Source organism: Hylobates moloch, unplaced genomic scaffold (assembly GCF_009828535.3).
Source record: "Hylobates moloch isolate HMO894 unplaced genomic scaffold, HMol_V3 SCAFFOLD_10, whole genome shotgun sequence".
NCBI lineage: Eukaryota > Metazoa > Chordata > Mammalia > Primates > Hylobatidae > Hylobates > Hylobates moloch.
This window is the reverse complement of record NW_026652285.1, coordinates 3,385,106-3,456,243: the sequence shown is the minus strand read 5'-3', so window position 1 is coordinate 3,456,243 and position 71,138 is coordinate 3,385,106. Positions and strand designations below refer to the sequence as shown.

Sequence of the window (71,138 nt, the reverse complement as noted above, 5' to 3'; positions counted from 1 at the left end):
ACCCCTAATTTGTTCTATATGTCTGCTAAGAATAAGAGCGTTTTTTTATTTTTTTTGAGAATGAGTCTCACTCTGTCGCCCAGGCTGGAATGCAGTGGTGCAATCTTGGCTGACTGCAACCTCCACCTCCTGGGTTCAAGCGATTCTCCTGCCTCAGCCCCCCAAGTAGCTGGGATTACAGGTGACTGCTACCACACCTGCCTAATTTTTGTAATTGTAATAGAGATGGGGTTTTGCCATGTCGGCCAGGCTGGTCTCAAACTCCTGACCTAAGGTGATCCGCCCTCCTCGGCCTCCCAAAGTGTTGGGATTACAGACGTGAGCCTCCGTTCCTGGCCTCTTTTTCCTTTTGTAATTAACAAGTGATCTATGGAATGATAGAAACAGTGTGAATATTCTGTCCCATAATAATCTTTACTTGATGCTTTCATCTGGATTGCTTCTTGCCCAAATCAAATATTACTATAGTGATTAGAAAATGGAGACTTTTCTATTTTTTCTGTATTTTTTTTTTTTTTTTTTTTTGAGACTGAGTCTCGCTCTGTCGCCCAGGCTGGAGTGCAGTGGCGCAATCTCGACTCACTGCAAGCTCCGCCTCCCGGGTTCACGCCATTCTCCTACCTCAGCCTCTCCGAGTAGCTGGGACTACAGGCGCCCGCCACCACGCCCGGCTAATTTTTTTTGTATTTTTAGTAGAGACGGGGTTTCACTGTGGTCTCGATCTCCTTACCTCGTGATTCTCCCGCCTCAGCCTCCCAAAGTGCTGGGATTACAAGCGTGAGCCACCACGCCCTGCCTTTTCTGTATTTTTTCTATATTGTCATTCTTCTGTAAAGATTTTTTTATACTCCTATTTTTTTTTTTTTTTTGAGACAAAGTCTCACTTTGTCACTAGGCTGGAGTGCAGTGGTATGATCTCAGCTCACTGCAACTCCCGCCTCCCAGGTTCAGGTGATCCTCCTGTCTCAGCCTCCAGAGTAGCTGGGACTACAGGCATTCGCCACTGTGTCCAGCTAATTTTTTGTATTTTTAGTGGAGATGGGGTCTCACCATGTTGGCCAGGATGGTCTCGATCTCTTGACCCCGTGATCCAGCCACCTCGGCCTCCCAAAGTGCTGGGATTACAGGCATGAGCCACCGTGCCTGGCCCTATACTCCCTTTTTAAATTTTTTTTTTTTTTTTGAGATGGAGATTCATTCTGTTGCCCAGGCTGGAGTGCAATGATGCGATCTTGGCTCACTGCAACCTCCGCCTCCCAGGTTCAAGCAATTCTCCGGCCTCAACCTCCTGAGTAGCTGGGATTACAGGTATGTGCCACCACACTCGGCTGATTTTTGTATTTTTAGTAGAGATGGGATTTCCCTATGTTGGCCAGGCTGGTCTTGAAATCCTGACCTCATGATCTGCCCGCCTCAGCCTCCTAAAATGCTGGGATTACAGGTGTGAGCCACTGCACCTGGCCCTTTTTTTTTTTTTCTTTTTTGAGACAGGGTCTTCCTCTGTTGCCCAGGCTTGAGTGCAGTAGCATGATCATGGCTCACCACAGCCTTGGACACCAGGCTGCCACAGCTCACTGCAACCTCTGCTTACCGGGTTCCAGTGATTCTCGTGCCTCAGCCTCTGGAGTAACTGGGAGTACAGGTGCTCACCACCATACCTGGCTAATTCTTGTATTTTTAGTAAAGATGAGGTTTCACCATGTTGGGCAGGCTTGTCTCAAACCCCTGGCCAACATGGTGATCCACCTGCCTTGGCTTCCCAAAGTGCTTCATATTATTAGCCCTAATTCTAGTCGAATTCCATAGCGTTCTTCTCCTTTATTTTTATTTTTTTATTTTTGAGACGGAGTCTCGATCTGTCCCCCAGGCTGGAGTGCAGTGGTGCAATCTCGGATCACTGCAGACTCCACCTCCTGGGTTCAAGCAAGTCTCTGCCTCCGCCTCCTGAGTAGCTGGGATTACAGATGCCTGCCACCATGCCCAGCAAATTTTTGTATTTTTAGTAGACACGGGATTTCATAATCTTGGCCAGGCTGGTCTTGAACTCCTGACCTTGTGATCCACCCGCCTCGGCCTCCCAAAGTGCTGGGATTACAAGCGTGAGCCACTGCGCCTGACCACATTCTTCTTTCAGTTCCTATTTGGATATCCTTTTTTTCTACAGTGAGAACTCTGGTAACAACATAAATAAATGCAGTCATTTGTTCAGTTGTACAATATATGCATAATGAAAATTATAATACCAATAGTATTTCCAGCTACAAACCTACTGTTTGATTTAATATTTCTTTGCAATTTTTTGTGTGCTTACATATAGGCCACTAAAGGTGTGCAGTCTAAAATTACTTAAGTATCTTTTTCTCACTGGGCGCAGTGGCTCACGCCTGTAATCCCAGCACTTTGGGAGGCCAAGGTGGGCAGATCATGAGGTCAGGAGTTCGAAACCAGCCTGGCCAACATGGTGAAACCCCGTCTGTACTAAAAATACAAAAATTAGCCAGGCGTGGTGGCGGGCACCTGTAGTCCCAGCTACTTTGGAGGCTGAGGCAGGAGAATCACTTTAACCTGGGAGGCGGAGGTTGCAGTGAGCCGAGACCACGCCACTGTACTGCAGCCTGGGTGACAGAGTGACACTCCGTCTAAAAAAAAAAAATCTTTTTCTCTTGTATCTTTTTTCTCTTTCTCTTTCTGTGGTAAAGTTATTGGTGTAATAGTCAATTAAATTTATGTATTCCTATTGTATTCCATTGTACTTCCCACCACTCATCCTTGTTGATTTTATTTTTGGAATATATTAAACATTAATATGGTTCAAAAGGAAAAATCTACATTTTATAATTGCAGTAATATCTGATTTAGGAAAGAAAAAAATGGATGATAAAACCATTGAGGTTTTACTCAGAAGGTATACTGAAAAGTCTTATTTCTTATCCTTCCCTTCCACTACAGCCTGGGTGACAAGAGCAAAACTCCGTCTTTAAAAAAAAAAAAAAAAAAAAAAAAAAAAAAAAAAATAAAAATCAGGATATTACTATTGACTTTACAGAAAGAAAAAAATATTATAAAGGAATACTGTGAATAATTGCATACCAACAAATTAGATAACCTAGATTAAATGGGCACATTCCTGGAAACTCAAATTACCAAAACCAACTTAAGAAGAAAAGAAAACTCGAATAGGCCTACAACAGGTAAAGAGATTGAATTAGTAATCAAAACTCTTCCCTGAAAGAAAAGCCCAGGACCAGACAGCTTTATTGGTGAATTATGGAGACATTTAAAGAGAATTAACATCAATCCATCACAAACTCTCCCAAGAAATAAAAGGAGAGAGAACATTTCCCACTTCATTCCTTGAGGCCAGTATTAGCCAAAGACATCACAAGAAAAAATCACAGAATCATATCCCTTATGAATATAGACACAAAAATTCTCTACAAAATACTAGCAAACCAAATTCAGCAATATATAAAAAGCATTTTTTTCCATAATACACACCATTATACACTATGACCAAGTGGGATTTACCTCAGGAGTGCGAAGTTTTTTCAACATATGAAAATCAGTACAATTACACCATATTAATAAAAGAGTAAAAACTCATAATTATCTAAATAGATTCAGAAGAAGCATTTGACAAAATCCAACACACTTTAATGATAAATATACTCTGCAATTTAGGAGCAGAAAATTTCTTCAACCTAATAAAGGGCATCTATAAAAAACCCATAGCTAACATCATACTCAGTGGTGAAAGACTAAAAAATTTTTTTCTAAGGTGAAGAATAAGACAAGGATGTTTCCTATTGCCATTTATGTTCAGCATTGTACTGGAGATTCTAGCCAGAACAACTGACCAAAAAGGAAATAAAAATAAAAATTACAAGTTGCAAATAAATTAAAAAGTAAAATATTGGAAAGGAAGAAGTAAAACTACTTCTGCTTACAGATGACATAATCTTGTAGATAGAAAATCCTAACGAATTAACACATAAAAACTATTATAGGTAATAAACTAGTCCAGCAAAGTTGCAGGATACAAGCTCAATATACAAAACTCAATTATATTTCTATGCAATAGCAGTGAACACTCTGAAAATGAATTAAGAAAACAATTCCGACCAGGGGTGGTGGCCCACGCCTGTAATCCCAGCACTTTGGGAGGCTGAGGCAGGTGTATCATCTGAGGTCAGGAGTTCGAGACCAACCTGACCAACGTGGAGAAACCCCATCTCTACTAAAAAAATAAAATAAAATAAAAAAATACAAAATTAGCTGCACGTGGTGGCGTGTGCCTGTAATCCCAGCTACTCGGGAAGGTTAAGGCAGGAGAATCACTTGAACCCGGGAGGCGGAGGTTGTGGTGAGCCAAGATTGCGCCATTGCACTCCAGCCTGGGCGACAAGAGTGAAACTCCATCTCAAACAAATAAACAAAAAAGAAAACAATTCTATTTACAATAGAATCAAAAAATTATAATACTTAGGAACAAATTTAACAAACTAAGTGCAAGAATTGTACACTGCAAATTAAAAAAACTTGTTGAAAGAAATGAGAGAACTAAATAAATGGGAAGACATCGCATGTACATAACTCTGAAGACTTAATATTGTTAAGATGGCAATACTCCAAATGACTCCTCAAATTGATCTGCATATTCAACACAATCCCCATTAAAATCTGAGCTGGAATTTTAGCAGATATTGAAGAGCTGATGTTTAAATTCAAGAGACCCAGAATAGCTAAAACAATCTTGAGAGAGAAGAGCAAAATTGAAAGACTCACATTTCCTGATTTCAAAATTTATCACAAAGATACAGTAATCAAGCCTGTGGTGCTGGCATAAGAAGAGACAGACTGAATAGAATTGAGAGTCCAGAAATAAGCCCATGCATTTAGGGAGAATTCGTTTCAGCCAGGTTGCCAAGATATTTCGACTGGGGAGAGTATAGCCTTTTCAACAAATGGTGTTTGTATAACTAGATGTAAAGGAATGAAATTGGACCCCTACCCCACACCATATATAAAAATTAATTCCAAATGGATCAAAGACCTAAATGGAAGAGCTAAACTATAAATCTCATAGAAGAGGCCAGGTGTGGTGGCTCATGCCTGTAATCCCAACACTTTGGGGGGCTGACGCAGGAGGATTGCTTGAGGCAGGAGTTTGAGACCACCCTGGGCAACATAGTGAGACCCTGTCTCTATAAAAAACTAAAACATTAGATGGATGTGTTGGCAAGTACTTGTGGTCCCAGCTACTTGGGAGGTTGAGCCCAGGAAGTTGAGGCTGTAGTGAGCTGTGATCACACCACTGCACTCCAGCCCGGGCAACAGAGCAAGACCTTGTCTCAAAAAAAGAAAAGGCACAGGATTCCAGTAGACGTTTTTTCCAAAGAAGATATACAAATGCCCAACATACACATGAAAGGTTGCTCAACATCATTAGTCATTGTCATTGGAAAATGCTAATCATAACTACAATGATGTAACACTTCACATCCACTAGGAGAACTATACTAAAAAAGATGGACAATAACAAATGTTGCAAAACTGGAACCCTCATATACTGCTAGTGAGATTATAAAATAGTACACTGGCTTTGGAAAACAGTTGGCAGTTCCTGGAAATGTAACACACACAATTACCACATGACATAGCATTTCCACGTAGGTATATATCCCCATGAGAACGGAGAACACATGTTCATACAAAACCAGAAATGTTCATAGCAGTTATTATTTATAATAGTCAAAAAGTGCAAACAACCCAAATGTCCATTGTGATGAGCAGATAAACAAAATGTTCTAGAATTAGATAGTAGTGATGGTTGTACAACCTTTTGAACATACTAAAACACATTAAATTGTACACTTAAAAATATGAATTTTATCATATATGAATAATATCTCAATACAAAATATAATGTAAAATATAAAATAATGGAAAAGGTCTGTCAGTAATGAGCCAGATTTAAAAAAAATAAAGGAATAATAATATGGCAATATTACAATCTTTTGGCCATAAATTCATTAAAGAAAATGAACAAATTCCTTGAAAAATACAACTTACCAAAAACTGACACAAGAAGAAATAAAAGTCACTCAGACAGGAAGGTAAACAATAAATAAAAATAAACAAAAGAAGAAACAAAAATTCTGAATATTCCTATAACAGTTAAAAAAAACTGAATTAGTAATTTAAAACCTTCTTGTGAAGAAAATTCCAGGCCAAGATAGTTTTTATTTTTTTATTTTTTTATTTTTTTAAAGGACACATGACTGTGACTCAGCCTCAGGAGGTCCTGACGTCATGTGCCCCGGGATAGCTTTAATAGAAGAGAAAGTTAAGGAAATTTCCTAGAAGGCAGAGTAAAAAGACAAAGAAGACCAGTTCAAGCCCAAGAGGTTCAGAATCCATGAATTCTATCAAACATTTAAGAAATAATGCCAATTTTACACAAGCTCAGAAAATAAAGGAAAGAACAGTTCTCAATTCATTTTGATGAAGACAGCATGACCTTGAGAGCAAATCCTGACAAAGATATTACAAGAAAATTTTAGACTACCATCCCTCATGCACACAGATGTAAACACCCTTAACAAAATACCAACAAATCAAATCCAGCAATTTATAAAACAATAATGCATCATGACCAAGGGGTTTATTTCAGGAATACATGGTTGGTTTGATGTTTCATTTGTATAATTCACCATATTGGCCAAATCAAGAAAGAAAAAAACTATGATCATTGTTGTTTAGAAAAGTATTGATAAAATAAAGGAGAGTACCTCAACAACAAAATGATCATAGCTATTATGGAAAAGACAGAAACTTTGTTAGAACTCTTTACACTTATTTTATGGTGAAGAATAGATTTTTGTTTGTGTGCTAGTTTTAAAATTTCATCATGTGGGGACATAGGCACCATAGTCTTTTCCATATCTCAGGAATGATGATCCTAGGACTTTGTCTCTGGCCGTTTGTGTGATCGTAGGTCATTTAGACTTCTCTGATCATCTTTCAAATGAGAAAAAGAACAGATGTCCTTCATAAAGCATTGAGGATTGGAGCACCGGGTGTTAGAACCACAGCCACAATCTGACCTTAAATTCTATGAATTGTCATTGGTAGAAATAATTGGCAGATTATATTTGCAGACAAATAAAGTTTATTACTCCACCTCATTTTCCCAGCCTACAGATGCAGAGTGAGAATCTGATTAAGATAGCCAGCCATCTGCTGGATTAGGCCATATAGCTCCCTTTTGACTAGCTGGGTCATATTTGACTCGACAACATTGTTCTACTGTGGTTACTGATGATAAACGCACCCTCCAGCCCTGGGGACAGTCCCTGGACCTCCAAAGCCCATTTAAGGATTAACATTCATGATGCCCCAGTCCTGCCTGTATTACTGTAATTTATGTGTGTTTAAACAAAACAAAACAAAAAACACAAAAGAAACAAGGCCGGGCACAGCTGGGCACGGTGGCTCATGCCTGTAATCCCAGCACTTTGGGAGGCCAAGGTGGGCAGGTCCTGAGGTCAGGAGTTCGAGATCAGCCTGGCTAACATGATGAAATCCCATCTCTATTAAAAATATAAAAATTAGCCGGGCATGGTGGTGTGTGCCTATAATCCCAGCTACTCTGGATGCTGAGGCAGGAGAATCACTTGGACCCAGGAGGCGGAGGTTGCAGTGAGCCGAGACGGCGCCACCGCACTCCAGCCTGGGCAAGACGGAGCGAGACTCCGTCTCAAAATTAAATAAAATTGCTTTGATTTACGTGTGTCTGTCCTTCCTTCCTTCCTACCTTCCTTCCTTCCTTCTTCCTTCCTTCCTCTCTCTCTTTTTTTTTGGTGGAGTCTCACTCTGTTGCTCAGGCTGGAGTGCAGTGCCACGATCTCCGCTCACTAGAACCTCCGCCTCCCAGGTTCAAGTGATTCTCCTGCTTTCCTGCCTCAGCCTCTCAAGTAGCTGGGATTACAGGCACCCGCCGCCATGCCTAGCTAATTTTTGTATTTTTAGTAGAGACGGAGTTTTCACCATGTTGACCAGGCTGGTCTCAAATTCCTGACCTCAAGTGATGCACCTGCCTCATCCTCCCAAAGTGCTGGGATTACAGATGTAAGCCACCGTGACCGGCTCATGTGTTTCATTTTTATTCTACAACATCCCATGAAGAAGGTATTATTGGGATTCTTACTGTCCAGATGAGGAATCCATACCCCTAGCAGGACCTGACTTCTCCCCATATTCCTCTTTACTGCTTTATGCTGTCGTCTTCTTCCTGTTTTAGAAGGCAGGCCCATGTTTGACTCACATCTTGCTCACTTAGCACTCAGTCTGTTGCATGCCTATTGCACAGCAGGTCTTAGTAAATATCTACTGCATGGAATTTGATAAAGTATGGCCCTCCTATTCATCCTCATTGGTCTAACAAGCCCTTCTAAACCAATCAGCCTGGAAAGTGAATTCCACATTCTGGCGTGAATCACCAGGCCACCTCACCCATGATAAATAGGTCAGAGGGGATTTCACAGTGTTTCCTGGAACTGCTCCACTCCTCCCTTTGGAGGCAGTATTTTATGGTAGGAAACTCTTGGCTTCGGAAAGCAGATGGGCCGTGTGCCAATGTCCATTCTTAGACAAGTTATTTAGTTTCTCTAAGCCTCAGTTTTCTCATCTGTAACTTTTTTTTTTTTTTTTTTTGGTGAAATGACATTCTATGCATAGCTTTCATTTCCTATCCCCTCATCTTTCTGTCTTCCTCCTCTCCGTGCAAACAAGATGTGGGACAGGCCCATGGTGGCTCACGCCTGTAATTTTGGCACTTTGGGAGGCTGAGGTGGGAAGGTTGCTTGAGGTCAGAAGTTCAAAATGAGCCCAGGCAACGTAGAGAGACCTTGTCTCTACAAAACAATGTTTTTAAAAATTAGCTGGGTGTGGTGGCACGTGGCTGTATTCCCAGCTACTTGGGAGGAGTGCCACACCCTAGGCAACAGAGCAAAACCTTGTCAAGAAAAGAAAGAAAGAAAAGAAAGGAAAGAAAGAAAGAAACAGAAAAGAGGAGAAGAGAAGAAAAAAGAAAAGAAAAGAAAGGAAAAGAAAGAAAGGGAATCCATAAAAGGTAAATGGTAAAAGGTTTTAGGGGAAAAGGAGTCTGCAGAACAAGAATTAGGGGAACCAGGAGTGAGTGACAATGGGGAGGTCAGGGATCCTGAGCTACAATCCCAGTCCTGCTTTGCATAAATTGAGACTCTCATTCCTAAAATGGACTGGCATTCTTGCAGGGTTTATAAGGATTATAAGAGATAACCATGTGACTTACCTAGCACACAGAAGGTACGCCATAAACAGTAGCTATTACAAGGTAATCTAAGACATTTGCCTTTTCCTCATTTTGCTACTCACTCTGTCCCCAAAGCAAACTCCAACTAACTCCTTCCGAAACACCATCTTTCTCTTTGCCACCATCCCCCCTCTTTTGAACACGTCTACTCTCCTGTCCACCCATATGTCCTGCAGTCAAGCCAGAGGAGGGAAAACAGAGCAAAAGAAAATATTAAAGGAAATAAGTTTAAATCAATAACTTTGAGAAAAATATTTAAGTTCCAATATTTTGTGTGTGTGTGTGTGTGTGTGTGTGTGTGTGTGTGTGTGTCCGTGTCCGACAGAGAGAGCGAGCGAACGAGAGAGACAGAGAGAGGAGAGAGAAAGCCTTTGTTAAACTGGGTAACTCCAAATCCCAGGAAAGTAGAGATGGGAATTGTTATAAAAGCATGATACATCAGTAGAATGGAAAGAAATCACCAGGTTTAAATCTGAGTGTGTGACTACGGCCTCCAGGCTTCCGGGATTGTACGTCCGCATGTCTGAATCCCGGACGAGGAAAGAGGAAGGATTAATAAAAGAAAAACGAAGAAGAAAAAAAGCACTGTGGTTTAACAGTTCCTTTTTTCTGTTTTTTTTAAGGGTGGCCCATAATATGACCAGCGCTGCTCGCGGGGACGGTGGGGACACCTCCGGTCTCAGATGAGCGCTGGGAAGGAGGGGACTTGCCCCGGGCGCAGGTTTGTGCGGAAGCGCGGCTGGACCTGGGCTCTGAATCCGGGGGTCCCGGGTTCTGCACTCAGGCGTCAGCTTCCTCATCCGCAGAGCGGCCCCCAGAAGCCTCTAAATCCCGGGGGCTAAGGCCGAGCCCGGCGTCCCGCGCCCAGCCCGCGGGAGCTCTCGGGGATCGAAGCGCGGCCGACCTTCGCCAGCTCGTGGGCGACTGGGACTGCGGTGCCCGCAGGACTTCCCGGGAGGATCTCGCGAGACCCGCCCAGTCCTCGCCGCCCGCCCCCCGCCGCGCCCCACGTGACTTCCTGACGGCTTCAGGGACTGCCCCTCTCGGGCTAGGTTCCGTTTCCTCCGCCGCCTCGGAGTGCGGGTGCAGCAGTCGCGTCCCGACCCCTGGGAGCGCCATGGCGGAGCTGTGCCCCCTGGCCGAGGAGCTGTCGTGCTCCATCTGCCTGGAGCCCTTCAAGGAGCCGGTCACCACTCCGTGCGGCCACAACTTCTGCGGGTCCTGCCTGAACGAGACGTGGGCAGTCCAGGGCGCGCCATACCTGTGCCCGCAGTGCCGCGCCGTCTACCAGGCGCGACCGCAGCTGCACAAGAACACGGTGCTGTGCAACGTGGTGGAGCAGTTCCTCCAGGCCGACCTGGCCCGGGAGACACCCGCCGACGGCTGGACGCCGCCCGCCCGCGCCTCTGCACCCAGCCCAGGTGCCCCGGTGGCCTGCGACCACTGCCTGAAGGAGGCCGCCGTGAAGACGTGCTTGGTGTGCATGGCCTCCTTCTGTCAGGAGCACCTGCAGCCGCACTTCGACAGCCCCGCCTTCCAGGACCACCCGCTGCAGTCGCCCGTTCGCGACCTGTTGCGCCGCAAATGTTCCCAGCACAACCGGCTGCGGGAATTTTTCTGCCCCGAGCACAGCGAGTGCATCTGCCACATCTGCCTGGTGGAGCATAAGGCCTGCTCTCCCGCGTCCCTGAGCCAGGCCAGCGCCGACCTGGAGGTAGGGAATGGCCCGGGAGGGTACAGAGGGCAGCCTGGCCTGCTGGGCGGTGCAGAGGGGCCACCGGGGGCCTCTCTGCCACACTCTGGACGCCCTGGGGAGATGGCCCTGAATTCGAGGCCGGGGCATCTCCAATGTCAGAGTAGGAAGGGGCTGGGAGATTATATAGTCCCTTCCCATCATCCATGAAGACAGGTTAGGTTGCTTGCCATAAGCCTGTCATTGTCTGATGGTGTTTATTTTTATTTTTTTGAGACAGGGTCTCGTCCCTCTCACCCAAGCTGGAGGGCAGTGGCAGAATCACAGCTTACTGTAGCCTCGACTTCCCGGGCTTAAGGGATCCTCCTACCACAGCCTCCCAAGTAGCTGGGACCACAGGCTCGGTAATTTTTTGTAGAGATGAGGTTTCTCCATGTTGCCCAGGCTGGTCTCGAATTCCGGAGCTCAAGCGATCTGCCCACCTCGACCTCCTAAAGTGCTAGGCTTAAAGGCGTGCGCCACTGCGCCCCACCATCTGGTGGTGTTTAGTAGAGGGTTTTGAATGTCAACTATGAACGTTGGAGGTTACCTCTGTTGCCTCACGAAGTCCTGGTGGCACCCAGGCGGTGGATAGGATTTAGTTTCATTTTACTGTTGAGGATACTGAGGTCCAGAGAAATGAACTTAGCCTGACCTAATGCAGTAAATGGCCACGCAGGCACTGCGACCCGGGTTGGTTCGATTTCATAGTTTGCATTTCTCCCCGTGGACCAGCCTCGTATCCAGGTCCCTAGAGTCGGGAGAACCAAACAGTCCGGGAAGCTTGAGGTCATGTAAGCAAAAGCCTTTGGTGGGCCGGAGAGTTCCTGTGATCAGGAAGGGTTGTTATTAGAGGCCTAAGAGGGAGGGTGGGCAGCGTCCCAGTAATCACTGGATCAGAGCCACAGGGAGAGCCAACACTCTTGCACCATAATGTCCTCCGTCCTGGCCGTGTGACTTTGAGCATGGGGTTTGGCCCCTGGACCTGGGTCCTCACCAGTATAGTGAGGCTGTGGAACTAGGTGGATTCCTAAGGGCCTTTCAGGTCTGCAATGTTTTTAGGTGGTTTGGGTATCATACCTTCCCCTTGTGGACTCAAAGCAGAGGCTGAAATCAAACCACCTTTTGTTATATCAGCCTAAGATCCAAAGCATGGCCTGATTTCATTTCATTCTCACAGCACCTTCAGGGAGAACAAGACCCATCTTCGTGTTGTCAAAGGAGACAGTAGCCTGGGCAAGGTCAGAGTTGGGGGTCTGCATCCAGCTTTGTGTAGCACATGAGCTTGGCTTTTTTTTTCTTTTCTTTTAGAGACAGGGTCTTGCTATGTTGCCTAGGCTGTTCTTGAACTTCCAGCCTCAAGGGATCCTCCCATCTCAGCCTCCTGAGTAGCTGGGACTACAGGTGTGCCACCATGCCTGGCTATAAACTTGGCTTTTTTTTTTCTTCTTTTAGAGACAGGATCTTACTCTGTCACCCAGGCTGGAGTACAGTGGGGTGATCATAGCTCACTGTAATCTCAAACTCCTGGGCTCAGGTGATCCTGTTGCCTCAGCCTCCTGCGTAGGTAGGTAGTACTACAAATGTGAGCCACCACACCTGGCTAAGTTTTAAAAAATTCTTTTGTAAAGACAGGATCTCACTATGTTGCTCACGCTGGTCTTGAACTCCTGCCTCAATGCTTCTCCCATCTTAGCCTCCCGAGTATCTGGAACTACAGGTGTGCTACCATGGGGCCTGGGTATAAAATCAGATTTTTTTTTTTTTTTTTGAGATGGAGTCTTACTCTGTCACCAGGCTGGAGTGCAGTGGTGCGGTCTCGGCTCACTGCAACCTCTGCCTCCCGAGTTCAAGCGATTCTCCTGCCTCAACCTCCCGAGCAGCTGGGACTACAGGCGTGCGCCACCATGCCCAGCTAATTTTTGTATTTTTAGTAGAGACTGGGTTTCGCCATATTGGCCAGGCTGGTCTTGAACTCCTGACCTTGTGATCCACCCGCCTCGGCCTCCCAAAGTGCTGGGATTACAAGCGTGAGCCACCATGCCCGGCCCATTTATATATTTTTTTAATCTTTTCTTTTAGAGACAGGTTTTCACTCTGTCACCCGGGCTGGAGTACAGTGGCATGATCATAGCTCACTATAACCTTAAACCCTGGACTCAGGTGATCCTCCTGCCTCAGCCTCCTCAGTAGCTAGGATTACAAGCACGCGCCACCACACCCAGCTAATATTTTAAAACATTTTTTGTAGAGATGGGATCTCCCATGTTGTCCAGGCTGGTCTTGAACTCCCAACCTCAAGGGATCCTCCCACCTCAGCCTCCCAAAGTGTTGGGATCACAGGCGTGAGCCAAGAGCCTGGCCTAAACTCTGCTGTTTAATCCTAACAACAGGCCTTCCTCTGCCAACGCCTGCCCCCGCTGTCCTGATTTGCTGAGTCCTATAACAGGTCTGCTTTTTGAGCCCTGCTACTGCTGCTCATCACTGTTGGCAGAGCCAGTCTCAGCTGGGCAATGCCCTTAGCCTCAGGGGCTGGGTTATCTTGGCCACTGGTGTGGATGGACTTGAGACTCTGGTGCCTCCCATGTGGAAGACCCAAGTCTCCAGTCTGTGAAGGGATCCTCAGAATTTCAAAAAGTCCTTTACCTTTGATTAGGGGATTATTGCTGCTACCAAAGTTTTTGGGTCACTTTCCTTTGGTCTGGAGTCATCTGGGCACCATTCATGATGAGGGTAGTGCCGCATGTGTTTGATTAATGGTGTATCAAATCTTTCAAAATATAGGGCTCAGGGTGTAGTGCTATGCGCAGCTCTTGAAAGTGAAGTAGTTGGCAGCCTTGGGGTGTTCTGAGGTCTCTTCCTGCTCTGAGGCCAGCAAGGCTGGATGTATGTAGGCCTGGTCTTTGGCCCACACCTTATCTTGGCCACTGTTAGAGGCCAGGTCGAAGGGCAGTGTCACAGAGGTCAAGTTTGAAACATCATGAGCAGCTTGGGCTTTTCAGATTGAGTTAGTGTGGCCTTGGTCCCTGCCTCCAACCCCTACGTGTGACTGTCACTGGGTTGTTCAACTCCAGATTCAAGATCAGGTTCCGCCCAGAATATCTTGGGTGGAGTTGAAGAGTCTGGGAAGTGGAAGAGAGGGCCAGGGTGTGTTGAGCCTGCTAGTTACGGGAAGGAAATGGTTTTCTTCTAGAAATCTCCAGCATGCTCAGTTTGGGCATGTGTCTATGATTTTAATGTCAGGATCTTAGCTGTGCCAGTTACTAGTAGTGTAGCTGGGGCAAGTCACTTAATTGTTCTGTGCCTCAGTGTCCTTGTCTGTAAAGGCTGGGTAATTCCCACCTCACAGTGTTGTTCTTAGCTCTAAGTAAGTTAATACAGGTAAAGCACTAGAACAGTGCCTGGCATACAGTAGGTGCATAATAAATACTAGCTGCTGCTGTTACGGTGGTGGTGATTTTCCTTCCCATTTCTGTGCCCCAGTATTTCATCTGAGCAGGGAGGTAGGAGACTCAGATATTGATTATGAAAACTAATGGAAATCAGATGAGAATATTAGCTTCCTTCATATACAGTTTGCCTTTGTTTCTGGAGGTGGCTAGGACTGAGCAGATTTGCAGCTGGGCTTCAGCCCCTGTGAGCTGCTTCATCTTTTTTTTTTTGTTTTTTTTTTGAGACACGGTCTCACTTTGTCACCCAGGCTGGAGTGCAGTGATGCCATCCTGGCTCACTGCAGGCTCAACCTCCCGGATTCAAGCGATCCTCCTGCCTCAGCCCCCTAAGTAGCTGCGACTACAGGTGTGCACCACCACGCCTGGCTAATTTTTGTATTTTTAGTAGAGACAGGGTTTTGCCACGTTGCCCAAGCTGGTCTCGAACTCCTGAGCACGAATGATCCACCTGCCTGGGCCTCCTAAAGTGCTAGGATTACAGGCATGAGCCACTGCGCCTGGCTGGCTGATTGATCTTATTCCCAGCCCTTGGTGGTCCCAGTCTGCAGTGAGCCTTGGACTCTGATTTCTGTCTCCCTGCCCTGTGAGGCTGACAAAGGCTCGCAGCCTTGTTCTGGGATTGGCAGATGCCTGTGGAGAGAACATCCTAGATATCAGGCTTATCTCTGGGCCCCTTTCTCCCTTCTCCTGGACCTTAACTTCTTAATCCTCTGCTTGATTGGTTCTCCAGCATCTTTTAGCAGATCTCCCCGCTGGGATCTCCCCGTTATTTGAACTGCTTTCCTGGCTGTTTGCAGTGGGAGGATTGGTCTGAGTGGCCCCACCTGCGATTACCGAAGCAGCTGTCCCAGCTCGTTCTGTTCCTGTGTGAGCTTGGCCACCTTTCTGTCCTCGTTGCTTGAGTTTCATTGGCTGCAAAATGGGTAATTAGAGAAAAACTCATAATAATATAAGCTGACATTCAGTATGTTTTCCCTAAGATCCAGGCATTGGGCTGAGTACTTACATTGTTTTAATTAATCCTCCCAATAGCCCTGTGAACTGGGGACAGTTGTATCTATTTTGTGTCCAAGAAAACTGAGGTGAAGGACACAGTTGCACAGCTGGGAGTTGGGACTGGAACCTTGGTCTGTACTGTCCCCTGAAAAGGATGAAGGGAGGTAGTAAGGATTAGAATGCTTCAAAAAGTTCCAAGCAGGCAAGACTCGGATGACAGAACTTGGGGTGGCAAGACTTGGGTGGAGTGGGAGAGGAAGGAATCTATCCTGTGGGGTAGATCCAGGGATGGCTTCTGGTGGGGCTGGGCTGAAGAGGTGCATTCTCAACCTCATTTGTTTTCCCTGCAGGCCACCCTGAGGCACAAACTAACTGTCATGTACGGTCAGATCAACGGGGCGTCGAGAGCGCTGGATGATGTGAGAAACAGGCAGCAGGATGTGCGGGTGAGTGGCAGGGCTCTCCAAGGCCAGCCCTGCCCTGTGGCTTCCCTCGGCCTCCAGGCGGGACAGGCGTGGCTCTGACCATGACAAGGCTGGTGTTGGGTGCACTCACAGTGTCAGGATGAAACATCAGCCCTGCAAAGCGTGCAGACAGCTGTGTGTCTGAGAGAGATCCTTTGCAAACCCAAACCAAAAATTACCTATAAGCCCAACTGTGGGGGAAATCATTATAAATTAGGGTTAAAAAGTAGTAATTCAGAAAAATCGTTATGATATAAAGTGGGAGAAAAAGAGGAAGCAAAAGTATATACCTCCTAGGGTTGCATCTATTTACAAAAAGGAAGTATATTAGTTTCATAGGGCCACTGTAACAAATTGCCACAAACTTGGTGGCTTACAGCAGAAATGTATTCTGGCAGAGTTCTGGAGGCCTGAAGTCCAAAATCTAGATGTGGGCTTGGCCACACTCCCGAAGTCTCTAGGGGAGAACCCTTCCTTGCTTCTTACAGTTTCTGGTGGCTCAGGCGTTCCTTGGCTTTTGACTGTATCACTCTGATCTCTGCCTCTGTCTTCACACACCGGTCTCTTTATCCCTTAGTGTCTTCCATCTCCAATAAGAACTCTTGTCATTGGATTTAAGGAGCACCTAGGTAATCTAGGATGATCGAATCTCAAGATCTTTAATTGCATCTGCAAAGACTTCTTTCCTAAGTAAGATTACAGTCACAGGTTCTGGTATATGGACATGTCTTTTGGGGGCCCAGCATTCAACCCATTACAGAGAGCATGGAAAGAAACTGAAAGGGAATATTATAGAAGGATCATATTGTAAGTGTTGGAGTGGTGAATTAGGAATGGTTTTGTTCCCCCGGTTTTTCAGATTTTCAGTACGTTTAAATTGCTTTTAAATGGAACGATCAGATTTTTACCCTTTTTCAGAGCTGCAGCACCCAGTTTTATTGCAGCAGTTATGGTTTAATTAGATGAGATCTAGGTTAGAATACCAGCTCTGTCACATACTAGTTTATGTCACTTTGGTCATGTTGACAGATCTTTGAACCTTCGTTTCCCAATTTGCACAATGGAATCACAAGTTCTTTGTGAAGATGATTGTGAGACAAACGAAAGAATGCACGTGAAAGTACCCGTATTTGTTAGACAGCAGGCTATACTGCTGTAACAAAGATACACCAAAATTCAGAGGCTTAAACATGATGGAAGTTTATTTTGCCAACTGACAGTCCAAACCCACCCACGAGTAACCCAGACTAAGGGTTCATGTGATCATTCAGGGATTAAGGGTTCTCCCTTCTTATTACCCTACTATTCCACAAGGTATTGTCCCAACCTCTTTGGTTGAAGCTGGGTTACCATTACATCTTTGTTCTAGCCTGTGAGAAAAGGGACAAAGAGGAAGTGGAGGACAAAAAGCAATTTTCCTTTACACCAGTGACACAGTGTTGCACGTATTACTCCTGGGCATGGGTCACTGGAAGGAGTTTTGTCACATCGCCTAGTCTAGCTGCAGGGGAGGCTGGGAAATGTAGTATGAGTAGCCACACACCCAGATGAAACTCCAGGGATGTTCTCTTACCAAAAGGAAAAAAGGGAAAATGAACACTGGGGGACACTTGTAGTCACATTAGAAGTTGCACAGTAAAAGATTGGCAAAGAAGGCTGGGCCCAATGGCTTACGCCTGTAATCCCAGCACTTTGGGAGGCTGAGGCCGGTGGATCACCTGAGGTCAGGAGTTCAAGACCAGCCTGGCCAACATGGTGAAACCCCATCTCTACTAAAAATACAAAAAATTAGCCGGGCGTGGTGATGCATGCCTATAGTTCCAGCTACTTGGGAGGCTGAGGCAGGAGAATTACTTGAACCCGGGAGGCAGAGGTTGCAGTGAGCTGAGGTCATGTCATTGCACTCCAACCTGGGTGAAAAGAGCAAAACTTCGTCTCAAAAAAAAAAAAAAAAAAAAAAAGATTGGCGAAGAAATACTTGAATTCCTCTCTTCCAGTCTACTGTCCTTCTTGTGTGTTTTTCTCTTTATTATGTTTGATTCCGAGCTATTGTCTTAGTCCATTTTGTGCTGCTATAATGGAATACCACAGACTGTGTATTTGCAAAGAAGAGAAGTTTATTTGGCTCAAAGTTCTAGAGGCTGAGAGGTCCAAGAGCGTGCTTCCGGCATCTGGTGAGGCTCATCCATGGCGGAAGGATGGAAGGCAGGAGAGCGGGACAGGAAAAAGGAGGTCAAACCCCTGTGATAAGAACATGAATCCATTCATGAGGGCAGAGCCCTTGTGATCTAATCACCTCAGTGGCAATTAAATCTCAGCATGAGCTTTGGAGGAGACATTCAAACCATAGCAGCTATTGAGGCTACCCAAGATGTGAAACAAAATTGCAGCTACTAAAGCAGTGCTGTCCAGCAGAAATACAGTAGGAGTGCAGATGTCATTTTCAGTTAATTTGAATAGTACATGAGATTTGTTGTATTTTATTTATCTATCTTTTTTAGAGACAGGTCTCACTCTGTCACCCAGGCTGGAGTGCAGTGGAACAATCATAGCTCACTGCAGCTTTGAACTGGGCTCAAGTAATCATCCTGACTCAGCCTACCCCCCTTCACCGCCCCCCCCCACTATCCAGGAATACAGTCCATCTAATTTTTTTTTTATTTTTGTAGAGAAACAGTCTCTCTGTGTTGCCCAGGCTGGTCTTGAACTCCTGGCCTCAAGTGATCCTCCTGCCTCAGTCTCCCAAGGTGCTGGGATTATGAGCATGAATCACTGCACCTGACTGAGATTAATTTTAATATTACAGTTTATTTAATTTGGTATATCTTAAATATCATTCTTTCAACATATCAATTTAAAAGTTTTAAGATATTTTACTCTTCCTTTTTTTTTGGTGTGAAACCCTTGAAAGCCAGTATGTATTTTATACTCATGGCAAGTCTCAGTTGGGACTAGCCACATTTCAAGTGCTCAATAGCCACATGTAGCAAGTGGCTATGTTATTGGAAAGTACATTTCTAGAGCATGATATTCTCTAGACATTTTCCACAGCTGCATCCTGACTTTTTGTTTTGTTTTGTTTTGTTTTATTTTATTTTATTTTACTTTACTTTACTTATTTTATTTTACTTTATTTTACTTTTTTATTTTATTTTATTTATTTTATTTTATTTTATATGTTATGTTACGTTACGTTATTTTATTTTATTTTATTTTATTTTATTTTATTTTATTTTATTTTATTTTAGAGATAGAGTCTCGCTCTGTCTCCCAGGCTGGAGTGCAGTGGCACCATCTCAGCTCACTGCAACCTCTGCCTCCTGGGTTCAAGTGATTCTTCTCCCTCAGCCTCCTGAGTAGCTGGGACTACAGGTACATGCTGCCACAATCAGCTAATTTTTGTATTTTTAGTAGAGACAGGGTTTCACCATGTTGGCCAGAATGGTCTTGATCTCTTGCTGACTTTTATTTTTAAGAATTGCCCATGAACCATCTTTAGCTTAAGAAATAAAATATCATCAGTGCAGCCCCTCCCATCTGTTTCTCCTTTATTCTATCCCCCTTCCTCTCTTCCAGAAGTAACCACTCTCCTAAATTTATTTATTCATTCGCACGCATTTCTTTGTGCGTATAACCATTCTGTTTGTTTCTAAGCTTTATTGAAAGAGCATCATATGGTGGATCTTCTTCTGCAAGTTGTTTTTCTGTCATGGAGTTTTATCCAGGCATAGCTCCAGTTTATTAATTTTCATAACTGTTTAATATTCCATCCTATGAATACCTCCCAGTCTTTGCATCAAGTCTTCTTCTGATGGATGTTCAGGTTGATTCCAGGTTTTTGCTACTTCAGACAATGCTGCCTGTGAACATTCTTATGCGTGTCTCAGGGGCAGGTGGCTGCAATTTTTTGTAGCATATATTCCTAGGACTGGAGTTGCTGAGTCATAGCGTATGAGCACCTCCAAGTTTATTAGATATTGCCAAGTTGCTCCCCACAGTGATTTGTTCTCCCACAAAGTACAGATAAGAGTTCCTGGAACTCCACATCTCACCCACGCTCGGGGCTGCAGCCTTAGCATTTTTGCCCCTTTGACGAGCATCCTTTTACCTTGGCCCTCTCAGATGACTGCTAACAGAAAGGTGGAGCAGCTACGACAAGAATACACGGAAATGAAGGCTCTCTTGGACGCCTCAGAGACCACCTCGACAAGGAAGATAAAGGAAGAGGAGAAGAGGGTCAACAGCAAGTTTGACACCATTTATCAGATTCTCCTCAAGAAGAAGAGTGAGATCCAGACCCTGAAGGAGGAGATTGAACAGAGCCTGACCAAGAGGGATGAGTTCGAGTTTTTGGAGGTGGGTCACCACTAGGCATTGTTGAATGTTTTTTTTTTTTTTGCCTGATGTCATGCTGTTGATGATGGGGCCTCAAGGAGCTGGGGACTGGAAGAGGTCACTGGAAGCATCCCTGAGACACACACTGTATTAGTTTTCTGAGCTGGGAAATAACTTACCACAAATGTAGGGGCTTCAAAAAACACATATTTATTCTCTCAGAGTTTCTCTGGCTCAGGAATCTGGACATGGCTTTATGGGTGGCCTGCATAGGGTCTCACCAGGCTACAGTCTGTGAGGGATGGCCAGGCTGTTTCCTTTGGAGCTCAGGGTTGTCTTCCAAACTCATGTGGTTGTTGGCAGAATTTAGTTCCTTATGGTTGTAGGACTGAGGCCCCCTGCAATTTCCTGCTGGCTGTCTCTCAGATTGATAGCTGACTTCTTCAAGGCCAGCATGAGAATTTCTCCTCTAGAAAGATGCAATCCCTCTTTTACGGGCTTTTACCTGGTTAAGTCAGGCCCACCCCAGATAATTGCCCTTTTGATGAACTCAAAATCAATTGATTTGAGATGCTAATTACACCTGCAATATTCCACCCCCTTTGCCATATAACATAACCTAATCACAGGAGTGATATTCTATTTCATTCACCATCCTTCCCATACTCAAGGGGAGGGCATTGTATAGGGTATGTACATCAGTCGGGGTCGAGGGCTTGAGGGCCATCTTAGAATGTTGCCTACCACACACACTCCACCTCTTCCTCCCATCCTTCCTCCAGCAGCTCCTGGAAGTGTGTGTTAGTAGTCCCTTTTGCATTGCTATAAAGGAGTACCTAAGACTGAGTTATTTATTTATTTCATTTATTTATTTTGAGATGGAGTTTCGCTCTTGTCGCTCAGGCTGGAGTGCAGTGGTGTGATCTTGGCTCACTGAACCCTCTGCCCCCAGGTTCAAGCGATTCTCCTGCCTCAGCCTCCCGAGTAGCTGGGATTACAGGCACACGCTACCATGCCCAGCTAATTTTGTATTTTTAGTAGAGACAGGATTTCACCATGTTGGCCAGGCTGGTCTCGAACTCCTGACCTCAGATGATCCACCCGCCTCAGCCTCCCAAAGTGCTGAGATTACAGGTGTGAGCCACTGCGCCCAACCAGACTGAGTAATTTATAAAGAAAAGAGGTTTATTTGGCTCACAGTTCTACAGGTTGTACAAGCATGGCAACAGCATCTGTTTGGCTTTTAGTGAGGCCTTTGGTGAGGAAGGAAGCTTTTACTCATGGCAGAAGGTGAAGCTGGAAGCAGGCATGTCACAGGGTTAGAGAGGGAGCAAGAGACAGAGGAGGAAGTGCCAGCCTCCGTTAAACAACCAGTTTGTGCAAGAACTCACCTGTTACCATGGGAGGGCACCAAGCCATGGATGGGGGATCCACCCCCATGACCCAAACACCTCCCACCCTGCCCCACCTCCAACATTGGGAATCACATTCCAACATGAGATTTGGAGGGAACAAACATCCAGACTGTATCAAAGTATCTTTCTAAAGCATGGGCCCCCGGCTGTTTCTGGCCTCATGTCCCTTAGCACGGCCTGCAGGGTCCTGGGTGACTGGGCCGTGCCTGTGCCAGCAGCCTCATCTCTTATCACCCATCCCTGGCTCATGCCCTGTGCACTCACTGTTCCCCAGACACAGTGGGTGTGGGTGGGATGCCATGCCCGTCATTCTTGCCTAGTGAGTCGTATCCTTCCAGGGCCTTGGATCCCATTGCCCTGCTGTATCAGTGTTCCCAAGCATGCCACACTGCTTCTACAGTAGCATTGGGTGATGTTGTTTCAGACGTGCATTTTTTCATGGCTGTTTTGACTGTAAGCCCATCTCTTATTACCCCCATTCATCCTCCTGCCAATCTGACCAGCACATAGCAGAGTGCTTGGCATATAGTGGTGTGCCCCATTGATTGAGTGACCTGCAGCTATACCTGAAAGGCCCAGATTCCTTGTTCAGATCAGGTGGGAACCTTCTCTCTGTGCACTGGGGCCTGACGCGTGCCTAGTCTGGATGGTGTTAAGTTTTGTCCCAAGTGTTCATTCCTGTCTGTTGGAGCAGCTGCCCCGAGCTCTCAAAGGATCTGAGTGCACATCTAGGCTTCTTGATACTGTACAACCCTATTTTTCTCAAAGTTTGGGACTTCCAGGAAGACCCTCCCTTCTGATAAGATATTCCCTAGCTGGAATCCACATCCCTTGAGATGTCCCTGTCTGTTACCAGAATGTGTGATTAGAGCCGTTCCCCTAGGATTGGGGTGGTCGTGAGTTTCCTGTGCTTTTCCACCCCCAGCTGGAAAAGTGGAAAGAACATTGTCCTGGGGGATCGGAAGATCTCCGTCCCAGCTGTGTCTGTACCCCTAGCTGGCGGAGTTCCTGCCATGTCTAGACCTCAGTTTCCCCATCTGTAAGATAAGTGACCTCTGAGGTCCCTTCCAGCTCCAGATTACTGTCTTCAAGTGTCATTTAAACTCCTGGTGACCTCTGGCCTGTAATTTGAGAAGGCCAATTGGACTTAGCACTCATGGGCATAGGGGAGAGCCTCCTGGGGTTGGTGAGGACTGAGTCCAGGTCCCCGTTTCACCAGAGCTGCCTGCACTAACCCCCTGGCATGTTCCAGAAAGCATCAAAACTGCGAGGAATCTCAACAAAGCCAGTCTACATCCCCGAGGTGGAACTGAACCACAAGCTGATAAAAGGCATCCACCAGAGCACCATAGACCTCAAAAATGAGCTGAAGCAGTGCATCGGGCAGCTCCAGGAGTCCACCCCCAGCTCAGGTGACCTTAGCAGCCCCCTATGCTGCCCCCTGTGGAGCCCTGCAACCCGATGGGTCCCCTCAATGTTTTGGGATGGGAGATTGGGGCGTGATCCTGAGCACTGGGGCCTGAGTTTCAGGGCTCCTGAAACATCTGCCCTCTGTCTGGAGGCCAGTGGGGAGTCTGCTTTATCCTGACATTTTAGGATCTTTCCTAAAGCATTTTTGGGGACTTGATGTTAATGCTTGGACTTTCTGGACAGATAGGCTCTTTTGGCCTGTGATCTTGAGGCCAACTTGGATGGGTTTTGAATGGGCTAGGGCTTGTTATTGTGTTTGGTGGGGGAATGGCTCGTTTGGGGCAGAAATCTAGAATTCCTCTTTGACACCCCCTTTTCATCACCCCATATCCAATCCATTGCCCAATTTCACTTCTTTCAATCTCCTGACTCAGTCTGCCGATCCTAGCACTGCCTGCCTGTTCTGCATTGCCATCAGCTGTCGTCCCATGACGGTGGCAGCTTCCTAAACCCTCTGCATCTGCCGCTGCAGCCAGAGAGGGATTTTCATGATACAGAGCTCGTGTCCTGGGACCTGTTCTGCTTTGCCGTCTCACTAGGCTTCCCATTACTGCCTGATGTAGACCAAACCCTTGAACCTGGTCTAGATGCCAGGTCAAGCCCTGTTGGTCTCTCTTCAGCCCCAAGGTGCCCCCCACCCTCCTCTGGTGCATCTCTCTGCATTCAGTTCCTCAAATATGCACAACTTCCTGCGACAGGGCCTTTGGGTTTGCTCTTCCCCACTCTCCAGAAGGCTTGAACTCCACCGTCTTCACTAATTAACTCCTCTCACCCTTCGAAGATCACCAAAACTTTACATTTATAGCCAGCCTCCCCTGCCGCTGCTCCCACTCCTCAGACTGGGCCCAGGGTCCTTATCATCCTCTTGGGACTCTTGCATGGGTAGTGTCGCACTCTTCCTCAGGATCCCCGTAGATCTCCCTCATTAGGTTGTGATCTCTACGAGGTCAGGGGTTGTGGCTTATTTATTTATTTATTCAGGATCTTGCTCTGTTGCCCAGGCTGGAATGCAATGGCATGATTATGGTTCACTGTAACCTCAAAGTCCTGGGCTTAAGCGATCCTCCTGCCTCAGTCTCCGACTAGCTAGGACTGTAGATACACACCATCATGCCCGGCTAATTAAAAAAAATTTTTTTTTTTTTTTTTTTTTGAGACAGAGTCTCACTCTGTCACCCAGGCTGGAGTGCAATGGCCCAATCTCGGCTCACTGCAACCTCTGCCACCCAGGTTCAAGCATTTCTCCTGCCTCAGCCTCCCGAGTAGCTGGGGTTACAGGCATGTGCCACCACACCTGGCTAATTTTTGTATTTTTGATGGAGACATGGTTTCACTATTTTGGTCAGGCTGGTCTCGAACTCTCGACCTCAAGTAATTTGCCTGCCTCAGCCTCCCAGAGTGCCGGGATTACAGGCATGAGCCACCGGGCCCAGCCTAAAACATTTTTTTTGTAGAGTCAGGGTCTCGCTAAGTTGTCCAGACTGATCTGGAACTCCTGGCTTCAAGTGATCCTTCTGCCTTGGCCTCCCAAATCATTGGGATTACAGGCTTGAGCCACTGTGCCTGGCCTGTCAGATTTCTATTTCCCTAGTGCCTAGCACAGAGCCTGGCCCATAGTAAATCTCTGTTGTGTAATCCAGGATTGGGCTTGAATCTCAGCTTGGCCTGCCGAGTGTCCTTGCAGAAGGGCTTCTGAAATGGGTGGCGGGGCAGCCCCATTGTGGAAGTGCTGCGTGGGCGCAAAGCTGTAGGTGGCTGGTGTGTGGGAGGAGGGGAGAGAAAGAACAGTGACCCAGCCTCCGCTACATGACCTTGATCTCATTCAGGAGTCACATCAGCCATGAGCAAGGTGAAGTCATCCCCGTTGTGTGCTCGAAGAAACCAAAGCTCAGAGAAGTCTCAGAGGCCACAAAGCTGGGTGCTGGTGGAAAAAAGACTTGACCCTCGCTACATTTTAAGTCAGAGAAAAGAGGGAACACACCAAACTGGTTCTTAGATCACCTTGTTTGTAGCTCTTGTAAACGATGGGATGGGGAAGGTCGGAGGAAATGGCCGTCTGTGTGAACCCTCTGCCTGCCCACCGACCCATGGCAAAGCTGGCTGCTAGGGTCAGTGAGAGGAGCCGCACACACTGAGCCCTTCTTCTCTGACACAGGTGACCCTGGAGAGCATGACCCAGCGTCCACACACAAATCCACACGCCCTGTGAAGAAGGTCTCCAGTAAGTAGCACCACCCTTGTCTCCATGGCAACAGCATGGCTGTAGCCTCCCCGAGCTCTGGCCAAGTCACTTCCGGCCCATCCTGAGTCACTGTGGGGCCTGGACCTCAGTGGGAAAGAAGTTGGCAGCAGTCCCCACCATGGGGGGCTGTAGCAGAAGCTCCCCTGTCCATCAGCATTGCATGTTTGGGCTGCCTGGAACAGCAAGATGCCTGAGGCTGGCTTGTTTTGAGAAATATTTGCTATACCCAAGTCCTTGGGCAGAGCCTTGGGTGAGGAGACTGATGGCGGTCCGGGAAGGGTGGAGGCTAAACCTCCTTGGCATCTCAACAGTGTTCAGCCTCTGGGTTGTAATGGGCTTCTGCTATTACCATGTTTCTCAACCTTTTTTTTTTTGGTTTCTCACTATTACCCTCCTCCTGCTTCATCCCCAGAACCATTTGAGAAATTTTTTTTTCCTAATTACAACCCATGAAATTTTAATACCACCCATCTACTGCATAACTGTTTATGTTCTGTGCTTTTACACATAAAAAGATTAATCTTTTTTACTCCCCCTGATCCATTTTTGCCCTCCTAGGGGTACTATCCCCCTCATTGGGCAGGCACCTGCCATTGACATGGGGGTTGAGGAGAAGAGTGGTCCTGTTCTGCAAATGTGGAAAATAGCAATATCGAGGCCACAGGATGATTCTGAGTGATGAGGGGACACTGATTGTGAGAGCTCTTTATGAGCCATATACCACTGAGATGTCCATATACCACTGAGATGTCCATATACCACTGAGATGTCCATATACCACTGAGATGTCCATATACCGCTGACATGTCCATATACCGCTGACATGTTCATATATCGCTGACATGTCCATATACCACTGAAATGTTAGCTGTCATTGCTTCCCTGAAAAGTCGATGTGAACTCAGGAGGGCTGGCTGCACACTGCTGGTGTTGGGGGGATGGGAGAACCAGGGCTTGCTCTTTGTTGTTGTTGTTGCTTGTGCTTAGTGCTCAGGTCACCTGTAGCAGGCAGTGTGTGGTATCGGTGCCCGAATAGAACAGAGTCAGGGCTGGGATGCCTGGTGCAGATGGAGGAGGGAGCCCTTAGCTGGGCTGGAAAACCTCGAAGGGTACTTTGTGTGAAAAGGGAAGTGAAAGAGCAAGTGGAAAAGTACTGTTGACCTGTATCCTTCCCCAGTCACCTTCCTCTGAAAGCTCCTTTCTCGGTATGAATGAGGTGGGGATGCCAGCCAGCAGGTAGGTGTATTCCCCGGTGAGGTGAGGTCCTCCTGTCACAGCAGAATGACACCCTGGAGAATAAAGTTTGGGAATGAATCGAGGCTCCTCTAGGCTGAAATGAGGAAATAGGGGAGGGGGGATGGACTAGTCCCAGTGCAGAGAGATGTCTAAGGGTAGGTGATGAGGGAGGTGCCTGTGCCCTAGACTGATGTCACAGCCTGGGCCCCCCAAGATGCTGGTCCACAGGGAGTGGGTGGGAAAGTGGCAGAAGGGGAGGAAATGGGACAGAGTGAGCGACTGTGAGTGATGTGACTTCAAAGTAGGAGAAGCAGTAGCAAGGGGGCTTTGTGGTGTGACGGAGGTCTGGGGGAGGTAGAGGGTAATAGGAGAGAGCGGGGCTTATCTGTAATGTCAGGTGTCCTGCAGGTGGGCAGGGATATGATTTCAAAAATGCCCCTTTTTGTTCCAGTGTTGTGGAAGGTGGCAAAGAAGGAAGCTGGGATCTTCTAGCCCACTTGAGTGGACTTTGGACTCACCTGGAGGGCTTGTATACCACAGATTGCTGGGTCTCACCCCCAGCCTTTATGATTCAGTGGCTCTGGCTTGGGGCCCAAGAATTTGCATTTACTATTTTTTACGAGACAGAGTCTCGCTCTTTTGCCTAGGCTGGAGTGCAATGGTGCGAACAGAACTCATTGCAGCCTCGAACTCCTGGGCTCAAGTGATCCTCCTGCCTTAGCCTCTTGAGTAGTTAGGACTATAGGTATGTGCCACCAAGCCAGGCTAATTAAAACAATTTTTGTATGTATGTGTGTAGAGACAGGATATTGATATGTTGTCCAGGCTGATCTTGAACTCTTGGCCTCAAGCAATTCTCCTGCCTCAGCCTCCCAAATCGCTGGGATTAGAGGAGTAAACAGTGCCTGACCAATAATTGGCATTTCTTAGGGGTCCTCCGGTGATGCCACTGCAGCTGGTTGGGCACCAGACTTTGAGAACGACTATTTTAGCCAAACTCAGTTCCTGTAGGTAGACACTCCAGATATTTTTAAAAGACTTGGCAAGCATTTTTTTTTTTTTTTTTTTTTTTTTTTTTGAGATAGGGTCTCATTTTGTTGCCGAGGCTGGAGTGCAGTAGCGAGAACACAGCTCACTGCAGCCTCATCCTCCTGGGCTCAAGCAATTCTCCTGCCTCAGCTCTCAAGTAGCTGAGACTACAGGTGCGTGCCACTAGGCCTGGCTAGTATTTTTTTTTTTTTTTTTTTGTAGAGATGGGGTTTCCCCATGTTGCCCATGCTACTTTCTAACGCTTGAACTCAAGTGATTCCTGCGCCTCGGCCTCCCAAAGTGCTGGGATTCCAGGCATGAGCCACCGTGCGCCCAGCCCTTGGCAAGCTTTTTTTTTTTTTTTTTTTTCTGATTTTCTATTTGGTTTTTATTTATGTTTTTTCCTTTATGGAAATATATAATTTACCTGCAGTAAATCTCTTTTTTCCCTGCAGTACATCTTAAATGTGCAGTTAGATCTATTTTGACAAATGCATACATGTGTTACCATTGTCCAAATCAAGATAAAGAATTTCCCTTTCTCCAGAAAATTCCTTCGTGCTCCTTATTAGTCAGTCCCTGCCCCCACGACCGCTCGTGCTGGTTTCTATCACCGTAAATTCATTTTGCCTGCTGACTCCTGTTTTTCAAATTAAAACATCCTTTTATTTGTCTGGGTCAAATTCGTGCACATGAATGTTACTATTTTGAAAATGGCATTGTGTTGTGCCTTAAAAGATCTTAATTCTGAAAACTTTCTTTTGCAGAAGAGGAAAAGAAATCCAGGAAACCTCGTAAGTTATGCATTTCTGCAACTGTTCGTTTCTTAAGACTGCCCGAGCACAGAACTAAATGCTGGTAGTAAGAGTCGACCTCTCTCATCAGGGTTCTGTGATGGGTTCTATATGATTCCATTCTGTAATGGCAGCAGGCCTGAGGCTGGAGGGGAGGACAAGCATAAATGAGATGAAGAAGGTGACTTTAGCCTTGCCTGTTGTCCCCTGTGTTGCCCTGCTGTTCAGGCGTGTGTTTGTAGAAGCAGCTCTTAATCAGTGTGGAAGGGAGTAGAGGCCATCCGTTGCTCTGTATCATGTTTCCCTTTCCTTATCCCCAGCCCCTGTCCCTGCCTCACTCAGCAAGCTTCCCACATTTGGACCCCCGGAACAGTCAGTGGATTTGAAACAAGCTGGCTCGGAGGGTAAGTTATCGTGGGCAAGGGGCTTTGGGGTGTCCACTCTGAGTTTGTTCTGCAAATCGCTCTGTTTCCTCTCCCAGCTGCAGCCAAAGCCACCAGCTCGCATCCGAACTCAGCATCTCTCAAGGCCAAGGTGCTGGAGACCTTCCTGGCCAAGTCCAGACCCGAGCTCCTGGAATGTGAGTCGCTTCGGGGCTGGTGTGCAGTTCTGCTGGTTCTGTCTCTCCTGCGCCGCTCTGTGCAGCTCTCTGTGAGGCCAGCTGGCCGGCTATATCAGCCACTTCCCTTCACTTGTCCTCTACTTTGTTGCTGCCTTATTTTCTCCCAGTCATCAGTGCCTTTCTTTACTTTTCCTAACCAGCTCAGATTTCACAATCGGTCCTTTGTGTCTCCCTTTTGCCATCTAGTCTGGCCCAATTGAGCTCACCTTTCTTTGTGGGTCGGCACCTGCATGTCCCCTGCAGAGAAGGCAGGGCAATTGTGGTCACCAGCCTTCACCGGGCGTCCCGTTGCCGGCACGCCTGCCCTGCATCTCCTGTCTCCTCCCCACCGCTCTCCAGAGCCACCATTCCCAAGACTTCCCACTGGCCATAGCTCCAGCCTTCTCCCTGTCCTGCCCACCTTCTGCTTGATGGAAAAGACAGACACTGTAAAAGGGGCTCCGCCTGCTCTGTTATTGTCATCGCATCTGCATCTACCATGCTCCCTTCCTCGCCTCCTGGCACCTTTCCCAAGACTATGCCTGGCGCTGGGCTCTGGAGTCTGCTCCCCACATGCTCTCTGGAATCTTCTGCTCTCTCTTAGGCCTTTCCATTCCCATCTGTTCACCCTCAGCGTCTCTACCTAGGCTTGCCTATCTGTAGCATGTTTACATCTCTCCAAATCACAAAAACAAACCCAGCAAAACTGTCTCAGCTGCAGCTCTGTTTCCTGCCTCCCTTTCACCTGAATGCTTGTTAAAAATACAAATTACTAGCTGGGTGCGGTGGCTCATGCCTGTAATCCCAGCACTTTGGGAGCCCGAGGCGGGTGGATCACCTGAGGTCAGGAGTTCAAGACCAGCCTGGCCAACATGGCAAAACCCCATCTCTACTAAAAATACAAAAAATCAGCCGGGCGTGGTGGCACATGCCTATAATCCCAGCTACTTGGGAGGCTGAGGCACGAGAATCACTTGAACTTGGGAGGTGGAGGTTGTAGTGAGCTGAGATTGTGCCACTGCACTTCAGTCTGGGCAACAGAGCGAGACTCTGTCTTAAAAAACAAACAAACACAAACAAAAAACCCCAAAAAAACAAATTCCTGGGCCCTGTTCTAGTCCTACAAGATCAGACTCAGGCAAGCATGGAAAGCTGTATGTTTAGCTCATTTCCTCCACGATCCTTTTGAGGACAGTTGAGGAAAAGCAGCTCTGCAGGTTTTCTGCAGTGGTGGCTCTGAGCTGTGGCTGTGTGTTGGAATCCTGGGGAGCTTTTTAAAATCTCCGATGCCCAGGCTGTCCCCCAGACTGGTTCATTCAGAATCTTGGTGTTTGGCTGCCCAGGGTTGCAATGTGGGCCCGAGGTGGGAGCCTGAAGTCTAATCCTCATGCCACTGCCATTCTGACCTCTGTCCTGCTCTTGACCCAGGCAGCTCCGAGGTCTTCAGTGTCCTCCGTGTCACAAAATCCAAGGGACGCCTTTCAGCTTTTATTTAGCTTCATCTGTCAGTGGCATTCCTCCTCCTTCTGACACTCTCTCCCCTTGCCGCTTGAGCCGCTATACTCCCCTGGGTTTCCACCCCCCCCTCCTTTGCAAGCTCGTCTAACCTGGAAGTGGGTGGAGTTCTGTTGTCAAGGCCAGGCCTAGGGCCCTCCCACTTTCCGTCTTCTTGTTTCCTCTGCACCCACGTGCAACACTCCAGGCAGCACCTGCCAGTGGTACCCACTTCCATGTGGTGGCCAAAGCCAATCACTGAAAAATACAGCCCTTCCTTTATCATAAGCAGCTGCAGCAGGCTTGGTGGGGATCTGTGGGTCCCTTGCTTTCTCAGGGCTGGCCTTCTTGTAGCCCTCCAGTGTCCCTGCCCCCCATGAGAGGCCCAGACCAGCCCTGAGCTGCAACTAACTTGCCCAAGCTGCCAGCGGCGGTGCTGAGCCACGTGTTTCAGGAGCTGCTGTGCACTCTGTGGCAGCCGCATAAACAGGGAAAGTAAAGTTCTATCAACTTAGGGCCTTTCCACCCCCAGCTTATTCATTTTGTCTGGGGGGAAACTCGGGCTCCAGTGAAAAGTGTCATGCCCCGAGCCACCAAGCAAGTGAGTAGGGACAAAAGAGACTAGAGTGAAAGCCCAAGTCTCTTGGTTCCCAAGTTCCCAAGCTAGGGTTTGTCCCTGTCTGCCTTGCTGCCCCGTAAGCTGTCTCCCATGGTCCAGGATCGCTTGTGAGGGCAGAGGCAGAGGAGATTGAGTATGGGGACGACACTAAGGGGAGCTTAATCCTCAGATGTCCTGGAACTGCTTGTGAATGGCAGGAAGGGTGGGGAGGGCATGCTAGTGTCACACCAAGAATATAGTCAGGCCATGTCTGTGCTTACAGACCTCGCATGGCTTCCTGCTGTGCACCAGTTAAAGTCTAGACTCCTGAGCCCTTCCGTTTCTAGCCCCAACATGTTTCCCTTCTCCTGCTGCATCTGTGTTCCCAGCCACCCAGCTTCCCCGATCCCGGCACATGCCAACCCTCTTGGCACTCCGTGGCTTCACCCTCACTGTTCCCTCTGTCTGGAACAGCTTTTCTCTCTCTGTTCTCCTCTGTCTAGTTCTCATCTTCTGTTACTTGGCTCCAGTTCCAGCCTGCCAGTGAAATGTTCCCCAACTGTAGCATCAGTTGCCTTGTCTCTGTGTCCCTACAGTGTGTGCCTACCCTTTCGGCAGAGTGTGAGTCTCATGGTGTTGTTACTGATGGACTCGCCTTGCTCGTTGGAGTGTGAACTCCATGAGGCCAGGCACCTTGTCTCTCTGGTTCGTGGTTGTGCATCTTGTGCCAGAATCTGGTGTCAGTCAGGTGCCTGGTAAATGGTTTTGGATGGATGAATGGACAGACATATGGATGACTGATAGATGATAGATGGCTGGCTGGCTGGACAGAATGGATGGATGAATGGATGGATAGATGAGCTGATGAATAATGGATGGGTGGATAGATGGGTGGATGGATAAATGGACAGATGGATAGGTGAGTGGATAGATTAATGAATGAATGAATGGATAAATGGAAAGGCAGAAGGATGGATAGATAAGTGGATAGATAGATGAATGGAAGAATGGATAGATAGGTAGATAGATGGGTATATGGATACACGGGTAGATGGATAGATGGATGGATGGATACATGGATGGATTGATGGATACATGGATAGACAGATAGATGGATGAATAGACAGACAGACGGATAGATGAGTGGATGGATGGACCAGTGGGTAGATGGGTGCATGGATGGATAAAACTAGTGAATAAATAGTACCACTTGGGCAAAGGTCTAAAAGAGCACTTTGGGCCCCTTGTAATTAATTCCTTGGGGTGATGTTTTCTCAGATTACGTTAAAGTCATCCTGGACTACAACACCGCCCACAATAAAGTGGCTCTGTCAGAGTGCTATACAGTAGCTTCTGTGGCCGAGATGCCTCAGAACTACCGGCCGCATCCCCAGAGGTTCACATACTGCTCTCAGGTGCTGGGCCTGCACTGCTACAAGAAGGGGATCCACTACTGGGAGGTAGAGCTGCAGAAGAACAACTTCTGTGGGGTAGGCATCTGCTACGGCAGCATGAACCGGCAGGGCCCAGAGAGCAGGCTCGGCCGCAACAGCGCCTCCTGGTGCGTGGAGTGGTTCAACACCAAGATCTCTGCCTGGCACAATAACGTGGAGAAAACCCTGCCCTCCACCAAGGCCACGCGGGTAGGCGTGCTTCTCAACTGTGACCACGGCTTTGTCATCTTCTTCGCTGTTGCCGACAAGGTCCACCTGATGTATAAGTTCAAGGTGGAGTTTACTGAGGCTTTGTACCCGGCTTTCTGGGTATTTTCTGCTGGTGCCACACTCTCCATCTGCTCCCCCAAGTAGGCAGGCTGTAGACACTTGGGCTGACTGCCTGCAGAAGTCCCAAGACCCTAGTGAAAATACAGCAGGCAGAACTCTCCTTGGATAATTCCCCAAGAGGTCCCAAGGATTGGGAGCGTGGGAGCGGAGCTGGCGGGAGGGTGGGACTTGGGATTTAGCCAGGAAAGGGGTGAGAGTGATTGTGTTGTGGGTGAGGAGGTATTTCCACCCCCTGGTGCCTATCAGGGCAGGGTGACCTACTCCCCATTGTTCTGGAAATCTCCAGGCTGCTGGGCAGCTGGGTAGAGCTCTGGGGAGTGAAGTCATGAGTGCCTGATTCCTCTTAGAGAAAATCCATAGCTACTGTAGGTTCTGTCTTGGGCCACTTGGATCTGAAGGCTGCCCCTTTGCTCTCTGGGGTAGCCTTCAGATCTTGGTGTTTTGATTACTCACTATAGATGTTTTTAAAATTCCAAAGTCACCGAATTTCAATATTACATAACCTCCATTACCCGCATGTTGGGGCTTGATCTCCTGGTTATTATCTGTGCTTGAGGAAACACCCACAGCAGTCTCTACCCAGAACAGAGGCATGCCCTCTTCCTCCACTGGAAAATAGTGCATTCCCTTCCTACCCTGCACACTCATCGCCCCTCCATTGATGGTTTTCAAACAGGAAACTTTTCAGCTAAGGCTTCAAACCATGACTGGAATGAGCCTGTGTTGTATTTGTGATGCAAGGTCACGGTGACCCTGATCCAGTTTGGGTGGAAATCCTTCCTAAGTATCATAAGAAGCATCTTGGCAGAGATGCTTTGGTGGCAGCCATGAGCTTTGCTGGAGGCCTTGCTTCCCATAGCCTTGGCTGTGGGGCAAGGAACTCTGCCAGGCGAGGGGGACGCTGCCCTGGGTCAACAGAAGCCTGGTGGGTTTGCTCGTGTTAGAGTGTCCTGCCTTCTACTGACAGCTCTCCTCGGTGATAGCCTCTCTCCCCTGGATTGTGACGTATGGAATGACAGTGCAGGTACCACTGAGGCTAGCACAGTCAAGCCACCAGCTAAGCTGGATCCCTGAAGCCTGCTATCATGCAGACAGGCTATGCAGCTGCCTCAGGGACCACACTAGGCCACTTGCTGGGGTGTCAACCTACCACCAAAAGGGTCTTTCAGCAAACCTCATGGGGAGCAGGAACATTCCTGTGCATCCCTGGCCACAGGCTGCACACCCAGCACTGGCCTTTGCGTGAATCAGAGCCTGGGGCTGGCCCTAGCCCCTTCTACTGCCTTCCTCATTTGAGCCAATTATATAAGCTCACGTTGGTCAGGGAGGGACAGAAAGAGCTAAAGAGGGTCACACAAGTGGCTATTTTCCCTGCAGTGTTTCTGTGCGGTGAAAATAACCCAGTTCACTAAGGGGCGGGAGTGAATGGATTGCTGGATTTTCCCCAAGCTCCTTATAGCCTGATGTCAGGATGTATGAGGAATTTAGCCTCTTACAGTGAAATGAGTCCAACTCTGGGCTTTGCTTAGAGGAGAGCTCCCGTCAGGCTTCTTATAATATGAAAAGAAGTCACCATTGGGGAAGCGAGACCCCAGACCTTTTCATATGGATATTTGAGAATGTAATGCATCTCAGGCCTCGTGCTGGAACTCTAGGGCACTCTAGGCAGGCTCAGAACACTTGATATTCCTGACAGGTACACACCTGACATGCAGGTACATACCTGATCGGTGTCATCTCCTAACAAGGATTTTCAGTTCCTCAGGAGAGCAATAATCTTTGTAGGAAAGACATCCCTGCAACAGGTGATATGTGGTCCTTAGAAGTTTTCTTCCTTTACTACTTGGAAGAAAAGTTATTTGGTGATTCTTCTCTGCTTTTGAAGATTATCAAAAGCATCTTCATTGATTTCCTGAAACGAAAGCCTTGTCTGAAACCAATTAATACTTGGGAAACAGCTGGGCTTGGAGGTAGACTGCCAGAGATAAATCCATGGCTCCTGCTCGGGCTCTCTTCTGCAGAAATGAGGGCAACAGTGAGACCACTTCCCTGACCAACGTGCAGCTCAGGATAGGGAAGCATGAGACTCTCTGTTTAAAAGAGAGTCAAGTAGGTAACCAAAGCCAAGTTCTGTGCAAGGTGCTTTGGAGTTGTAAATTGAGGAGTGCATCCTTGCTGTCTTGAACCATTCTGTTTGCAATGGTAAGACCTTACATAACCTAGCTTTGCAGGGCCGCCATACAACCCTGGAGTCCTAGAGTTGGAGGAACCTTTGTGTCCATCTGACTTCTCATTTTGCGGAATATGATGAGAAAGTAGAGGATCACTCTGTTCACCACTCTTGCTGTTCCATTAGGAGATGCCTGCTAGCATGTGTGAGGGGAACACTGATACACTGGGAAGTATCGGAAATTCCCAGAAACGCAAACATAAAATAACTATCCTAGACCCAGGTACTGGGGACTGTCTCAGTCAGTGTGGCATGATAAATAAAAGGTTAGGATCAAGTCTTTGTATTTTTCAAGATGTGGTAGCTGATTATTCCTGTTTTAAGTACTCTGAAATCGATCTGCGATCAATAATACTAATATGTTATCTTTTACCATATTCTGCCTCTCACTATTGATTTTAATTAGGAGTGTTTGAACTGTTATTTCTTGAGCTTAATATTTTTTTAGAGTTAACTCTTTAAGGAGATAATCACAGCTGTAGATAAGGCCGGGGCTGGCTGACGTGCCTTAGAAGCTTTGAATGCAATAAAGCGGTGCTTGGCGTTCTTCTGCATTGTAGTGCAGGTAGAAAATGCTATTTGTTCGTCATACTGTTGTCAACAGATGAGCCACCCACTACAGATGGCTACTGCCCAGGGACCTGCCCAGGCCCCACCCAGGGGCTCCCAAGGGTTGAGATTTCTGCAGACCTATAGCCAGCACACTTAGTCCTGCCCTAGATAGAGTTCCTCTTCGGGAAGCTTTTGATAAGGAATTCTCAGACCGATAGATAGGATGTCTGTCTGGGCTTTGCTGCGGGACAGTCTAACTGTGGGGGCTAGGGGAAAGCGGGGGAGTATGGATCAAAGAGTAAGCCACACACAGATAATCAGTTACTAGGGATGGAGGTGTGAGGGTTCATTATATTATTCATTTTACTGTTGTATATGTTTGAAAATGTCTATAATAAAAAGCTTTAAAAAAAAAAAAGAAACAAAAATAGTTCAGGCCAGCAATGGGCCCTCCGTGTTCAGTGGATGTTATCCTTGTTTCAATTGGGGTAGGAGTTCCAGGAGGTGTGGATTGGAGGTTGTCTAAAGAATTGGACTGGCCTGGCCGGGCGCGGTGGCTGAAGCCTGTAATCCCAGCACTTTGGGAGGCCGAGGGGGGCAGATCACGAGGTCAGGAAATCGAGACCATCCTGGTTAACACGGTGAAACCCCGTCTCTACTAAAAATACAAAAAATTAGCCGGGCGTGGTGGCAGGTGCCTGTAGCCCCAGCTACTCGGGAGGCTGAGGCAGGAGAATGGCGTGAACCCAGGAGGTGGAGGTTGTGGTGAGCCGAGATCGTGCCACTGCACTCCAGCCTGGGGGACAGAGAAAGACTCTGTCTCAAAAAAAAAAAAAAAAAGAAAAAAAAAAAAGAATTGGACTGGCCTTTGTCCCCGCTTCCTGGGAGGGAGACTTTCAGTCCTTGACGTTTCCAGGGTAATAGGAGTGTCTTTGTTATTTGTGAGGCCATGGGATCGCACCTGAGCTTATGCTAAAAGGTGGGATGACTCAGAGCTGGGCCTGGTCACCAGAAAGACTGACCGTGTGATTAGAGGGTTGAGGCTTTTTGAGTCAGCCTGACCTATGGGGCGGGGGACTGGAGGCCGAGTTTAATCATCTGGCCAGTGCTTTAATCAGTACATCATGAAACCCTAATAAAATCTCTGGACACTAAAGCTCAGCATAGCTTCCTGGTTGGTGAAGCTGTGGCTATGCTGGCAGGGCAGTGTGCCCTAATTCCACAAAGAGGGGGCATGGGAGCACTGTGTTCGAGACTCTTCCAGACCTTTCCCTGTGTCTTCCTTGGCTTGTGGAGCTGATTTGTATCCTTTATAATAAAACTAATCATAAGTATAGTCCTGAGTTCTGTGATTTTTAGTGAATCATTGAACCTGAGGAAGGTCATGGTACCCTCCTGGGATTGTAGCCAGTTGGTCACAAGCGCCGGTGGCCTGGGATCCCCACGTGGGGCTGGTGTCTGAAGTGAGGGTGGCCCCATTGGGGACTATGTCCCTTCGCCGGTGGCATCTGATCTAACTCTGCTGGTCGTTGTTAGAATTGTGGTGCGGTACACCAGGTGGTGTCAGAACAGAGGCGGTGGGATCTGCACACCTTGAGTAAGCCCTTCTCGACCAGCCGGTTGGAACAAAACACACTGCTCTTCACAGGAGCCTCCCGAGTTTCTTCTCACCTGTGTGAAGTCCCCTTGGTTTACTGTCCTGAATTTTGTTCTCTCTCATCCCCAACCCCTCTTGTAGTTTTTTCTTCCTCACTGTCACTGTAACCATAAAAATACTCAGTATGTCAGTGATAGGCTTGTCCTTCTATTCAGAGATGACTCTTCGACTGTCCGGGGACACTTTTTTTTCCAATAAAAAGTTCAGGATGGTAATTTGTGACTCCTTACTAAAGGCAAGCTGGGAGTGCGTGCGTGTGTGTGTGCGCGCACGTGTGTGTGCACGCGTGTGTGGTTTTTAAGTCATTTGTGGTCTGCTGGAGTGACCCATGGGCTAAGTTTGGACTTGCTCATAGGTTTTACATCTGTTTTCTCATCAGTTCCCAGGCGGTCTTGAAATGCCATAGCATCATGAATAACCGATGGATCTCCAACTGTTATTGACCTTGGAGTTGCAGTCTACCTGTATTTTATTGTAGATCAATTCCAATACATAAAATACAGGAAGACTCTAAAAAAGCAAATCAAAGAGTGGAGGGGAAATGATACATTTAAAAAGCCTATTTTAAAGGGGGCAATTTGGAATAAATGCATACACAAAATGGGTCCTTTTGCTCATGCCTCTGCTGCCTTATTGAGCTGCGTGTCCTTATTCCAGGCACATCTCCTTTCTGAGTCTTAACTTTGCCTGCATTAAAGGTTCCATGAGGACCAGATGAAATTTTTTAGGTAAAAATAGGTCGACATTTAAAATATGGTGCATGTGATTACTCTACCTTCTCTACATACCCATACACACAGCTGCATTTTGAGGGAAATCCAGTTGGGGGCTGCCTTGGGAACTAGGACACAGTATTATAGCCAAAGGGCCTTTTCTCTTAACTGAGGCATGTTGGCATTGCCACCACTCCCTTCTTGGGGTCACATTCCCCACAGAGTTCCTGCACCCAGGGGCTGCTGACATTAGGTGAGCCCCACCTACTCCTTTCCCTTGTGTCTGAACTTTGTTCTTCTCCTTTCTGCCTCACTATATCCCCTTCCTCCCTGCCAGCTTCCTGAGCTTGTTCCATGAACCACAGACAAGCCATTTGCATGCCCAGGCTGTGCTGAGCCCTGTTTGCTGTCCTTGGCACCCTGTCCCTGATCTGAGATGGCAAAGCAGGCAGGTGTTCTCAGATGGCTTCTAGGGATCCAGCCACAGCTGCCTCTCCCTGTCTCCTACCCTAAGACTCACTTCTGTTCCGTCTGCCCCCTGGAGCTTCACTGATTTGTTTGTTTGTTTATTTATTTTCTGAGACTCTAGCTCTGTCACCCAGGCTGGAGTGCAGTGGCCTGATTTTGGCTCACTGCAACCTCCGCCTCCTGGGCTCAAGTGATTCTCCTACCTCAGCCTCCTGAGTAGCTGAGATTATAGGCGTGTACCACCACGCCCAGCTATTTTTTGTATTTTTAACAGAGATGGGGTTTCACCATGTTGGCCAGGCTAGTCTCGGACTCCTGGCCTCAAGTGATCTGCCCTTTGGCCTCCCAAAGTGCTGAGATTACAGGCATGAGCCACCGTGCCCAGCCTTCTTCATTGATTTGTTCATTGCCTACCCATGAATTCAGCATGTGGAAGAAATGTTAATACTTTGAGGTAAACAGACTAGGCCACCCAGAGAGCTGGTTGAGTTTCCCATCAATGGAGGTATAAAGATAAGTTGGACACGTGGTGGGGCACCCAGATCAGTTGTCCTTTTCTCTTAATCACTTCATTATTTTTCTAAGAATGATACGTGGTTGATATGGGTAGGCTTTGTGTCCCCACCCAAATCTCATCTTGAATTATAATCCCCATAATCCCTGCTTGTCAAGGGAGAGAGCAGGTGGAGATAACTAAATCATGGGAGTGGTTCCCCCGTGCTGTTCTCGTGATAGTGAGTGAGTTTTCACAAGATCTGATGGTTTTCTAAAGGGCTCTTCTCCCTTGGCTCAGCACTTCTCCTTTCTGCTGCCTTGTGAAGACGATGCCTTGCTTTCCCTTTGACTTCTGGCGTAATTGTAACTTTCCTGAGGCTTTCCCAGCCATACTGAACCGTGAGTCAATTAAACCTCTTTCCTTTATAAATTACCCACTCTCGGGCAGCTCTTTATAGCAGTGTGAAAACAGACTAATACAATGGTCATTATGAAGGAGTAAAGCAGGACAGAAAATTACAAATAAATCATCTCAAATGCTACCATCTGGAAAGAAATCTGTCTCTTAGTGGATAAATAGATATATGCATGCATAGATGATGTTATAAACATGATGGAGAGATGGCAGATAGGTAGAATGATAGATGGTCAGTGGTTTTTAATCCTTCTGGAATCACAGACCTCTTTGATAATCTAACTATAGCTTGACTTCAGAACTCCCTCACCAAAACAACACGTGCATACACATACACAGAACGCAGCTTTGCACACAGTTTTAGGGGATTCATGAAAAGCTGCTGCCACAGAATGATTGATGATCTTTGTGTAGTTCCCTGAAAAGGTATCTTTAATTTCATCATAGAAACAAAGAACAACTCAGCAAACGTGGAAACAGTGTTATAGGCGTGCAATATATTCACAACTAGGAGCAGCTGCCACATTGCCTGCCCTAAAGCACACACGCCACACCCACACCCACAATCAAACGAGTGAACCAAGCAAAACCAGCTGCTCTGACCTTTTCCATGAATGTATATTTGCTGCTTGTTCATTCGTTCTGTCATCTGCTGGCACTTGCCCTCTAGAAATGTGAAAGGTCATGAGCTCATCCAGGACCTGCTACCCTCCCTGCATTTAGACAGCTCCTACCCACCTGATGCTGGCCTGTCTGATGATGATGAGCCTCCCAATGCCAGCCTGCCCCCCGACCCGCCACTCCTCACTGTGCCCCAGATGCACAGTGCCTGTGACCAGTGGCTGCAGGATGCCTTCCACATCAGCCTCTGAAGAGCTGGGGGGCGGGTGGGCACACACCCATGCAAAAGGCTCAGAGACTCCCCCTTCCATAAGCCCTTAGACTGCAGTGCTGGTGCCTTCCCCCATACTGCCTCACCTCACAGGAGGGCCAGGCATGACTTGTATCTCTCAGACGCAAAACTGCCAACCCCTTTCTCCTGTCTTGGGTTGGCTGGCACTGGGGTGGGCACCTAGGGTATAGTCTCTGCCGATGGCACTGGGCCTCCATTTCTTCCACATGTGTGCACCTCCAGCTTGGCCAACCCTCAGCCTGGCTGTGAGGCCCAAAGCATCTTCCCTTCCCCTTGGAGTCTCTAGGATTGGGATGAGTGCCTGGCTCCCATCTCCTTCTCCCCTTTGTAGCTATTGGCAGCTGCTGGCTCAGGGGCATCCCACTTCCAGGCTCTGGGTTCCACTCTCAGGGAAGGGCTCCAGGACCCATCCCTACATCCACCCACAGCCAGGAGGGCCAAGGTCCCACGCTAGATATTTAAATTTAGAGGCTGGCTTCCAGGGTACATAGATAAATACTCTCTCAGAGTCAAAAAAAAAAAAAAAAAAATGCGAAAGGTCAAAAAAATGGATAGAAGAACGTTTCCAACTTAAGAGCATTCTATTGGCTATTTTAAATTATTTTCCTGTGAATTGGAGACAGATCACCATTTTAATATTGGGACAAAGCAGTGTGGTGTGTGAGGAAAAGCCCAGCTTCAACATTTCTGTGACCTTGGCAAGTTACTGTATTTCTCCATTTCCTCACCAACAGAATGAGTGTAATGACATCTTAGTGTTATGACACAACTAAATGAGACACAGTAAGCAGCTGACACAGTAAATGCTCAATGCTAGTGGTGGTGGTTATAATAATCATAGTCTAGGCAGCTTAAAGACAGTAATAAATAGGAAGTGCTACATTAATGCTAATTCCCTTAAAAAGCAGTGTCAGTCAGTGTTCTGTGGGCACACAATGTGAGAACTATTGGGCTTTTTAGCAAGTTAACATAGGATGGGAAATAGTGCTGTGGCCAGCTTTGAAAAAATAAAATCTGCCCAACTCCCTCAGTCTCTTCGTTCTCCTTGAACACTTTCTTTTTTCTTTTTTGTTGAGTCAGTCAGAGTCTCGCTCTTGTCGCTCATGCTGGAGTGCAATAGCGTGATCTTGGCTCACTGCAACCTCTGCCTCCTGGGTTCAAGTGATTCTTCTGCCTCAGCCTCCTGCATAGCTGGGACTACAGGCACACGCCACCACACCCAGCTAATTTTTGTATTTTTAGTAGAGACGGGGTTTCACCATGTTGGCGAGGATGGTCTCGATCTCCTGACCTGGGGATCTGCCTGCCTCGGCCTCCCAAAGTGCTGGGATTACAGGCGTGAGCTGCTGAGCCCAGCCTGATTCCCCTTGAACACTTAATATACTGGTTTCAGACTGGCCAGCACCTATGTTAATTTACAATTGTTCTGTGAATTTACTGTTGTCTTGCTCTTGAGGATAGGGGAATGTTCATATGAAAAAATCCACTCAATTTGTAATTTTATGTCACCCTTCTCTACATAAAAAAATTCACAGAAAAAGATAGTATTTGACCTCTAATACCAATATCCATGTATTCATTAATAATATTGGATTATTAATCAACCTTTGATGTTACTGGTACTACCAGATGCACAACCCTTGAAATGGCACGCAGAGTTAGTGTCACCTGTATAAAGCACAGAAACTAAGTTCTTAAAGTGCCCAACTAAATCAATGCTTCTTTAACAGAAATGATTTCCTTTTAAAAAAAAAAAAAAAAAGCTCAGTAATTTATCATTCCCACTTTATAAACTACTCACTGATTATCTCTTTATTTGTACAAGGCTGAAAGCAATTTGTGCTGTGTTTCCTTTTTGGATAATTACTTTTAAAAATAGAAATTGAAATTTACTAATGATTTAGGAAGTATCAACTATCATTAGTTGCCAGCGAAGCTAGGCCTGGTTCCGACTACTTGGAGGCTGAGGTGGGAGGACTGCTTTGAGACCACAAGTTTGAGTCCAGCCCAGGGCAGCACCGTGAGACCCAATCTCTAAAAAGAAAAGAAATATATGCCAGCAATGTAATCTTTTTGTTTGTTTGTTTGTTTGAGACAGAGTCGCCCAGGCTGGAGTGCAGTGGTGCGATCTCGGCTCACAGCAACCTCTGCCTCCCGGGTTCAAGTGATTCTTCTGCCTCAGCCTCCCGAGTAGCTGGGACTACAGGCGCCTGCCACCACACCCAGCTAATTTTTGTATTTTTTTGGTAAAGACATGGTTTCACCATATTGGCCAGGCTGTCTTGAATTCTTGGCCTCAAGTGATCCACCCACCTCAGCCTCCCAAAGTGCTGAGATTACAGGCATGAGCCATGGTGCCCAGCCCAGCAATGTAATCTTAACAAATTATACAAGGTGTAAATTTAAAAAGCTTCTGCATTTATGTACTGGATGCAGTTGCTGCATGACTTTGTACTATTCTGTGAGCAGCACTTCGTTCTATGAACAGGAGCACTACCTGGTAGGTGGAGCAGTTTCTGTTTCACTTTTTCTTGCCTATTCCTAATGGCTCATAATGAGACACTACCCCTTTATGTCCAACTGTTTAATATGCCTCAAGTCAGATTTCTTTAAAACATATTCTAACAATGGCACACATTGATTTTTCATTTGGCCCCTGTCTGGAGGGCAGCCAGTAACTGGTAACTGGGTTCAGCAGGGCACTGCTGTCCACTTTTAGGAATCAGTGGTCACTATGACAGGGAAAAGGAGAGAGTACTGAAGCCACCACTCCTGGCCTCATGGCAAGGCGGAGACTAAAAGAAGCTTAAAACAATGCCGGGTGTGGGAGCTCATGCCTGTAGTCTCAACGCTTTGGAAGGCTGAGGCGGGTGGATCACCTGAGGTCAGGTCAGGAGTTCAAGACCAACCTGGCCAACATTGCAAAACCCTGTCTCTACTAGGCCTCCCGAAGAAAACTAAAAAAAACCCAGATTCTCGAGCTCCACTCCCAGAGTTTCCGATTCGAAAGGTTTAAGGTGGAGCTTGAAAATTCACAAATTCACATTTCTAGCAAGTTCTCAGGTATTGTTGAGGCTGCTGGTCTGGGAACTGCACTTTGAGAATCACTGGCCTAGAAAGACACCTTAAAAGACATCAACTGGTGCCAGGTGTGGTGGCTCATGCCTGTAATCCCAGCATTTTGGGAGGCCGAGGAGGGAAGATCACTTGAGGTCAGGAGTTCAAGGCCACCCTGGCCAACATAGTGAAACCTGGTCTCTACTAAAAATACAAAACTTAGCCAGGAGTGGTAGCATGCACCTATAATCCAAGCTACTCAGGAGGCTGAGGCAGGAGAATCGCTTAAACCCAGGAGGCAGAGGTTGCAGTGAGCCAAGATCGCTCCACCGCACTCCAGCCTGGGCAACTGAGCGAGACTTTATCTCATAAAAAAAAAAAAAGACATCCACTGGTACATAAAGGTGAGCCTTTGTGAATCAAATTTGGTTCCCCTTGAGGTCTCCCCCCAAGGGAGGAAGGGAAAGAGTCCTCTCTGTGGCATTGCACATGGTGGAACTAGTATCCCTTGTGTATTATTCTCATTCCCTTTGCTTGCATTAAACTTCATTTCCCTTTCCTTTACTGATTATTTGTCATTTCATCCTCTGTCCAGTCTCCTCTAAAGGTGAGTGTTCTCCAAGGTCCAGGATCTCCGCTATTTTCACCTTAGCATTTTGCCCTTCAAGAATCCACCCACTTTTCTTTCTTCTTTCTTCTCTCTTCTTCTCCTTCTCCTTCTTCTTCTTCATCATCATCATGTAATAGCTGACATTTATTTCAACTTCCTATGTTCCTGGTAATGTACAGGACTTTACATAAGTATCAGTTAGGATGCTGCTTTTGGTAGCAATGAGCAGAAAACTCAACTGAAAAAAATAAGAGCTGGGTGTGGTGGAGCGTTCCTGTAGCCCCAGTTACTTGGGAGGCTGAGGTGGGAGGATCACTTGAGCCGAGGACTTCAAGGCTGAAGCGAGCTATGATTGCTGCACTCCAACCTGGGTGACGGAGTAACACCCTGTCTCAAAATAAACAAATAAATACATGAATAAAGAAAAATTTCATCTCACATATCCAAGAGTCCCAGCTAGGGCAGCTGCGGGGTTGGTTGACAACATTGTCTCAACATTGTCATCAAGGGCTCCTTCCTTCTTGCTACACCACCTTTCTTGGCCTGTTAGCTTTGTCCTCGGCGTTGAGTCCCTCGTGGTCAGAAGATGGCTGCAATGCTGCAGGCATTGCACCCAGTCATGATACTGTCTCTGTCTTTTTAAGAGCCAGGAAGCCTTTCCTGAAGGCAACCTGCAGATCTCCCCCTCATATCTCATTGGCTAGAGTTAACTTGCACGTCCACCTCCAATTGCAAAGAGAATGGGATTCGCATGCTGGTTACTCCTGAGTTGGGGTGGATCACCTTCTCTGAGTATTTGGCTGTCATTTGGACTGAGCTGGCAGTCTGCTGCAGGGAAAGAGAAGGGAAGCGGGTGTTGGGTGATCAATCAACAGCTGTGCTCTGGTTATCCACTGCTGTGTAGCGGCCAAGACAAAGTTGATGAAAACAACAGCTCCGGTCAATTCCATGTGAATGTCTGAATGTAACTTTACAGTCTATGTATTTAAAGCCATGTTTATTTCTTGTTCCTCAAAACCAGCTCTCCCCTGTGTTGGGGAACAGCTCCACCACCGCATCATGGTGACCTTGCATGTATCCACTTAGGCAGAGTCTTGGCAGAACGCCTCATGGTCTTCCTCGATGTGGGAGGCTGGGAGGCCTGTGTACAGAGCCACTGTGAGGAGATCTTCTGTTTGCCTCCTTATCTCTCCTGGGAAGCTGTCATGAGACAGTTTCTCATGTCTTGGGGGTTCTGGTGACGCGGAGGCTTTCTGTCCTGGCTTCCTCAGAATAGAGCTTCTAGGATTAGCATTTCAGCAACGGAGTATCCCACAACTCACACTGCAGTCATGTGGGTCTTTGTTTTGGTGTCATACACTTCATGGTATGTAGGACAAAGATCACAGGAAGCTGGCACATTTATTCTTTTTGCTGTCTACCTAAGTAATAAACTCTCTAAATCTTAAAGTAGCTCCTTGTAACTTGACTGGTTGACTCAGAATTTGGCTTTGGCCTTGATACCCTGCACCTCCACACTTCTATCATCAACAGAGTGTACACAATAAATAGTCATTGAACACATTCGTTCTTCCAAGGCTGAAAATCTTGAGAGATCCCTTACCCCTTTCCTCTAGATATCCTACATCTTGGCCTGTCAATTCTTCCTCCTGAATGTTCTCATTTCTGCCTCTACGTCTATCGAATAACTTTCCTGTTTCTAATCCTTCTCCCTTACAACTCATCTTCCACACTGCTCCCAGAATAATCTTAAAATGCCATTTTTGTACATGGCACCCTAAAGTTCACAGTTCACAGATTTATGGCATGCTTTAGGTTCTTTTTTTTTTTTTTTTTGAGATGGAGTTTTGCTCTCGTCACCCAGGCTGGAGTGCAATGGTGCGATCTCAGGTCACTGCAATGTCCGCCTCCTGGGTTCAAGGGATTCTCCTGCCTCAGCCTCCTGAGTAGCTGGGATTGCAGCTGTCCGCCATCATACCTGGCTAATTTTTGTGTTTTTAGTAGAGACAGGGTTTTGTCATGTTGGCCAGGCTAGTCTCAAACTCCTGACCTCAGGTGATCAGCCCACTTCAGCCTCCCAAAGTGCTGGGATTACAGGCGTGAACAACCGCGCCTGGCCACGCATCAGTCTTTTCTTCTTGCCAGCTTGCCAACATGTTGTTCCCAGACCATGTCAGAATGGCATCTCTTTAGAGGTGCAGCCTAAGTGCCAGTTTTTTCCTCCAAGAAACGTTTCTCCACCACTAGCTTTTCTGTATATGTGCTGCCAAAGCGAGCACTCTCCAGCACTAGCTTTTCTGAACCTGTGTGTTACTGACTTCTCTGTGGGCTTGTGGATGAATCAGAATAGAAAATGGCCAGAGACAGAAGAAGATAACCAGACAGAACAAGCTCATTGCCAGTTTATACTAAATATGTCTGAGATACCTCAGCTAGGACTGGTATCCTTGGTTCAGAGGTTCTTAACTGGAGTCTCAGAGGCCCTTGAAGTTGGCTGCAAAATTCTGCTGTATGCGCCAAACTGCTAGGGTCAGAGGGAGGGAGGAAGTGTCTCTAACTATAGCCAACCTCTTAGAGAGGCTGGCTTATGATACAATAAAGGCTAGGAACCCCTGACCTAGGAAAAAGATGGCATAACTTAGTGGGAGAAAAAATAAAGGAGGAACAAACGCCACTAAATTTTGGAATCACAAGACTGGATCAGTATCCTAGCTCTGTGCAACCCTGGCACGTCATTAGCCTTTCTGAATCGCAATGTACTCATTTAGAAAAATTATATCTACTCTGCCTCCTCAGTTGGGTTTCTATGGGGCATACTTTATAAAAAATTGTTTTATAAATGATCATATGCCCTGCTAATATGTATGTTACTTGACTCCAGACCATACGGCTTTGTTTATATGTTCCCATTTACATAATGTCTTACTTATTTAGAAATAGTAGGTTCTTACTTTTCTCCCCCTCCCTCCAGTTGTCTGAGGGTTTCATTGGCCCAGAGTCCATTGCCATTACTTAAATCATGGTCAAGATTTAGTATCAGACTGAAGGTCATGGCTCCTTTCACCAGTCTGATAATGGGAGGCCCACTCTGGCCACCTTATTTAATCCTGATTATCTCCCAAAGACCCTATCTCTAATCAACTTGTGAATTTGGGGATTAAGTTTCAAATACATGAAATTTAAGGGAATACATGCAAACCATAACATTAACCAATGCATTGCTAGATATGTAGTTATCTAGATGAATGGGAAGAATCACAACTAATATTAGAACCTGCTCCTTCCTACATGTGCTTGAGTAATTCAGGAAACTGCTTTTATGAAAGGGTTTGGTATCCTTCCCTTGGTAGGTGGGTCAGATCGACAAACAGCACTGGGAAGAAGCAATAGAAGCAAAGGAATGGCCTATAACTACTACTGATTTTATCACTGGTAATTTTTCTCTATGCCTAGAGAAAAATCCGTCAATGGGGCTGGGTGCTCTGGCTCATATCTCTAATCCCAACACTTTAGGAGGCCAAGGCAGGCAGATTGCTTGAGCCCAGGAGTTCAAGACCAGCCTATGCAAAATGGTGAAACCCTGTCTCTACTAAAAATACAAAAATTAGCCAGCCATGGTGGTGCATGCCTGTAGTCCCAGCTACTTGGGAGGCTGAGGTGGGAGGATCACTTAAGCCCTGGAGGGAGAGGCTGCAGTGAGCCATGTTTGTTCCACTTAACTCCAGCCTGGGCAACAGATTGAGACTCTGTCTCAAAAAAAAAAAAAAAAAAAAAAAAGAGAAAAGAAAAACTGGGACTAATCTCAGCAGTGGTCCAGACTCCCTCTGTAATCAAACTCTTCGGTTTGATATAGATTATAGGAGACTGAACTACTCTATACAACGATGCAGATATAACACCAGAACATGACCATGATACCCTTAACCATATCATAGAGAGCTCACTGAAATTAGGCATTGGTTCACTGGAAACTCTAGAAGCAAATGGAATGACTCTATAGTACCACTATAGAAAATAAGTAGTTTTGTTTATTGGATAAATACTCGGGGCATATTTGAAGAGGAAACAATCATCCTTAGTTGTTGATGACATACATGAGTTACTTTATCAAGTACAGTGAACTGTTTTTGGTTCCAACTCCAATTTTAAAGCATAACCATTCAACCTGGCAATGTGCAAATGCAGATATGACAAAGAATAGCTATGGCATTCATGTCACCCCCAACTGGTGGATAATGGGATTCACTTTGCACCTTTCTCTCAATAATACTGGATTGGTCATCTTTTTTTTTTTTTTGAGATGGAGTTTTGCTCGTTGCCCAGGCTGGAGTGCAATGGCGTGATCTCGGCTCACTGAAACCTCCTTCTCCCGAGTTCAAGCGACTCTCCTGCCTCAGCCTCCCAAGTAGCTGGGATAACAGGCACCCACCACCATGCCCAGCTAATTTTTTTGTATTTTTAGTAGAGACGGGGTTTCACCATGTTGGCCAGGCTGGTCTTGAACTCCTGACCTCAGGTGATCCACTCGCCTCGGCCTCCCAAAGTGCTGGGATTACAGGCATGAGCCACCACGCCCAGCCGGATTGTTCATCTGGTATGACAAATATATAAAGATTTTTCCACCTAAATGATCAGAATGTTTCGGCTATGTCCTACCTAAAATGACCAGATGACTCTAAATGTTAGTCAAATTCTGAACCTCAGGTCACTTGTACATAAAGTGAGCCCTCAGAAATGAGCCTCCTGAGTGATCTCCAGACCCAATCATACAAAGGGGTTACAGATTTCATTCTTTTGTGAGAGCTCTTTTTCCTCAGCTGGGAGCCTCTGAATTGAAAAAATTGCTTATTAGTATTTCAGCAACTCTTGAAAAAAGTTTTAGTGATGCTTACGAATTTTCTTCAAGCAGTACAATATGAGATGAATAATTTCACCTCAGCAGTACCCCAAAGTAGGAGTTATAACTGACACTTTAGCTGCTCAGCAGGGAGGAGCTTATGATGTTTTCATGTTAACAAAACATTAAGTGTTTGTTATATTTGATATTGTTGCCCAAAATGTAAAAGTTATTAAAGAACACAAGGTTTTCATCTCATTAGCACTGCCTCCCTTGATTTATTCAGTTGGTTAAATCTTGGCTCCTAGGAATCTTTACTCAGGGTTATTTTTCAATCCTTTGCTATTATTCTCCTTGTAGTTATTGTGTTTACCTATACACAGTGGGTACCCATACACAATGGCTTACCCAACACAGTGCATTGTATTCTCTCAGTAATTTTTAACATTTATTTGTTAGCGACAGTGTTGTGCTCTTTGACCCAGGCAGGAGTACAGTGGTGCAATCCTAGCTCACTGTAGCCTGGAACTCCTGGACTAAAGTGATCCTCCCAGCTCTGTCTCCTGAGTAGCTGGTACTACAGGTGTGCGCCACCACACTCAGCTAATTTTTTTTTTTTTCCAATTTAGAAAGTTTATTTTGCCAAGATTAAGGACATGCATGGGCACGGGACACAGCCTCAGGAGGTCCTGATGACATGTACTCAAGGTGATCAGGATTCAGCTTGCTTTTATACGTAAAAATATGGAACATTTCATGAATTTGCATGTCATCCTTGTTCAGGGGCCATGCTAACCTTCTCTGTATTGTTCCAATTTTAGTATATGTGCTGCTGTAGTGAGCACTACCCAGCTAATTTGTATTTTTTTGAGATGAGGTCTCAGTCTGTCACCCAGGATGGAGTGCTGTGGTGCAATCTCGGCTCACTGCAACCTCTGCCTCTCAGGCTGAAGCGATCCTCCTACATCAGCCTCCTGAGCAGCTGGGACCAGAGGTGTGTGCCACCACGCCTGGCTAATTTCTTGTATTTTTGGTAGAGACGGGGTTTCATTATGTTGCTTAGGCTGGTCTTGAACTCTTGAGCTCTAGCAATCCACCCGCCTTGGCCTCCCACAATTCTGGGATTACAGGTGTGAGCCTCCATACCCAGCCCTGCCCAGCTAATTAAAAAAAAGTTTTGGTTTTTTTTTGTAGACATGGCGTCTTGTTACATTGTCTCGCTGGTCTTGAACTCCTGCTCAAGCAGTTCCCCTACTCTGGCCTCCAAAGTTCTGAGATTACAGATGTTATTCACAGAGGCTGGTCCTTTCAAGGATTTTAAGTGCTTTCCAGTAGTCACTCATATGTCAAAAGATTGCCGTAAGGATCAGACAACTGGAGGAAACCAGCATGGACTATGTCATTCCCGAGGGCGACTCTGAGCCCTAGCGCAGCTATTGATAAACATCTGACTCTTCTTCCTAGACTATGTCAATAGCAGTAACAGAGTAATGCTATGCCATTTGGTCACACTCTCAGCTTGCTGACAGGGTGACTGAAAGTGGGGAACTGTCAAAGCAAAATTAAAATGGAAACTAGGCTTGAAACATTCCTGAGCAAACAAACCAACTAGGCCTTAAAAATAGCCCTAACCTACTTAAACTGTAAACATAAATGAAACTCAACCGGTCATTTTTAGTAAATGCTTATGTTAGAAACAAAACTTAACCTCAGCCAATCATAAGCAGCCAACTAACATGATCTTGAGACTGGGGACTTTCCAAGAAAGTAAGCCAAAAAAGGCAACCAATCAAATCATTTCTTAATTTTGCTTCTGTATCCACCCTATGAATACTTGCCTCTGATGTTGTGTCATTGAAACACTAAATCCTCATTGGGTTTGGGGTTTCCCAAGTCACGAATTGCTTCTTAAGTACATTCTAAAATTTTATTGTCTGCTTTTTTTTCTTTTACAATAGTCCATGTGTAATACTTTTAGCTCATCATCTCCAAACTCCTTCCGTGAGTAATTTTTTGGTATATTATGTTTCCTTGTACAGGGAATTCCTCAGACAGCCGCATAAGCCCTAGTCCTAGTACTCAGAACAATGACACGTCTGCCAATATTTAACACTTTTAAAATACTGTTGTTGGTGGTTGTGTTGACGATGAAAGGCAGTGGGGAGGATGGCCTGCGTTCAGTCTCTAGCTCCGGGCTACCAGTGTATAACATGGAGCCAATAATGCCTACCTCACAGAAATACAGATTATAAAATAAAAAGTAAAAGCATGTGACACCTTACTGTACAATAAATGTGTGAAGCTGTTTAAGTCCAAACATGGAATCATTACATGTAAGATGGCCTATATGTGAACGTCAGCTGCTATCACAGCCACATTCACATATATGTAAATTATCAAGGGGCATTACGCTTGGCACTGTTTAAAAGAAAGCAGGCAAGTGATCAAGTGCATTTTTATTACAAAAATTTTATAAAAATGGATTTCCAGGTAAAGATGGCAGAGTAAAGCAGGACTACAGAATATTCTTCCTCTAATGCCTAATAAAATGAATAAAAGATGTCACATGCCACAATATGTTTTTCAGATCGTTACTGATAAATCAGAAAGCTTTATGAAAATCCAGATGGAAGGAAACACACAGTCCTGCCATGCGTATTAAGATGCATTCACTCTCCTGCCCTAATAATTATCATATAACCTTATGGTAGATGATAGTCAATTAGTTGCCAACCAGTACTTAAAAATTAGATTTCATATACTCTAAACTTCTATCTTTTCTAGAAAAATAAATTCTGTTCACACTAGGCCTGCTTCCCAGGAATGATGTGCTCCAGTTTACCAAAGTCTCTACAACTCTTACCTTCATTGCTTGTCTAGCTCCTGTAAGCACTTGCAACCCGTAGGTGGGCATTAATTCCCATTCTTACAGAGAAAGAAAATTTGAGGCTCAGGAAGAACAAGTAACTGCCAAGTGTTAAGTTACAGTAGTGGAGGCTGGGTTTCCATTCAGGTATTTCAAATAAATGATACATTTTTCCATACTCTACCAACTGAAAATAAGGTGAATTCACCTATTTAATCCCACTTACTGCTCTACTCTGCCAGGAGCCAGTTGATATGCGTGAGAATGAATGTTTCTCCTAACACTGTATATGATTCTGTGCTCTCAGGCTACAAAAGCCATGCGATATGAATTTTTTATTCTTTCCGTCTAGAAGTATGTGATTCAGAACTTGCCACATATATGTTTGCCCTGCTGTGGACCAAGAACTATTTTTTGGGACACTAAGTCAAAGCTGCTTATTGTATCTCATGGTTGTGTCAAAAAACTACACAGTATCATACTTAAGTGCTGCACTTTTAATTTTATTACAAAACAAGCAAGTATCTTCAACATACCAAATGCTTTCACATTTCTGCCTGCAGGCACTGACCACAAATATACAGACCCAACACAACAAAAGCAATTAACACAGGGTAATTAAGTGGTAGTTACAAGTGGTGGACAGGGGAAAGTGCAAGAGGCCAGCTGGCTGCCCAAGTGGAGTCACCACATGTGTCATCAACATTGTGGGTTTAGGGATCCAGTGCAATCAGTTCACTTCTAAGAGGACTGGGGTTGAGGACTCGAGCTAGGCTGCTCTAAACTTGTACAAACAGAATTACAAATGAGAGTGCCAATTTATCTGTAGGGTTCGTTTACGCAGTTCAAATCTGAAAGACTGCTGGCAGAGCCCTGAACTGGATGGAGAACAAACGTTTTTATAAGCCATCATCATCCAACTCCACAAAGTGCCTGCCTTACTCCAGGGTTTTTCTCAGCCAAATCTACTCATCAGATCAGGATGCCCTATTGCCTGGACGTCAGAGCAACAAGGAAAATAACTGAGCTTTCCAGCTCTTCCTTTTCAACATTCCATGTTAGTCACCAAAAAGTAACACATAATGGAAATTCTCTAGATTACAGCTTATTTCCTGTTTAGTGCATTCTGTGTTGATGTCGTCCTTTAATAGTGAGGTAGCTCAGGGCATCCTTAGAGAGACTGAAGTGTTCTTGGTCTGATAGTCTGACATCTGATACCAGCAACACATTTCTTTTTTTTTTTTTTTTTTTTTTGAGACAGAGTCTCACTCTTTGGCCCAGGCCGGACTGCAGTGGCGCTATCTCGGCTTGCTGCAAGTTCCGCCTCCCGGGTTCACACCATTCTCCTGCCTCAGCCTCCTGAGTAGCTGGGACTACAGGCGCCCACCACCACGCCCGGCTAAATTTTTGGATTTTTAGTAGAGACGGGGTGTCACCGTGTTAGCCAGGATAGTCTCAATCTCCTGACCTTGTGATCCGCCCGCCTCAGCCTCCCAAAGTGCTGGGATTACAGGTGTGAGCCACTGCGCCCGGCTTTTTTTTTTTTTTTTTTTGATGGAGAGATGGACTCTTGCTCTGTTGCCCAGGCTGGAGTGCAGTGGTTTGATCTCGGCTCACTGCAAGCTCTGCCACCTGGGTTCAAGCAATTCTCGTGCCTCAGCCTCCTGATTAGCTGGGATTAAAGGCATGTGCCACTGTGCCTGGCTAATTTTTTTTTGTTTTTAGTAGAGACGGCGTTTCCCCATGTTGACCAGGCTGGTCTCGAACTCATGACCTCAGGTGATACGCCTGCCTTAGCCTCCCCAAGTGCTGGGATTACAGGTGTGAGCCACCGTGCCCAGCCTCAGCAGCACATTTCTATTTATAGTTTTTAGGTGATTTATTTTCTGCAGACATTCTTGCAGATGGTTAAGCTCGATCATTTAAGTTTTACAAACGTCTGTATTAGAGGATGGCATTTTAAAATTCTTTCCCCAAAACCCTGGAATGTACCTTTTTGGGCTATGCAAGCCTCATGCACTGACTACACAGGGCCATATGGGTAAATATATATGTATTGATGTGTATTTACATATCTAAAATTAGATACAGACTACATACTTAAATTAGAAACACACACAACAAAGGCTAAGTTCGCTGCTTTACTATTCAATAAAATAGCTTTAAAAACTGTGAAACAGCCAAGTGGCCACATTCTAAGCAGCAACGGAGACCTCCAAAATATTCTGTCTACCAAAAAAACATGAAGTTTCTGAATATGTAAAAATTAGTAGAAAATCAATTAGGTGACAAAGTCATTATAGTAGTGGCTTTCAAACCCTTTATAAAAAATAGCAGAATCATTTTAAATGTGGAATTATTTCATCTACTGAGATCTGAAGCAGCACTCAGTATACACAAGTGTGGCTGCATTGATTGCAGTGAGAAGGCAGGAGCTTCCATGGCTCATTGCCCCTTGGAGGCGCACTGCACTAACTCCTGAAGCAACTCCTTGTCCCCCAACACTGCATGGGTCACAGTCCAAAAACTGATTCCACATATGAATCATACCAATTTTTATGTAACAGAGTTCAGACAAATATATCAATTTGGGTATCATACAAATAAGTTTTTCATAGAGTTCTTTTAGAAAGGTGATTTTGAGGGAAGAGGACAGTGGAGTAGAAGAAAAACAATTTTGAGAACATACAATTAATTCAGTTTTTCGGCATGGTATCCCACCTAGCAAAAGCCCTAGGTGAATACATGAGGTTCAGACCAGATGCTTTCAAATTTCAGTATGCTTAAGAATTGTCTGAGCTGCTTGTTAATAAAAACAGAGATTTCTGTGTCGCATCTCGAGAGACACGGAATCATTAAGTTAAGGGTTGGGCTCAGGAATCCATACTTTCAACAGCCCAGGCATTCTGATGCTGCAGATAGCCTGCAGCGCATACTCTGAGGAACAAGAGAAAGGCTTCAAGGAAAAAAACTGAAAAAGACAGGGGGACACTGCTTAAAAGCAAAACCCAAACCACCTTTTCTGTCTTGTTGCTGAGAATGAATTCAGATTGGGATAAACAACCTTTTCTTTCTTTTTAAATATCTAGATATTTTAAATATATCTACTTATATTCCACTGTCTTCAACTGGGTAGAAATATTTAAAAAATTATCAATATAAAACGCTGGTTCTTACTTCAGTATTACCATTTTGAAGGAAAACCACACAAAACCATTACCCATTCTAATGACTTTCTTGGCCAAATTATGTATTTGGGTCCACATTAATCTTTAAATTAATATAACCTTTAAAGTTTTCAAGTTAGTGCAAATTTAAAATTCAATAAATATATTAAATACAATTTTACTTTATATTACAAATGCAAATCATTTTTCTTTTGACATGCTTATTCATTTTTACAACGCAAATTGACTTTACAATTTCTGAGTCACAGTATACTTTATAACTCTAAGCAAATGTATTTCACGGAGCAAACACTATATGTTTTTGACATACTCTAAAAAAATAAAAATAAATAATTTTGATTATAAATTTGTATAAACATCAGCTACATTAGGGGTTCACAGCTAATTGTTGCAGAAAACCTAAAACAGTTAAATCATGTAACTTTACTAGTAGACAACTTGTATTTTAAAACACAAGTCAGTTTGATTTCTATTAAACATGACAAAACACTGAAAATTATCATCATCTGCCTACGGGATCTTTAAGAGCTGCCAGGTATTCAGTATTTAAGCCACTATGTTTATAGGAATTAGGAATGTATTGGGATAGTAAAAAGATGAGAGAAATCTGGAAACAGACATGGAGATATGATTTACTTCACGTATTTCTTCCTGAGAATGTAGAAGTTATTTTTTTAAATATCAAGACAATTTAAAATGGAACAGGAAAATCTTATGGCAATTTTTTTGGTAAAGTGTAGAATCCCTGGTAATATAAACAATCACTACCCTAATATGTAACTTGCAAACATGAAGTCTTATAAATTGTACTTATTTAAACAAGGCACATGCCTATACATTTATTTGAAATGCTGGGTAAATGTGCCCAAAAAAGTAAGTGAATTTTGCAAAAATAAGATAATGATATGTTTTATGATATGGTATTCTGAAATAGCTTCCCTAAATGAAATCTAAATAAGTGAATAAGCCAGCAGAAAAACTTCATGACAGATCAGTAGTGATGCAAAAACCTTACTAGATTATGATAACCAAAAAATCAACTTATTTAGATAAATGAGGGCATTTTACATAAGCCTGTTCTAAATACAATGTAATATTATGGTTGGTATTAAAATTATAATTTTTAATTGTAGTTTTCACAATTAAAAACCTGTATTAGTTATTGTGATTATTTTAATTCCAACATCCTAAATTGATTTGCTTCTACTACAATTAGCACTACAAATTATATAACAGGTAAACTATAACCTACAGTAAAGTGGATTTAACAGTGTATTTATAAAATGTGATGTCTTTAACAATTTTGATCATGAATGAAAGGATAAACTTCATAATACTCAGAACATGATTGGCCCATTAAAAAAAAACAAAACAAAACTCTGCCATCCTCACTGCCATGGTTACCTACCATGAAAGGTATATAAATAAGCTGAAAACAGATCTGCCCACGAAGTTTCTCAAGACTAGAATTTAAGATCACCCGAGGAGATCTGGAAGAGGTTAAGTTAGCAAAATAAAGTATTTCATAAAATGTACTGACTACTGTATACATTACTAAGTTGCTCTTTGAAAACACGGTCTGGGCCTGAGGCAAACTTAGGTTTATGGCAATTCACAGATGACAGGTTCATAATAGACCCTCAAGGACAGCTAATGGTATTTTGGGGGATACATTCTGATCTTTCAGAGATTAATGTCATGAAAGACCACAAAGCCTACAAATGGGCCATGTGTCAGAAAAACACCAGGCTGGATGCCCACTGGGTCAGCCTACCTGTGGGTCATGACCCTTGGGCTGGTCAACAGCAGCGAACAAACACCCTCTAATGGGAACCATGAAACTAGCCCTTCAGTAAGTTTGTGGCAATTGAGGGGCAAATAAAACAATGAAACAAAGCTTTCAGTTATCCAAAAGTAGTTCCCTAGTGCTTTTCATGCCCTCCTTCATTTTTCAATACAATGAGGAATATTTGTGAATAAGAATATCTAGATTTCTGTCAGGAGAATTAAATTAGAATTTTAATTAATAGACTAAATTTCTATCTGATTGTGACTAGCAGAATTTATGTGATCAATTTAACTTATTAAATAAAGCTACAATTTATTAGCTTTATTTAATAAATAAACACTAAACGTAAACACTAAACACAGGTACCATACCACAAGGTAAATAATAAATAATTTAAAAATATATCTCTCTCATTTTAATATAAATATGATATAAACATTTTAGCAACGATTTCTGTCCACTTACCTCCCTAAGGGGAAATTCTGTTAAAAGACTACTGTATTTCAAAATACTACAAGACCACCAAATTTTTAAAACTTATCAGTCAGCCTTGAGCTTTTCCTAAGCAATTAATCTCACTGTTGTTTCCTTTAAGCACATTTTGTGAAGTGTTGACACTGTCTTTTAATAAAAAGAGAGGCTGATAAACTGTTCAGCTCAGAACCTATAACTTACAATCCAAAGTGCTCTGAATCTTATTTCTTACCAATTCACTTATCTGTTTCTCTTTTGGCTACACTGGTGTTATAAAAAAGATCCCGAATTTCAGCTCAAGTGGTTACCTACAGAATTAAACAACATTTACATGTCTGAATAAGTTCCTAAAATAAAAATTGTAATACAAATTTTAAGTATGATCTTTTTTTACTATTCTCCTTTTGGGAGTTTCTAGAAATCAATACATACACTTGGTTTGGGTTGTAGAAAATCTTAAGAGGCATGCTGCAGGAGGATGCCCACAATTAACCATGTTGATTTGACAGTAATCATTTCCTTTCAAAAAAGCAGGTTAATTTGATCTTTCCACCCACACCTTGTTGGAGATATAATGTGTCCATCCATTGTGTGTCCGTCATATGCATGGTTCAAAAATAAGAAATGAGACAGCACATACTTCAGAGTGAGTCCCACTCTCAAAACAGTCATAACAAATTTTCACTCTCATGTAAGTTTTTGTGACTTTTCGTAAGTGAATACTATTCATTTGAAGTATTTTGCTGAAAAAAGAACAAACATTTGTAAATAACTGAAGGCTGGCTGGTTTGGGGATGCTATTTACAAAAATGTATACCCATTATACTACTAGTGAAATTAAGACTGAATAGCTGATAGAGAATTTCTATTAATACTTTTGGATGAACATGTATCTACTTGCGTGAGGATTCTATGCAGTTTCCACTCCCTCATTCATCTATTCGGTCTCCTTTATATCTTCTTGATCCGAAGTACTGGAGATGTCATCATCTGTTTGTTCTCCAGAGAAATATAACATCATTGCATGTGTCTTGTGAGTTATGGTGACAGTGCAGGGCCCTTGGGCCCAAGGCTCCCCATCCACCTGCATCGGCATCATGGAGCACTTCAAAATCAGCTGATATTAGAGAACAAATAATGTTTAAAGTCAGTCCCCCAAAATTTAGAAAGCTCTTCCTTAATAATACCATCCACAATCCCTTAACCCTTATGCATTTCATTTTTAGAAAATATTAATCTGAATATGTTTTTATTCATTGATTAAGGAATTCTTTTTTCAAGTGAACGTTTTATCTCATGGATCTTGAGCCATGTTTCTGTTTATTCCTCATCCCACTCTAGCCCCTAGTGTACAGTGACCAGCTGCATGAGCCATAAACCACTGTTTAAAGAAAGGTATAGCATGTATACTTTACATATCAACAGCTTAGAATTGGATTGGGACAAATTAGCCTGTTACAGCTATATTTCACCTACCCTCACTGTATGTGCCTGTCCTATTCGAAAAGGATTAGCCAGTTTTACTTGAATCTGAGCACAGTGGAAAGACCCATATACTCCAACGACTTCCAGTAGACCATCGTCATGCCTAAAATTAGAAAAAAAAATATGGATTATATGATGCAATGAAATAAAATCAGTTATGCTAGCGCAATTACTTTTTAACACAGTTGGACCATCAACTTAAAAAATATTTACAACTAATGAGATATACAAAAAAGAAAATTTGAGGAAAAATGTTAAAGTGTATAAACAAGAGATTGCTTTAAATAGAATAGTGACATAAAAAACCAGACCACAAATGTACATACCTGGCTAGAGGGTAAGTCTCGTCCCCCATCCCTTCCCATAGTCTGCAGCCACCGCCCCAGTATCCGATGTTCAGAACTATAATACCTTCCAAGCTGGGCAGTGCTACTTGCTCACCATCCAGTTCTAGCTTTAAAGAAATACAAATAGACAGTGACTACAGGGTACACGATTCCCATACACATCCATTTAGAATTCACATCTATTTTCATAAATGTGCTTATATGAGATGCACATGTAGAAGATGCTCCCTACCTCTCACTCAGGGCCTCTCATCTGCCCTTTTCTATCTCTTCAGTGGAACTGCTTCTATCAACATCGTCAATAATGTTCTTTTTGTTGAGCCCCGTGATTTTTTCAGGCCTTATCTAACTTGCTTTTTCAGTAGCACCTGCCACTTGCTGACCCCCTTCCTCTTTTCCTAAAATCTTCTTTCCCTTTGCTTCCTGGGAACCACACACTCTACTTCCCTGGATGTTCCTTCTCAGGAAAGTAAACTGGGCCAGATCCATCTATCCACTGCCTACAAAACATGTCCATGGACTGGCACCAAAAACTCTTACGTAAAAAATTGATCAAGTAACTTTTCTGCAATTTGCTCCCTGTTCCCCAATGTACTTACCAGGAAAGAGTAACAATCTTCCCCTCCTCCTTCTCTTAGCTAACCCTTACTCTTTCCTGGTAAGTAGGTTAACTCACCCTCAACCCAGCTGTTTAAGCCAGAAACCTGGCAGTTATATTTGATTTCTTTGACTTTTTACCCTTCACATCCCCTTAATCACTAAAAACAGTTGATGCTATTTCTATGTCTTTCTCTCTCTTCACCATTTCTTCCCTAAAATGTTCCTAGCTGGCCTATCTGCCTCTAGCTTTACTTTCTTATGCATCCCTCACAGAGCAGTTGGATCGACACTTAAAAAATGCAAATACGTCATCCTCTAATTACAACCCTTCAATGGCTTCACTTCAACCCTTCAATGCCCATGATGAAATACAAGCTCCAATACCAGGCAAATATGACACTGTGATTTGACTTCTGTCCATCTCTCTAGCCTCAGCTCTTGTCACTTTCCTTCCTGAAAGCTATGCTCCAGCCTGAACTCACTCAAGTATGCCATGTGTGCCTCTGGGTCTTTTGCAGATGCTGTTTTTAGCCTACAGCAATCTTCCCCTCCTCCTCCTCTTAGCTAACTCTTACTTATTTTCAGATTCCAGCTTGTCACTTCTTCCAGAAAGACTTGCTTATCCTGCCACTTTCTCTAGTCTCTGTAACTCCTAGGTTACGTATTGCAGTTATTTATTCCTGTAAGACCACATGCTTTTCTTATATAACTTCTCATACTGCATTGCAATGTGGTTTAAATATCTTTTTGGTTTCTTCTCAGAGACAGGCTCTCAATCTGTCACCCAGGCTGGTGTGCAGTGGTACAATCATGGCTTACTGTAGCCTCTGCCTGCTGGGTTCAAGTGATCCTCCTGCCTCAGCCTCCTGAGCAGCTAGGACCACAGGTACATGCCACTATGCTCAGCTATTTTTATTTTTTATAAAGGTGGAGTCTCACTATGTTGCCCAGGCTAGTCTCCTTGCCTCAAGCAATCCTCCCACCTTGGCCTCCCAAAGTGCTGGGATTACAGGCGTGAGCCGCTGTGCCCGGACTGGTTTAAATATCTTTCTTCACCCTAGACTGTAATGCAGAGCAAGGGATTTATCACTGTACCCCCAGTATTGAGGACAATCACTATTTTGTAGGTATATAAATAAAATTTATTTTATTTCTGTATAATTAAAAATAATTTGTATTTTTATATAAATAAAATGTCAGACAATAAAATAAAGGTCTTCATTTTACATGCTTGTATACTTTACTCTACCAATACTATCAAAGCCTAGGAAAAAAAAATATGATAAAGTAACATAACACTCTTTTTAACAGAAAATCTTGCTTACTTCTACGCCATGGCAGCCCAGAGACTTTGAGCTAAACATTAGGCCTAACGGCAACATTTTTCCTTGACTAATGTATAATCAGTCTCCTTACTCCCTGCTCACTGTCTCTTTTCCCAAGCTGTTTATGATCTCTTTTTATTTATTTTATCAGTTCTAGGTTTCTCTGAATTAATGTCTTTGTTGTTGCTATTAACCATTACGGATTCTTTTTGGAATCAAGCAAGGAATACATATAAGACTGCCATATCTGGCTGGGCACAGTGGCTCACGCCTGTAATCCCGGCACTTTGGGAGGCCGAGTCGGGTGGATCACGAGGTCAGGAGATCGAGACCACGGTGAAACCCCGTCTCTACTAAAAATACAAAAAGTTAGCCAGGTGTAGTGGTGGGCGCCTGTAATCCCAGCTACTCGGGAGGCTGAGGCAGGAGAATGGTGTGAACCAGGGAGGCAGAGCTTACAGTGAATGGAGATTGCACCACTGCACTCCAGCCTGGATGACAGAGCGAGACTCCATCTCAAAAAAAAAAAAAAGACTGCCATATCATGATGTCAGAGATGCTGTTGCAGTAAGCAATCATTAATATTCTATTTTTACTATTTATACATTTTTATTATTTTTTATTTATTAATTTTTTTTGAGACAGAGTCTTGCTCTGTCGCCCAGGCTGGAGTGCAGTGGCGCGATCTCGGCTCACTGCAAGCTCCGCCTCCCGGGTTCATGCCATTCTCCTGCCTCAGCCTCCCAAGTAGCTGGGACTACAGGCGCCCGCCATCATGCCTGGCTAATTTTTTTTTTTGTATTTATACATTTTTATTTTGGTATATAAGAGAGATGCCCGACAAAAGTAATCTGAATTAAACTTTCCATTTAAACTTCCTCTGTGTCTTCATGTTGAGTCAGGCACTGTATTAGATAACTGTAAATTATTTATCATGTATGAATGGAGGCCACTCACCCTAACAGTTAAACAGACTGGATTTACACAAATCTGGGTTCACATCTTTATTACATGTGCATTTAGGCATTAAATGAAAGAATTTGGGCAAATTACTTCATTTAAAATAGTTTTCTTTTCTGCATAATGTGAATATATAATACATGCCTTATAGAATTGTGGAGAATTTAGAGGGACAATGTGTATAAAGCAAGTAGCAAAGTGCCTGGCACACAAATAAATACTCCATGTATGCTGGCAAAATATATTAACAAAGTTTAGCATTTCTGTTTAAAAAGTCTTCATAATCCAGAGACCACCTAAAACTTTAAAAAATAAAAAGTGTTAATAGCTTACCTCAACTTTTTTATTCAAATCTTTACATTCTTGCACTAAACAATCTTTGGTTCCATAGAATAAGTAAACCGCCTATGAAAAATGGACAGAAAATATAATATTAAAACAATCTAACCCTGTAAACAATAAGAAAAAATACACTGTATCAAAGCTCCCTTTAAGAATGTTGAAGCACACATTTTCCTTACAGTAGACTAGATGCTGATGAAAAGAAGGGCAACCAAAGGGGATACTTTTGGTGTGCAACCTCTGACCCTATCCAACACCTCCATTCTAGTAATTTTAAAGGGTAAAATTGGAATCCACTAGGAGCAGCAATGGAAATCTATAATTAAAACACAATGTAAAAATAAAAACGCCTTTAACACATTACAGATACTTTTGGCATCATTTGTATTTTACATTTTATTCTCTTAGGCTATTAATAGTTTAAAAGTTCTAGGTGAACTGTGGTACAGTAGATGAAATGTTACTCATCCTTCTTTTTTGGAAGATGACAATACAGGCCATTCCATTTAAGTTTAATTATCCTCTTTCTCAGGGGAAATGTGGGATAGAAGTGATTTTTTCTTTTTCTTTTTTCTTTTTTTTGAGATGGAGTCTCGCTCTGTCACCAGGCTGGAGTGCAGTTGTGCGATCTCGGCCCACTGCAACCTCCGCCTCCCGGGTTCAAGTGATTCTCCTGCCTCAGTCTCTCAAGTAGCTGGGACTACAGGCGTGCACCACCACATCCGGCTAATTTTTGTATTTTTAGTAGAGATGGGGTTTCACCATGTTGGCCAGGATAGTCTCCATCTCCTGACCTCGTGATCTACCCACCTTGGCCTCTCAAAGTGTTGGGATTACGGGCGTGAGCCACCACGCCCAGCCTATAAGTGATTTTTTTCTAAATAGTGTTTTCTCCCAATTTATCAAAAAAGTTGTATTTTATAAAGAAAAATATTCGAATTAGAAAATTTCACTTTTTCCTAGTACTTCAGATTACTTAAGAATAGTAATGCGTATTAATCTAACAAACATTTTCTAATCACTCATGAATACAGAAAGGTTGATGTAAGGACTGAGATAATTATCAACTGTACAAATAGTAATACGTAATACCTTAGTAACTATATTAATAAAAGGGAACTATTTCAAAATTTGAGATATTTGTAAAACAGAACCAGGAATACAATTGCTATGCATTTATTTTTGATATCCTGTTGGTCAATCACCAAACGTTATTAAAAAAATTCCTAAGCAAAACTCCATCAACAGAATCAACTGTACTAGAAACCAGAGATGACCTTAATTCAAAGCTGTGGCAAACAAGCTGGTCTTTTCTTTATCTCATCTGCCTTTTGCAGGTTTTTCAAACCAATGAAATCTACTTTTCCTTTAATGACTTCACCAAAAATTTATTCTGCCTAAAATTTCCTTCCAATTTTAGCTGCCATTTAAGATAAACTATCATATATTCCATTTAGTTGCCATCTAAGCAAAATATGCTATAAAACATCCCAAATTTGAATTTAAAAAATTTGTTAGAGTTATATAATACTTTGATAAAGTTGTTTTGTTTTTTGAGATGGAATTTCATTCTGTTGCCCAAGTTGGAGTGCAGTGGTATGATCTCAGCTCACTGCAACCTTTGCCTCCTGGTTTCAAGAGATTCTCCTATCTCAGCCTCCCGAGTGGCTGGGATTACAGACACCTGCCACCATGCCTGGCTAAATTTGTATTTTTAGTAGAGACAGTTTCACCATGTTGGCCAGGCTGGTCTTGAACTCCTGACCTCAAGTGATCCACCTGCCTCTGCCTCCCAAAGTGCTAGGATTACAGGCGTGAGCCACTGTGCCTGGCCTGATAAAGTACATTTAAAGACCTAATTTAAAAAAAAAAAAGATCTAATTTGACAACCCTACACAAAACAGAGCAGGTATTTCTCTAAGTTAGTTAAATCTGAATCTAAGAGTGCTAAATATAATTGAACTATTGATTTTTACTGTACCTTTGGTGATAAGCAGGAAATGTTATTTTATCCAACACACCTTATTAAGAATTCTGCTAGAAAACAGAGATGGTGCCTTCTCACGATGAGCGTGAAAATTGAGAGCCATGAGAGCATCAGGTCCAACAGAAAAATAGTTGTTCATTGTGAATTCCTGTGAGAAAGGGTAAGAATAAGCAACAGACTATGGTTCCACCTAAGCCTGAGTCATAATTAAATGTCAATCTTAGTCTTTGTGTTCTTTTGAAAAGGGAGACGCTTTTTGCATTTACTTTTCATATGGCTATTTTATACTGTCCGGTGAAGTTACCAGAAATAAAGCTTCCATTTAAGGCTGGTAACTACAGATGTGAATCTCATCTTCCATTTCTGTTTTATATGCTACACCTCAGACCTTACCATCTAGAATGGCTCTACTTGATGCTTCCAGGCTTGTCATGCCTGTGTTCCCATTACATTTGCTCTTTACATTTATCACAGCCTCCAAGCGCTCAGCTTCTATTAGTCCCACCCAGGCTACTGGTCTCACCTTAATTTATCTTACTTCCCAATGCGGCCTGGATTCCAAGGTCAATCATTTCAGTGACTGTACTCAACACCATCCTTCGTTCCAACACTCCCTTGACCTCTTCTCAATTTAGCCTTGTTTTTTTTTTTGAGATGGAGTCTCGGACTGTCACCCGGGCTGGAATGCAGTGGCGCGATCTCGGCTCTCTGCAACCTCTGCCTTCCGGGTTCAAGCGATTCTCCTGCCTCAGCCTCCTGAGTAGCTGGGATTACAGGCGCCCGCCACCATGCCTGGCTAATTTTTTTGTATTTTTAGTAGAGATGGGGTTTCACCATGTTGGCCAGACTGGTCTCGAGCTCCTGACCTTGTGATTCGCCCGCCTCTGCCTCCCAAAGTGCTGGGATTACAGGCATGAGCCACTGCGCCCGGCCAGCCTTACTTGTTAATCTTCTCTAAATCAAACCGTTTTCTCTGCTCTATTTCCAGATTGCTGGACACTGCTGGTAAGAATCTTATAATTATGATCCTGTTACAAAGTTATTTCTAAGGATGGCTGGACACAATCGCTAATAGGACACAGTAACCCTTTAGATGACTCCTTTCCTGTATTCCCTAGTGGTTTATTTCAAAATTTACAACTCTCTTCAAGTCCCTGATAACCAGCTCCCTTGCCTTTGTTACGTTCAGATGATCTTGATTCTTGCCTCACTGAAAAAAGTGAGATCCTCAGGTATGAAAGGTATGAATTCTCATGCTCTCTTTCTGCCATCTAAAAATTCTGACCTTACTCAAGTGTACCTTCCTCCTCCAAATCAAAGACGCTCTTCCTCCTTTTGATGGTTAAGTCTAAATTTGGTCACTTGTTCTTTTCATCCTTTTCCCATTCATCTCTTATGGAACTAAATGTCTGTCCCTTCACTGCCAAAATACAATTTTCAATCCTAGTTGTTCTTTTAAAAAAAAAAAACCCATAAACACCTTATTTTAAATAAAATAGGTCAATGTACATTAATTTGCCTTTATTTTTTAACTGAATTTTTTTTTCTAGTTTCCTAGGCGTCCTTTATTCAGAAACTAAGAGTGGGGCAATATAAGCTTCATAAGGGCAAGGCCTTCATCACTGAAACTCCAGCACCTACAACAGTGCCTGGCACCAGATGGGCACAAAATACTTGCTTGAATGTATAGAGTAATGAAGTTCCTTCTTGTATTTGATTGTTTGGATTTTCTTCTATAGAGGTAAGCAGACCCTACTTGATTGTGGTATATTTATTTTTAATGACATATCACATTTCTTGAAAGCAAATGGCTGAAGAACATGTCTTCTTATTTGAATCATCTAACTGGTGTGAAAATTTGTCCATCTTTCTTTGGAGGAATGATCTCTGATAAATATTTTTAAATATTCAGCTCTGCTTTATTACTGAATAGAAATACATCCTGGTATGAATGAGAAATACATCTTTTTTTTTTTTGCATATCCATCACCTCAAATATTTATCATTTATTTGTGGTGAGAACATCTAAAATCCTCTCTTTTAGGCTGAGCACAGTGGTTCACATTTGTAATCCCAGCACTTTGGGAGGCTGAGAGGTGTGGACTGCTTGAGCCCAGGAGTTTGAGACCAGCCCGGGCAACATAGAAAAATCTTGTCTCTATTGAAAATAATAAAAATAAAATTGGCCGGGTGTGGTGGCATGTGCCTGTAGTCCCAGTTACTAATGAGGCTAAGGTGGGAAGATCGCTTGAGCCCAAGAGGTCTAGGCTGCAGTGAGCCGTGATCACGCCAGTGCACGGTCAAATGAGACCCCGTCTCAAAAAAAACCAAAAAAACAAAAAACCTCTCTTTTGGCAATTTGAAAATATACATTATTATTAACTATAGTCACCAAGCTGTGCGATAGCAGAACTTATTCTTCCTAACTAAAACTTTGTATTTATTAACCAATGTCTCCCCTTTCTCCATCTACCCTCCTACTCTCTACAGCCTCTGGTAACCATCATTCTACTCTCGACTTTGAGTTTGATTTTTTAGATTCCACATATAAGTGACATCATACACTATTTGTCTCTCTGTGCCTGGTTTATTTATTTAACATAATGTCCTCTAGGTTCAGCTATGTTGCCGAGAATGACAGATTTTCCTGTTTTTTTTTTTTTTTTTTTTAAAGTCTGAATAGTTTTCCATTGTGTGTATATGGCATATTTAAAAAAACCGTTCATTCACTGATGGGCACTGAGGTTATTTCTGCATCTTGGCTACTGTACATAATGCTGCAATGAACATGGCAGCATGGACATCTGTTTGATATACTGATTTCAATTCCTTTGGGTATATATCCATAAATGGGATTGCTGGAACATATGGTAATTCTAGTTTTAGTTTTTTGAGAAACCTCCATATTGTTTCCCAAAATGGTTGTACTAATTTGCAATACCAATAGTGTATAAGGATTCTCTCTTTTCCACATCCTTGCCAACATCTGTTATTACTCACCAATGAAATAGGATAGGAAAGCCCAAAATAAATACACATATCTATGGCCAATTGATTTCTGACAAAGGTGCCAAGAACATACAGTAGGGAAAGGAGAGTCTCATCAATAAATGGTACTGGGAAAGCTGGATACCCACATGCAGAACAATGAAAATCAACCCTTATTTCACCAATTATAAAGAATCAACTCAAAATGGATTAAAGACTTAAATGTACAACCTGAAACTATAAAAGTACTAAAGGAAAATGTAAGGAAAAAGCTTCATGACATTGGCCTGGGCAGTTATTTGTTTGATATGATCTCAAAAGCACAGGCAATAAAAGTAAAAATAGAAAAAAGGGATTGCATCACACTAGAAAGATTCTACACAGCAAAGGAAAACAATAGAGTGAAGAGGCAACCCACGGCTTGGGAGAAAATCTCTGTAAATTATACACTCGATAAGGAACTAATCTCCAAAATGCAGAAGGAATTCAAGTTACTCAATAACAACCAATAATCTTATTAAAAAATGGGCAAAGGACTTGAAGAGACATTTCTCAAAAGACATAAAAATGGCCAACAGATACAGGTTCAGCATCCCTAATATGAACATCTGAAATCTGAAATGTCCCCAAATCTCAAACTTTTTGAACACTGACATGACACTCAGAGGAAATGCTCATGGGAGCATTTTGAATTTCAGCTTTTCAGATTAGAAATGCTCAAGGGGTACATATTGTGCACATATTCTAAAATCCAAAAAAATCAGAAATCTGAAATACTTCTGGTCCCGTTTTTTTGGACAAGGGATATTCAACCTGCATATGAAAAAATGCTGAACATTTCTAATCATCAGAGAATTGCAAATGAAAACCACAATGAGCTATCACCTCACACCTATTAGATTGGCTACTATCAAAAAGAGAAATACATCTTTAATGTTGGCATTTCAGGCACTATGATAACTGACAAATACTTTTGAGCACAGGAACCATTTTAAAGGATCTCTCAATACTTATTTTTTTACTTTCAATTTTTTTTAAATAAATCAAAGCAATCCACTTTAATAAGCTATATAGTTCTACAAGGCTTCAAAGGAAACACTGCAGTTTTCTGCCTACTTCTCCTCATTTATAATTCCTGCTCCCAGAGCTCTTTCCATAGTTCTTTCTTCTGTTATTTATATTTCTAAATAACATAATCAGATCATTACTGTTTGATTTTTTTTTTTTTTTTTTTTGAGACAGAGTCTTGCTCTGTTGCCCAGGCTAGAGTACAGTGGCGTGATCTTGGCTCACTGCACCCTCTGCCTCCCAGGTTCGAGCAATTCTCCTGCCTCAGCCTCCCAAGTAGCTGGGATTACAGGCACCCACGACCACGCCCGGCTAATTTTTGTATTTTTAATAGAGACGGGGTTTCACCATGTTGGCCAGACTGGTCTCGAACTCCTGACCTTGTGATCCGCCCGCCTCAGCCTCCCAGAGTGCTGGGATTACAGGCGTGAGCCACCGTGCCTGGCCAATTTGTGATTTTTAAATTTTAAATATTACTTACTGTATTCTTTTTCTCTTTTTTTAGAGATGGGGTCTCATCTGCACTCATTCAGGCTGGAATGCGGTGGCGTGATGATAGCTCACTGCAGCCTTGAACTCTTGGGCTCAAGCAATCTTCCTGCCTCAGCCTCCTGAGTTGCTGGGACTACAGGCGTGTGCCCCCATGTCCAGTTCCTTTGCTTTTTGTTGTATTTTCTGAGTGGTGTCTTCAATTGTACTTTCCAATCTGATACTGAATTTTAGTTTATAAGAGCCTTTTCTGAGGCATGTGTTTCTGAATGTTCCTTTTATAGAACCCTGTTCTATTAATATTTTCATTTTTCTCTGAGAACATTAGTCCCACTCCCTGACTTCCTTCAGCTTCCTGGACTGTGTTTCCTACAATTCTTTCTTCTTGTTTCTTTGGGGCTCTCTCATGGCAGAGGCTTTCCTTAAATGTTTGTGCCTCCAATCCTTGGCTGTATATGTTCATGTTTTAAGAGTAAGGCATAAAAAGTAAACTGTGAACTTTGCATCCAAAAGCAGGTCTTGCTAGGGTATAAGCTTCATTATAGGACTACAGTGCAAAAATCTGGTCCTTTTGCTAGGAGACACTCAAATATTGGTACCTGTTAATTTTTTCCTTGGGCAAGCTAGCTTCCCCAGAGAGAAATCCTCTCTGCCACTATTCTTGAAGTTGAGTGGATGAAAAGGGCCAGTGATTTCACTTTGCACTAAATCTGTTTTCAGTATGGCGTTAGCTGGCTAGAGTCTCTCTAAACTTTCCAGAGTAAACCTCCAATCTACCACCTGAGTTGAGGAGGGTAGTAAATGACCATGTGAAGCTGGGGAAAGGGGAAGTGATCTAGGGGACGAACAGCTTCTTTCGCTCACTCCTTCTATTTTCAGACCCACTCTACGCTACTGCTCTCTGAGTGATGTGGTGACTTGAATTCCTAAGCCTTTGCTTGGTTCTGCTCAATAAACTGGTTTCTTTCTTGGTTTTCTGCAGTGTAGGCACTTTTGAGCTTTTTCCAATATGCAAACCTTCCTACTTTTGGCTTCTGAAGACTGCTGTGATCTCTTTCTCCTTAAGGTTTTGTGCCTTCTCAAAAATCTATACGAGATCTTTTAGAGGCACATTTTAGAGGGATTTCAGTGGCAAGGAGATGGAGAAGCAGAGAAACATGCATGTGTTCCCCAAATGCACTTCTTTAAAGTCTGCTTTAATTGTGCTGTTTATCACCCACCTACTGTAATTCTCTTTCTGTTTTCTCCTTATTTACTTACTACACTCTTTAGTCTCCTTTAGTGGCCTCTCTTAATCTGTGTCACCTAAATATGTTTACTTTCAAGATGTAGTTCATGGCTGGGCAGTGACTCATGCCTGTAATCCCAACACTTTGGAAGGCTGAGGTGGGAGGATTGCTTGAGCCTAGGAGTTCGAGACCAGCCTGGACAATATAGGGAGACCCTCTCTCCACAAAACAGAAACAAAAACAAAAACTATCTGGGCATGGTGGCACATGCCAGTGGTCCCAGCTACTTGGGAGGCCGAGGTGGGAGGGTCGCTTGGGCCCAGAAGTCAAGGCTGCAGTGAGCTGTCATCACAATACCGCACTCCAGCTTGAGTGACAGACCGAGACCTTGTCTCCACAACAAAAGAAAAAAAAAAAAAGAAAAGATGTAGTTCTTGGCCCGCTTTTCCCCTCTCACTCCCCACATTCTCTTATGCATTCTCAGCATGTAAACAATTATCAGAAATAAAGCTTCAGCCTAAATAAAGGCTGATAAATAGGGATGTGAATCCCACAACTTGGGCTACTCCCCCTGCCCCCACCCCAGTTTATTTTACTTCCTAACCCAGTCTAGATTCCTCAATCTGCATCTCTAGCTCTGTCTTTATTCCTGAGCAATAAGTCTAAACTTCCAACTTCTTATTTAACACTTCAAAAACTTTTAGATTGATATGCCCAATATCTATCTCATTTTCTTCCTACCCAAACCTGAAACTTGGTATTTTTCTTATAGTCATTTCCATATATCCAGTTATAAAAACTAGAAATCTAGTAGTAATATGTATTTTCTCTCTTCCCTTTATACTAATCAGTTGTCAAGTATTGATTAATTCTACCTCTAAAATGTCTTTGCATTGTCCTCATCCTGATTCCACCTAGTGCAGGCTTCTAAGCTATTTTCACATTATCTCCAGAGATATCTTTTAAAAATACAGATCTGCTCTCTCTGTATTATTTGCTACTTGCTAACCATGCTTTGCACTCTCTCACCTCTATTCCCTCTGCCTGTAAAGTCCTT

General features: G+C 44.1%; 2 protein-coding genes and 1 non-coding gene across 4 annotated transcripts in view; 1 reads left to right on the top strand and 2 right to left on the bottom strand.

The window, feature by feature from the left end:
- The first annotated feature begins 10,391 nt into the window (after window positions 1–10,391).
- Window positions 10,392–37,115, top strand: TRIM25 (tripartite motif containing 25). The gene is made up of 9 exons (XM_058445350.1): window positions 10,392–11,069; window positions 15,886–15,981; window positions 20,122–20,355; window positions 23,002–23,166; window positions 25,380–25,440; window positions 28,494–28,520; window positions 28,841–28,924; window positions 29,002–29,100; window positions 32,492–37,115. The coding sequence occupies exons 1-9, from the start codon at window positions 10,473–10,475 to the stop codon at window positions 33,019–33,021; spliced, it is 1,893 nt and encodes a 630-aa protein (XP_058301333.1). The 5' UTR covers window positions 10,392–10,472; the 3' UTR covers window positions 33,022–37,115.
- A 12,567-nt stretch (window positions 37,116–49,682) lies between these two features.
- On the bottom strand, window positions 49,683–49,789 carry LOC116476102 (U6 spliceosomal RNA). Its single transcript, XR_004250154.1, has one exon. It is a non-coding gene; the product is annotated as a U6 spliceosomal RNA (small nuclear RNA).
- A 6,717-nt stretch (window positions 49,790–56,506) lies between these two features.
- Window positions 56,507–71,138, bottom strand: part of DGKE (diacylglycerol kinase epsilon) — a 29,999-nt gene continuing 15,367 nt past the window's right edge. For both annotated transcript variants that reach the window (XM_032162816.2, XM_058444952.1), the window contains exons 8-12: window positions 64,342–64,455; window positions 62,312–62,383; window positions 59,073–59,200; window positions 58,738–58,849; window positions 56,507–58,378 (exon numbers count right to left, since the gene is read on the bottom strand). In XM_032162816.2, coding sequence (XP_032018707.1) covers window positions 58,199–58,378; window positions 58,738–58,849; window positions 59,073–59,200; window positions 62,312–62,383; window positions 64,342–64,455 — 606 coding nt within the window. In that variant the 3' untranslated portion in view covers window positions 56,507–58,198. The remainder of the gene's footprint in view (window positions 58,379–58,737; window positions 58,850–59,072; window positions 59,201–62,311; window positions 62,384–64,341; window positions 64,456–71,138) is intronic.

What these genes read in the sequence shown, in the direction of transcription:
- TRIM25 (XM_058445350.1), top strand. Translation starts at nt 10,473, where the DNA reads ATGGCGGAGCTGTGCCCCCTGGCCGAGGAGCTGTCGTGCTCCATCTGC. An exon ending in CCACCCCCAGCTCAGGTGAC is followed by an intron (nt 23,167 to 25,379) that starts CTTAGCAGCCCC and finishes GACACAGGTGAC; the next exon opens with CCTGGAGAGCATGACCCAGC. An exon ending in CAGACCCGAGCTCCTGGAAT is followed by an intron (nt 29,101 to 32,491) that starts GTGAGTCGCTTC and finishes ATGTTTTCTCAG; the next exon opens with ATTACGTTAAAGTCATCCTG.